Source organism: Hibiscus syriacus, unplaced genomic scaffold (genome assembly GCF_006381635.1).
Source record: "Hibiscus syriacus cultivar Baekdansim isolate YM2019G1 unplaced genomic scaffold, ASM638163v2 tig00110303_pilon, whole genome shotgun sequence".
NCBI classification, from domain to species: domain Eukaryota; kingdom Viridiplantae; phylum Streptophyta; class Magnoliopsida; order Malvales; family Malvaceae; genus Hibiscus; species Hibiscus syriacus.
The window spans coordinates 400968-459029 of record NW_024062672.1 but is presented as its reverse complement, the minus strand read 5'-3'; the positions used below and the strand labels follow the sequence as shown (position 1 = coordinate 459029).

The 58062-nt window shown below is 34.6% G+C and overlaps 2 protein-coding genes and 1 pseudogene across 2 annotated transcripts; 2 read left to right on the top strand and 1 right to left on the bottom strand.

The window, feature by feature from the left end:
- Nucleotides 1-15060: 15060 nt before the first annotated feature.
- Nucleotides 15061-16465, top strand: LOC120116741 (annotated as a pseudogene).
- Nucleotides 16466-16774: 309 nt separating this feature from the next.
- LOC120116740 (UPF0481 protein At3g47200-like) lies at nt 16775-18391 on the bottom strand. The gene is made up of 2 exons (XM_039137147.1): nt 18273-18391; nt 16775-18242 (listed from the first exon to the last, which is right to left on the bottom strand). The coding sequence occupies exons 1-2, from the start codon at nt 18321-18323 to the stop codon at nt 16905-16907; spliced, it is 1389 nt and encodes a 462-aa protein (XP_038993078.1). The 5' UTR covers nt 18324-18391; the 3' UTR covers nt 16775-16904.
- Nucleotides 18392-31440: 13049 nt separating this feature from the next.
- On the top strand, nt 31441-32694 carry LOC120116832 (casein kinase 1-like protein 2). The gene has a single exon (XM_039137244.1). The coding sequence runs from the start codon at nt 31447-31449 to the stop codon at nt 32680-32682; it is 1236 nt and encodes a 411-aa protein (XP_038993175.1). The 5' UTR covers nt 31441-31446; the 3' UTR covers nt 32683-32694.
- The last annotated feature ends 25368 nt before the right edge of the window (nt 32695-58062 follow it).

Sequence of the window (58062 nt, the reverse complement as noted above, 5' to 3'; positions counted from 1 at the left end):
AACTTGCCATGCATACCAAAATGATCGAGTGTTTTACGATCGATGCCAATTCTACCGACTTTTTTTGGACTTACCCACACTGCATTAATGTTGTGAAATATTGCAAGCTCGTGGTCCAAATCGATGGGACATTCTTGTATGGAAAATAAAAGCAAATTTTACTATTGACAGTTGCCCAAAATGGTAATCGCAACATTCTTCCAGTTGCTTTTTCCCTTGTTGAAGGAGAAGATACAAATACTTGGGCTTTTTTCCTACGCTTACATGTTGTAACGAGGGAAAAAATATGTGTCATTTCAGATCACGGAGCTAGGATCAAAGCAGCAATGGATTCTTTGGGTCCAATGTGGCAACCACCCTATGTCCAACATCGATACTGTATCCGACACATTGTTGCTAACTACACTGGAAAGTTCAAGAAGAATGATGAGCGCCAATTACTTGTGCGCATGGATATGTCAAAATACCTAATTTTATTTCTAAGTCATTTTAATTTTTTATGGAAACTTAACAATAAGTTTTACATTTAATGCTTAGGTTACGAACTATTACCTGAAACATTTGAGTCCATGCTTCAATTTTTGTGAGGAAAGAACGAGGAATGATACAATTACATCAGCCTCATCAACAAAGAAATTTGGACAAATGCATATGATGATGGATATCGATATGGACACATGACAACCAACTTGGCTGAGGCTATCAATTCGACCTTAAAGGGGGCACGTCATTTACCAGTAACGATTTTGGTTAAAATGACGTATTTTTGTTTGAGAGCGCTTTTTGGAAAGCTCGGGGGCAAGCTCAAACTTGGATGCAAAATGATTATGTCTATCACCCAAGATTAGTTGCAGATATACAAAAAAAGAATTGTTGCATCAAATGAAATGTCTGGAACAATCTTCTCTAGAACCCATGAATTACTTCATGTCACAGAGATGTCGCGACCTCTTCAAGGGATTCAAGCTAACTCGTTCAGAGTTAATCTACGAGACAAGTGGTGTGACTGTGAGTTTTTTCAAGCTTTGAAGTATCCATGCTTCCATGTCATAGTAGCTTGCTCTCATACCCGTCAAGACTATAACCATTTTTTGGATCCCGTATACCGACTTTCAGAAGTATTTAAGGTATATGAATTTGAGTTCCCCCATAGGTAATGAGAAAAACCTTGATGAGGTTCAGAATTGGCTTCCGATTGTACCAGATTCGTCCTTATTAAGGGATCCCGGTCGTCCAAAATCTACTCGAATTCATTGTGATATGGATATTCAGGAGATATCTAGAAAAACAAAAGATGTGGGCATTGTAGAAACCTAGGACCCCTAAGGAAAAAATGCCCATATCTTTTGTCATCAAGTAACAGTTGATGTTGTGATGATGTAATTATTGTTTATGAAATCTAAGTTTGTGTTATTTAATTTTCATTTACTTTCAATTAATGTCATTTTATCATCACCGAGTAATGTGCTACTCAAGTGAAAATTAAATAAAAACATTACAAACTAAATACAAAAAATACAATTCAAACAATAAAAATAACTAAAATAGAAACATTAAATGCATACGATATAATTCAAACTATTAAATAATAAAAACATTAACAAACAAAATAAATAAAAAGTCCATAATTAAATAAAAACTTTACAATTGTTGGTAAACAAACAAAATTAAATAAAAATATTACATATTAAACAACTCTATCAATGCTTACGTCTTGAATGTGTTTCGCAGGGCGATGACTGTCTGTGTTGATGAAGATTTCTTCGTATAACTTGTTCTTCCTCCTCACTCTCATCGTCATCATCAGAAGCATCTATATTTTGTTGATGAGGGACATATGATGATGTTGCACCTTTATAGAATAAGGACTCTGGAGGTGTATGGTTGACTATCCCACCGCTCATAGAAAACTGTAAAAATTGCAAAAACACCGACATCGATGAGTGTGAAAATTGCGCCAGAGGTGTCTATGTATGTGGTGCACCTTCATCCACCAAATAAACAACATATGAACCCACACTAGATCTACAAGCATGGAAGTATAATATCTGCCAAGAGGGGTAATAAAACCCTACGACAGTGGCATCTGAACCAGCTGCGGTGTCATATGACCTATCTACGATGTAATTTGATATGGAAGCGGTGGCGTCTAACCTAACTACGGTGGCATCTGAAATGGCTACGGTATCATCTGATACGGTTGTGATGCCATCTGAAACAGTTGTAGAATGTATACCGATGTAGATGGTGGTTATTGTGATGGTTCTGGTGTTGTAGGTGAGGATGACGCGGAAGCGCCTGCTCTCAGTTCATGAGTCAAGGGACGATGATGTTGTGATGGTGAACGTCTTTGTCGGCGTCGATGAATGCTCCCGCCTCGTGCTTCCTCAGAAAATAGGAACAATTTCCCGTTCGTGTTGAACTACTCATAATAATTACCGCAACCAAGTAATGATCCACATAAATGGGTTTCATACGGGGAATGCATCCACATCGATCCCCCCATATCATTATGTACTCGATATGCTTCAACAACCAATTGACTTCTTTTTTGCCTCATCTATCGATGATAGGCACATCGTCGAGATTCTTAGGTGCTTCCAGAATAGATTGTACGAAACCAAATTTATGGATCATGCGATCAGTAGGATGCCACTCTACAATAGCATAACATATCAGAGGGACCATCACTATCCATACATCTAATTGGCATCTCAAGTGATGTGGGATGCAAATCCTCATTTCTTCAGTAGAATAAGGAGCCCATTGAAACTAAAACAAATTATATATAATTCTTATCAAAATAATATTCTAATTATATAACGATAATTAAAAGTAAATAATAAAATTAAAATACATACCTCTGTACCATAGTCGATTTTTTTCCAATTCATCCGGTAAATCCCGATGATCTTTTCTTGCACTTGACCACTTATTCATGAAACAAATTCATTATATACTCAACAAAATTATTTATATACGAATTCAATATTGAATTTACCTCAACAATAGCAAGAACACCAACGTGTTTTTCACGACCGGACATAAAAAAGGCATGCAATACCACACCCTAGAAAAGAAATAGATATCTGCCGATAGCATTTTTTAATAATCAGTTGCTCGACACATTTCCTTATACATAAATGCTAAAACTGTAGAGCCCCAACTGAGTGCGCCAACAACGTGAAAATTTGTGAGGTGACGCAACCACATACAATGAACTTGGTTTCACGATTTGTTGGGCATCAGGATTCCTCCTATGAGCTGTAATATGCAAGCCCATGCATACATTTTAACTTGTTCCTTGTAGGCGTCACGACTCAAATGTTTAAAAGTTGTATCCAACCAATTTAACGGTATTCGACCACTGTTGAAATTAGGCGGGACACCTCCAAGATACTCCTCACAAAAAGAATGCCAATCACCATCCGTCACTCCAGAAATCACATCCCCCATCTACCGAAAGCCCCAAATATATGGAAACATCCTCCAACGTAATAGTGCACTCTCCACAAGGAAGATGAAACGTGTGTGTCTTTGGTCTCCACCTCTCAACTAGTGTAGAAATAAGGTTGGATTCAAGGTTACAGTGCCCTTCATTTTTCGCTACGTAACAGAATCCAACCTCGACTAAATACGGCCAAACACGAGTAGGTATCTCTAACTTAAAGTTATGAATAAATGGATCTAATATACATTCTCTCTCATAGTTTAATAAATAGTATACAAATTAAAATATAAACTAATACTAAAAAATTAAATAAATAAAACATTCACAATAATTAAAATAACAACACAATTTAAAATTATTACCATATCGGTAAAATGCCTCGAGATATGATTCCTATCTAAACGTAGCAACCACCTTCCATTTTATAACTGCAAAAAGTAATAAAAAATAGTATAAAAATTTAATAAAATAAGAATTTATTAAATAATTATAATATAATATAAAATATTTTACCTTCTTAATATAAAGATTAATAATAGGAAGAATGAGAGAATTTGATATTTGAGTGTGGTTTGAGGGTTGTGTTGAGTGTGGTATTTATAGGAAGCAGGGGGAGGCGGTTGGTAATCAATGTGGGAGACGGATAATTGTGGAATTAAAGGAAAGACACGGGTCATGATCTTACTGTTCAAATAAAAGAAAAATAATCGACAATCAAACGAGTTGAGTTAATTTACTTTAATTCAAATAATTTTGAATTTATATTATTTGATTTGTTAGTGATTTTCGATTCAAATCACTTTTAATTCGTGACATTATTAGTTAGAATTGAATAGATTAAAGACATAATATAAAAAAAACTCTTAACATTTGATTAAATAGTCATTTTGATTTATATATTTTTGAATATATTGGCTTCTTATTTTTATTTTAGAGTAAATGCATACTTTACAGACGTAACTATTTGAATCAATTGACAATATTCTTTAATCAATGACAGCTAGCACACACTCTACCTACCGTTCAAATATGTAATTTTTAGAAGAACAACAAATTTTTTAATCACTAAATGAGTTTAGTTGATGCAATTTTTAGGTTAGGTCAATGATGAGAAGGTAAGAAGTAAGAAGTAAGAAGCAGCCCAATCATGCACGACTCTCATCCATTTTGCTGTCATGCAAACAATTATATACCCAAAAGCATATCCGCATCAGACAAGTCATGAGATTTAGTAATCTCAAAAGCCTCATCCTTTTCCCATTTTAACAATGTTAGAATTGAGAGTTAATTAATTTGGACATAAATGGTTTCGGCGTCAAAAAACTTACATATACTTACCAATTTGGGTTGTTTGAGCTATGTCTTATATTTGGTATCCAACTGTCTTGTTTACCAAACATGTTAAATACCTTAAACAAAACTTTCAAGACCTAACACATGACAAATCTTGATTACGAAAAAATTAACTGACCCTATTCCCATATGTAATGGGGTGAGGGGGAGGTAAAGTAGTAGGCTGCTCCAAACGCCAGGTTGAGAGTAGCTTCCGTGGAAGACCTCCGGTAGTCAGAATTATGAATTGTCCACCGTGTGATATTGAGCTAGATTTTTGTACGGCCTATGATAGAATACTCCACAAAGGTGATGAATTATTAGCATCGCTGGAGGGCAATTACCTTTTGCTTTCCAACAAGGATGTCATTAGTTTGATTTATGGTAAAGCTTTTTGTACTCGTCTTTGATGCTCTAAAGCTACACTAAAATGTTGTCAACTTTCAGAATATTTGAGCATGAAATTATTTAAGCTCGAAATAATTTGAATAAATAATTTAAAATGATCAGAACCTGAATGACAAAACCTAGAATGACGTGACTTGAAAACTAGCTAGATTTAAATGATTCAAAGAATTTAAAACTAGATTTAACACAATCTGCCCAATCAACTCAGAAACTTCATTGTTGTCCATGTCTTACCCTGCATATCCCATCAATATCATCAAGGGAGTTTTATCAAAAGTTTAGATGGATCTATACTCCAGAGACACCCACACTTTCCACGGCATTGGTTTATAATCTGATTCAGCTGAATCAAAAATAGCTTTAAACCAGAAGTTTCAGCCAGCCCCGGTCTAGGCCGACTTGGCACTAAATAAACCGAATCAAGCATATGCATCGAGATCGAACTAATGAAACCTTTAGCAAATAAACAAATTCTGCATAACCGAACAAAACATACAGAAGTGCAATCAGATGGGGCTGTGCATGAAATCCAATGCTGTAAAGTTGGTTGCATCACAATACATACATACATGCATCTCCGGGAACATAGAAGTTGACATATTTCGAAACAAGCAGTAAAAACAATAAAAAGACAAAAAAATGCATGGAAAACAGTGAAAAGGAGCGACGAGAATAGCTGCGTAATACCGCATTTTATTACCATCAAATTGATGATGGTAAACTTTGATATCATGACTTTTTGATTTAAACGAAGAGCTACGATGGATGAATGACATGTAACCCCAAGGAAAGAGAGTCTCCGAAGAACCCTTTCCTTTTGGCATGGTATGGGGAGTTTATATAGAGTCTCTTAATGTGAGCTTCATGTCAAGGGTCATGATTACTAATTCTTAGTTGACAAATTGAATAGATATGATGTACGATAGCAAATTTTACTTTATCAAATTACGTGAGTTTTTAATAATCATGTCAAGAGAAAATAATTGGACAAGGATGTAAGCCCTGAGACTATGTTGAACATAAAAGATTCTTTGCATTAAGATTATAAGAGTTATTTGTGAAAAAGATCCGAAGGAGGTACAATACAATTAATATATACAATCCAACTTGACTTGAAGATAAAAAAAAGGGACAAAATAGATTTTTAGCTGTGTTTTTAGGTCTATAGCGATTTTTTAAGTGCCGCTAAAAACTTTTCCAATACTAGTAAAAACGCTACAAAAAACATCGGTAAAGCAACCGCCACAACAATTAGCGGTATTTACGAACAAAAAAACACCGTAAAAAGTCAAAACCTATAGTGGCATTTTGAAAACAAATGCCGCAAAAGATCAAGCTCTATCACAAACGTCGCTATATATTATGATATATAGCGGCATTTGTGGTCAAAATGCCGCAAAATTTGTAGGCCATTATTGGCATTTCCTTCACAAAACACCGCAAAGGAGTGTTGTTCTGGGGGCATTTGTTTACAAAAGGCTCTATGATTAATTGATTTTGCATATATTATTTTCTATTATATATTACCTAAATTTAATATCATGTAGCATTATTTAATTAACAAAAAATTTAATTATGACATAAATTATGTAAAAATTACATAACAAAAAAATAAATTAAAGTTTATAAACATTAAAATTAAATGTAATGTAATTTAACATTGTTCACTAGAATAAAAAAAACATTCTTCAAGTAACAATTTTAAGCATTAATCTAAAACTTCAGTCGATAAATACTCCATCTTCGAGTATTCAATTGGAGAAAGTAAATTAGCAACCTGCAAAAGGAAATGTGCTAATTAGTTCCAGAATATGTGCATCGAAATCAAATGATAGAAGAGATACGTGATTAACTTTTCTCCATCAACGTATGCAATTTTTTCCATCATAATTTACAACAATAATTCTATTTATGCATCGAATTTGAGATATGATTAAGCTCATTTACAGCATCTCTGAGACATCTTGACATAGTATTGAATTATAAAGAATGCTCTTCCACACATTAATCTAGAAACAACTTGAATTTCAGCTTACAATGAATTTTAACAGGGTTAACAACATGAATTCCTTGATCAAAATACTTCAAAAGAAATGGGAATCCACACTTCCCTTTGTCGTTGACGGAAGACCACACAAGGTTTACCTATTTCCGCGTATATCTTTCTTTTTTGACGAAGCTCCAAAAATGAGGCATACCCCAATTTTCTCTCCATTTCTTCAACTCATTCCCCTGTCTTGCTGAGTCTCTTCTTCTCACTCTTCACTACTCTTTTCCAGATTCAATGCTTTAAGCTCAACATCCAGCAGTAATGACCTAGAAATGTATTTTGAAGAAATATTTCTGGATTTGATTAAGCCACTTTGTTGGAATTCCATGGATACGTTACTTAGAACACACATCAAGCTTGAATTTTTGGTTCTTCTACTCCATAGGTTCTCTGAGAAAGCTTGTAATAAAAACCAGGAGGTTAAGTTTGATCCTAAGAAATCTTATTTTAGAAGAGATATTAATAACAATGGTTGTGTTAAGGTTATGGCAAGTAGAAGTGATCTTTTGGAGTTGGTTGGAGAAACTAAGAAGGAAAATTTAGATGTTGAGCTTCCTATATTTATTCCATCTAATTTTCTTTCTTTTCTTCTTAATAAAAACTTTTAGTACTCCTCATGAAAGATATTCAGTCCATCCGAATAGAAGTGAAATACGGTCCTAGGCTAAATTTTTTTGATCTTCTTGTTTGGTTTTTCTTTAAATCAAGGAATTGGTTATAAATATCAACATAGTAAAATCGCCAGGCTTAATCCGAGAGACTGGTGGTACTAGTTTACTTGGAATTGTATTGATCCGACATGTGGTTTTCGACGTCCTGTGAGCTCGTATTCTTTTTAATAAGTTCATGTTGATTATGGGACTGATATATCGTGAATGAATTAATTTGTTTTTACATATTTTGGAAATTTTACAGTTAAATTGTATTGAATTATATCTTTAGAAGACAATTCTGCCTGCACGCAACTCGAAAGGTATCATGACAGCGTAGTATAGTTGGAGCAGCTACTTAATCATGCCAAGATGCCTTTCGATTCGCAAAAGAGACTAAGAGATGAATGCGTTGTTTAGGATTTCATTATATTTGATCATCTGTTTGAAAATCTTTAAGCACAAGGATTAAACGAAGAAATTATTATATGCTATTTATACAAAATAATTCCAGCTTTGTTGGTGACTTTCAACAATGATACTTACTTCATCTTAGTAGTGTTTGCCAACTCTACGTTTCTAACCCCATTTTTTCTCACAAGCATTTCATCGAACATCCTGAGATGACCTGTATCTAAAATTACACCTTGAATCGTTGATGGTCCCGATAGTCCCTTGGTCGGGTCTTCTCTCAATTGACCCTTATTCAACTCAACACCTCCACATAATTCAAAGTTAGATTAGAATTTCCCATGCATCCCCGACTGAAAAGTTATGCTGGAAATGAGAAGAGAGAAACGAAAAAAAAAATCGAGATCGAAAAGAAATTTGGGGTTTAGAATGAAATTTAGGACTGTGTTGTAAGTTTAAAAAGTTGGGGGACCTAAATGCAAGTGCCTGAAAAGTTCAGTGACCATATTGCAAATATACTAACGGCAGTGTAACGGTGTCAAACAGTTGGGGACCATATTGCAAACATACTAAATGTTGGGTACCATATTGCAAACGGACTAAATGTTAGAGGATTGTATTGCAAGTTTTAAAAGTTAAGGGACCTAAATGAAAGTTTTAGAAAAGTTTAGTGACCATTACTATATTTTACCCTAAAATAAATTAAAGTTGTAATTTAACATTGTTCTTCAAGTGACAATTTAAATCATTAATCTGCAACTTCGGTCGATAAATACATCATCTTCCAGTATTAAATTGGAAAATGTAAATTAGCAACCTGCAAAAGGAAATGTGCTAATTAGTTCCGGAATATGTGCAGCAAAAAAAAATGATAGAAGAGATGCGTGATTAACTTTTCTCTATCAACGTATGCAATTTTTTCCATCATAATTTACAACAATAATTCTATTTATGCATCGAATTTGAGATATGATTAAGCTCATTTACAGCATCTCCGAGACATCTTGACATAGTACTGAATTATAAAGAATGCTCTTCCACACATTAATCTAGAAACAACTTGAAATTCAGCTTACAATGAATTTTAACAGGGTTAACAACATGAATTCCTTGATCAAAATACTCCAAGAGAAAAGGGAATCCACACTTCCCTTTGTCGTTGACGGCAGACCACACAAGCTTTACCTATTGCCGCGTATATCTTTCTTTTTTGACGAAGCTCCAAAAATAAGGCATACCCCAATTTTCTCTATATTTCTTTAACTCATTCCCCTGTCTTGCTGAGTCTCTTCTTCCCCCTCTTCACTACTCTTTTCCAGATTCAATGCTTTAAGCTCAACATCCAGCAGTAATGACCTAGAAATGTATTATGAAGAAATATTTCTGGATTTGAGTAAGCCACTTTGTTGGAATTCCATGGATACGATACTTAGAACGCACAGCAAGCTTGATTTTTTTTTCTTCTGTTGTGGAATTCGGGTTAATTTCTACCAATAATAACAAATTCACCTTTCAAACTATTATCTATGTAACTAGTGTGAAAACGATTGTACTAAAAATCACACCAAGGTAGATTCCCAGGAAAGAGGAGGGGTCACAATGGTCCTTCTTAAAACCCACTTTCCTTAGACAGAACTACCAAGAAAAGTAATTTTAATAGGACAATAATTAACAACAACTATACCCGACAATAGCTATTAAATAGACATAAAGAGAATACCAAAATTTAACGAGGTTATGCCAAAATTATGCCTACCTCCTCGAACACTACTAAAATAATATTTCACTAATAGAGGAAATATTACAAAGAGAAAGAAAGAATACAAATAGCCTTTAATATAGAAGAAGACTTATATTTGTGGGATGCTAAACTAAGGAGGAGGAGGGCTATATTTATAACAAAAGAATTTCCCCTCCTCCTTATACAAAACCAATGTGGGATATTTGCCAAAAACCAACAAATCTCCACCTTGGCAAATTCCACACACGTCTCTCAAAAAATCCAATCTTCAGTAGTGTCTACAAATTCATCTTTCAATTTGTATCAATATTGACCAAGTCTAAACAATGTTTAAACTTGACCGCGATTACCACTTTTGTCAACATATCAGCAGGATTCTCAGTGGTCCGAATCTTCTAGATTATGACTCCACAATCTTCTAGAATCTTTCGTACAAAGTGATATCGAACATCGATGTGCTTCGTCCTTGCATGGTAAACTTGGTTCTTTGCTAAATGAATAGCACTCTGACTGTCACAGTGCACTTTGATGTGCTTTTGTTCCATTCCCAATTCACCAAGCAACCCTTGAAGCCAAATTGCCTCCTTCACAGCCTTTGTAACTGCCATATACTCTGCCTCTGTAGTAGACAAAGCCACTGTTGACTGTAAGGTGGACTTCCAACTAACTGGTGTTTTTGCAAATGTAAACACATAACCAGTAGTTGCTCGATGCTTGTCCAAATTACCTGCATAGTCTGAATCACAATACCCAACTACACACTGACCATCTTGTTTGTCCTGCTGAAAGACCAAACCAACATCTACGGTGTTCAAAATATACCGCAGAATCCATTTCACAGCTTCCCAATGCTCCTTTCCAGGATCATGTATATACCTGCTCACAACCCCAACTGCCTGTGAAATATCGGGTCTCGTACACACCATTGCATACATTAAGCTACCAACAACACTTGCATACGGAACCTTTGACATGTATTCCCGTTCTACATCATCCTTAGGTGACATGGATGCACCGAGCTTGAAATGAGGAGCAAGAGGTGTACTAACTGGTTTTGACTTCTCATTCATGCCAAAATGTTTTAGTACCTTCCTCAGATATTCTTTCTGAGACAAACAATACCTCCCCAATTTCTTATCCCTTGATATCTCCATGCCTAGAATCTTCTTTGCTTCACCAAGATCCTTCATCTCAAACTCCCTGTTCAATTGAGTCTTTAGTTTCGCAATTTCTGTCTGACTCCTGGAAGCTATCAGCATATCATCAACATAAAGAAGAAGATATATATAGGATCCGTCTTGTAGCTTGCGTAAATACACACAATGATCATATTTGCTTCTTGTGTACTTCTGCCCTATCATAAACTTGTCAAATCGCTTGTACCACTGCCTTGGAGATTGCTTCAATCCGTATAGCAATTTTTCTAATTTGCACACCATCTCTTCTTTTTCAGCAACTTTGAATCCATCTGGCTGAGTCATGTAGATTTCCTCATCCAAGTCTCCATGTAAAAATGCAGTTTTTACATCCATCTGAACTAGTTCCAAATCCAACTGTGCTACCAAAGCCAACAAAATTCTGATGGAGGAATGTTTTACAACTGGAGAAAATACTTCATTATAATCAACTCCCTTCGTTTGAGCATAGCCTTTATCCACTAATCTTGCTTTGTAGCGGATGTTATTCTTGTCAAGAAATCCATCTTTCTTTGCATATACCCACTTGCACCAAATTGCCTTCTTTCCCTTCGGAAGACTAGCTAGTTTCCACATCTGATTCTTTTGAAGGGATTGCATTTCTTCATTCATGGCGATCCTCTACTTTTTATGTTCTGAACTTTGGACTGCTTCATTAAAAGTGGCAGGAACGTCATCAATTGCAATTGGTGATGCAAAAGAGACCATATCAGCATAACGTGCAGGTTGTCTAATGGTCCTCTTTCCCTTTCTGAGTGCAATTGATTCATGTTGCTGTGGAGGTTCTTGGGTCTGAACATTTTCTTCATCTGACTCTTCTTCTACAATAGGAGAGTCAACATCAGTTTCTTTACTGGCTGGGTCAATTCTGCTTCCTTCAAACTCCACCTGTTTGGGAGTTCCATCTGTCTGCTCCAATTTTTCTGAAGTCACCTTTCTCAACATGGTAGATTCATCAAAGGTAACATCCCTGCTGAAGATTATTTTCTTTGTTTCTGGACACCAAAGACGATAGCCTTTCACACCAGAGGTGATCCCCATAAAGATCACCTTCTTTGCTCTTGGATCCAGCTTTGACTCCTTAACATGGTAGTATGCAGTAGAACCAAACACATGTAAGGAATCATAATCTTTAGCAGATACTCCAAACCATTTCTCTAATGGTGTTTTACCACCAATAGCAGTTGATGGTAAACGGTTGACAAGGTGACAAGCATAGACCAAAGCCTCAGCCCAAAATTCTTTGCCTAACCCAGCATTAGACAACATACACCGAACCTTCTCCACTAATGTTCGGTTCATACACTCTGCCACCCCATTCTGTTGTGGTGTACTTCTGACAATGAAGTGCCTGACAATACCTTCTTCTTCACAGACTTTCAGAAATGGATCATTTTTGTACTCTCCACCATTATTTGTACGGAGACGTTTGATTTTTCTGCCTATTTGAGTCTCCACCATCTTTTTCTATTTAAGGAAAAATCCTAGCACCTCATCCTTTGTCTTCATTGTATACACCCAAACTCTCCGGGAAAAATCATCAACAAAGGTGACATAATAGTGTGTTCATCCCAATGAAGTTGTCTTGGAAGGCCCCCATACATCTGAATGAACATAATCCAAAATACCTTTAGTATCATGGATTGCTGTTCCAAATTTCACCCTCGTCTTCTTCCCTTTGATGCAATTCTCACAAAAAGCTAATTTGCAAGCTCGAGCACCCTTCAATAATCCTTGATCTATCAGCAATTTCAAGGATTTTTCACCAACATGCCCCAAGCGTATATGCCATAACCTGGTTGCTTCTGACTCCTGTTCATCAGTAGAAGCTGCCACTGTTGATGTCTCAACAATTGTACTACCCAAAAAGTAATACACATTGTTTCTTTTCTGAATTCCCTTCATTATCACCAGTGCACCAGAGATAATCCTCATAATCCCATCTTTTGCCCTCACTTCTAAACCTTTCGACTCTAAGGTTCCCTCAGAGATGAGATTTCTCATTAAATTTGGTACATAATGGACACCTGTTAAGGTTCTGATTGATCCATTCTGATTCCTCAAGAGAATTGAACCAATCCCAAGTGTGTCAAGAGGGGAATTATTTGTTGTGTAGACAATTCCACCTTTTAGTTCTTTAAAATCAAAGAACCATTCTCTATTGGGGGTCATATGGTGGCTACAAGCTGAATCTAACAGCCATGAACTGGAACAGCTGGTTGATGGCGTAGCAGCGAATGCGAAATCTAAATCTGCATCATACTCGACCACATTTGATTCTGAGACAGCCTTTCCCCTTTCAGGTTTGCCTTTGTTCTTTAGCCTGGGACATTCTTTCTTCCAGTGCCCTTTTTCTCAACAAAAGGCACATTCATCTTTGCTCAATCTGGACTTTGACTTCGATCTCCCTCTTATTCCTTTATTCTGACTCTTCAAACGACCTCTAACAACAAGAGCTTCTGCTTCGACACTTATGTTTTCTTGTTTGTCTTTCTTTCTCAATTCATAATTATACAAGGCAACAGTTATTTCACTGAGAGACACATCAACTTTCCCATGAAGTAGAGTAGTTTCAAGATACTCAAACTCATCAGGAAGTGATCCCATCAACATCAGAGTCAGATCTTCGTCTTAAAAAGTCACGTCCATATTTATCAGATCAGTCACTAGCTGATTAAAGCTAGTAATGTGATCATTCATAGTGGTACATGGTACATAGTTGAAGCAGAACAATCTCTTTTTCATGTAGAGCTTGTTCTGATCGCTTTTCTTCAAAAATTTCTCCTCTAGTGCCTTCCACAATTTACTTGCAGAAGTTTCCTTAGAAAATGCATACTCTTGCTCTCTAGAAAGACACGATCGAATAGTATCACATGCCAATCTATTGATCCTCTTCCATTCTTTCTCCTCAACATCATTTGGTTTCTCTCCTTTAATAGCAATGTCTAGACCCTGCTGAAATAGGGCATCTAGAACCTCACTTTGCCACATGCTGAAATGATCGGTGCCATAAAAAATCTCCACTGCAAATCTAACAATTGTCACAGCTGTTGACGACAATGTGGATGTTTTTGTTGCGTCTGTCATTTCTGCTACAAATTCTATTTAATAGCTGTCAATGCGGAATGCCAATTATCCCAAGGAAATTTTTTTTGATGTGGAAGATCAGCCTAAGCCGCAACCTCAGAGCATACTAAAATAAACCAAGAGCGCTGATACCAATTGTTGTGGAATTCGGGTTAATTTCCACCAATAATAACAAATTCACCTTTCAAACTATTATCTAGGTGACTAGTGTGAAAACGATTGTACTAAAAATCACACCAAAGTAGATTCCCAAGAAAGAGGAGGGGTCACAATGGTCTCTCTTAAAACCCACTTTCCTTAGACAGAACTACCAAGACAAGTAATTTTAATAGGACAATAATTAACAATAACTATACCCGACAATAGCTATTAAATAGACATAAAGAGCACCAAAATTTAACGAGGTTAGGTCAAAATTATGTCTACCTCCTCGAACACTACTAAAATAATATTTCACCAATAGATGAAATATTACAAAGAAAAAGAAAGAATACAAATAGCTTTTAATATAAAAGATGACTTATATTTGTGGGATGCTAAACTAAGGAGGAGGAGGGTTATATTTATAACAAAATAATTTCCCCTCCTCCTTATACAAAACCAATGTGAGATATTTGCAAAAAACCAACATCTTCTACTCCATGGGTTCTCTGAGAAAGCTTGTAATAAAAACCAGGAGGTTAAGTTTGATCCCAAGAAATCCTATTGTAGAAGAGATTAATAATAATGGTTGTGTTAAGGTTATGTCAAGTAGAAGTGCTCTTTTGGAGTTTGTTCCTGAAACTAATAAGGAAAATTTAGATGTTGAGCTTCCTATATTTGATCCATCAAAAGGTACTGTGGTGGATTTAGCCGTTGTGGGAAGTGGCCTTGCTGTTTCTCAGCTGGTTTCGCAGGCGGGTTTTCGGTGTGCTCCATCGATCTCCGACATTGATTTGGCCTAATAATTATGGTGTTTGGGTGGATGAATTCGAAGCTATGGATTTGCTTGATTGCCTCTATACGACTTGGTCCGGTGCCGTTGTGTATATCAATGAGCAGAAAAAGAAACATCTCGATAGACCTTACGGAAGGGTTAACAGGAAGCAGCTCAAGTCCAAAATGTTGCTTAAGTGCATATCCAATGGTGTGAAATTTCACCAGGCAGAGGTTATTAAGTTTATTCATGAGGAATCGAAATCCATGTTGATTTGCAATGATGGTGCCACGGTTCAGGCTACAGTTCTTCTTGATGCCACTGGATTTTCTAGGTGCCTTGTTCAGTATGAAAAGCCTTATAATCCAGGCTATCAAGTGGCCTATGGAATTTTGGCCGAGGTGGAAGAACACCCTTTTGATGTAGAAAAGATGGTTTTTATGGATTGGAGAGACTCACATTTTGCCAACAGTAAGGAGTTGAGGGAGAGAAATAGTAGACTTCCCACATTTCTATATGCAATGCCCTTCTCGTCGAACAGAATATTTCTCGAGGAAACTTCTCTAGTCGCTCGACCGTGAGTGCCTATAGATGATATCAAGGAGAGAATGGAGACCAGGTTAAGGCACCTAGGAATAAAAGTTACGAGCATCGAAGAGGATGAGCACTGTGTTATTCCGATGGGCGGGCCCCTACCAGTGCTACCCCAAAGAGTTGTGGGAATCGGTGGCACAGCTGGGATGGTGTACCCTTTGACGGGGTACATGGTTGCAAGAACTCTTGCAGCTGCTCCAATTGTTGCAGACGCCATAGTTCGGTGCCTTGATCCTGGAAGGAACTTGGTGGGAAACAAATTGTCAGCAGAAGTATGGAGGGATCTATGGTCCATAGAAAGAAGGAGACAAAGGGAGTTCTTCTGTTTCGGCATGGATATTTTTCTTTAGCTCGATTTACCAGCAACAAGAAGTTTTTTCGATGCATTTTTTGATCTGGAACCCCATTATTGGCATGGATTCTTGTCATCTAGGTTGTTTCTTCCCGAGCTCATATCGTTTGGGCTTTCTCTGTTCTATCATGCCTCAAATACTTCCAGGTTAGAGATTATGACTAAGGGAACTCTTCCATTGGTCAACATGATCAATAATTTAGTGCAGGATACAGATTAAGATGATCAGGATATCCATTTATTGCATGCTTAAGTTTGTTGGTTGGGTTGCATTTTACTAGTTTTTTCCCTATATATTAAACTACGAATTTGTTCTATATGATTACGATAGTTACATTATGACGAAGAACGAACATTGTAATTTCTTACAGAACATAATATCATTAGTTCTTCATTTATGTACACACAGACATGTTGTTCGATGAAGCCATTCATGGTCTCTTGCTTGTTCTGAAAACATGAAAAGCCAATTTTTATTTTTGTTTTTAGAACTCGTTTTACAAATTAAATGAAAAAAATGAAAATGAGTTACAACATGAAATGAAACAACTCTTCAAGACAATAAACCACAGGAAAATGTGGCCAAAGCTGGGAAACAATGGAGGCAGGACAGAGTATACTATAAAAAACCAGAAGATTACTGGGGGAGAAAACACACAGACAGGGATCATTGAAAGCACTCTTTTAAAGGACTGGTTTCAAGGAGTTCACGGATTTTACTGTCGGTTCTGCGGCAATGAGAAGTAAGCCTGAGTAGCAGAGAAAAGAAGCCCTACAATGGCACCCAAAAAGGCAAGGAAACTCCATGAGCTACTAAAATGTGTGTTATAGATATGAGTCAGGGCAGCCGTCCAGGGATTGTTGCAGTACTTGTGAATGTCTTGTACCACTTCATAGTACCTCTGTTGGTCAGGCACCAAATCCCTGCTCATTTTATTGAAAAGATCAGCTAGCTCTTCATCGCTGCCCAAATAGTTGAGAAGCATTCCTGTAACTCGCAGCTCTTTAACATCTTCCGCTGTATCGATGAGAGAGTCAAGGAAGCATAAGTAAGTGGTAATCTCGAATTCGTTCTTGAAATCCCGGCACGTTTCTAAGGCCACCAAGTTCAGGAACTTGGAGACCGTCGAGTCATCCACCAAGAGGCGTGGCATCATTAGTTTTCCCAGACACTTGCAGTAGAAGTAAATGGTCTCGAGGTTGATCGTCTGGGTGGGCTTCACATGAATCCCTGATTCTCTAAGCTCCTTGACGCTACGAAAGGTTTTCCTGTGCATTCGGCTGTCTCCACACGACAGAAGCATCTTTCCGATCATGCTACTCTCCCTCTTCACTTCTTTTCCTACAAGGTGCTCCGCCCGTAACCACTCCAGGAGGTGAGCATAATCTTCCGTCTCTGGGTCTTTTACTGCATTTCTGCTCTTGTGCTCACCTTGTATGTTTGTTATAAGGTTCTGAGCTATGAAGCCTTTGAGAGACTCTTTCCACTTTTGGGGATTAATGGCCGAGCCAATCAAAATCTGGAGGACTTTGTAAGGAATTTGGTTTTCTAGCAAAAACAAATCAAGTTGCGCAAAAACCAGAAGATCTGGTTTAGTATTCAACTTGTCAAACTTACCTTCCATACCGCAGCTTATGGCGCACAACACCGCACAACCGTCTATGAACAGCATCCATGCTAGCTTCTCATCGTCGTAGTCTTTAGTGTCGTCCGACATATAACACTTCCTCAAATCTTCTATCTCCGCCTTTATCTTACCGAACAGAGTATCGCCATCAGTTTTGTTCTCAAGCGCAAAGAAAGCCGCAAATTGAAGTTTCGACACCTCTGCACGCTGGAACCTGGGGTCACCATGATGCAAAGGGCCGAGAGATACCAGCCTTGGCTCAAAGCATTTCTTAAAATCCTCCTTCATGTTGAGTAGGACAGGTGGAACTCTTTGTATTAACGGTTTGGTTCTCTGAGATGATGAACCTCCTCCCTGGTTTTGGAAACCATCCATGGCCGACTTAAATTCCTGGATCTTTTTCTTGATGAATTCCGATTTCTCAGCCTCGGGAATATTGGATTCCGATTTCTCAGCCCCGGGAATATTAATTGTATGATCCTCCGGCTGGCCGTGGTTGCTCGTCATTTAGTATGTAGGGAAAATTGGAAATCTAATAGCAACAGTGCTTGCTGAAGGAACAAAGGATGAGAGGATCAATGAGAAAGGTGTGTAGGATTATCTGTTTTGTGGGCATGGCACCAACCTGCTGAATTTAAAGCTCTATAAAATAATAGCTTAATTAGGCTTCGAATTGATCCCATCCTCTTTGAACTTTATCATGGTAACAAGTTTGGTATATGCATACATATAGATTTAATATATGTATGCTTTATACTTTCTGAAACAGTGATTGTTAAGACTTCATCCATGAAACTTGGAATAAATCTTATGATTACTTTTTGTACGTCCGAATACCACTTTAAACTCCCCTTTGTTGCTTGGGATGGAAGGTAATCCCCTTTGTCGCTTGGGATGGAAGGTAACAATAATTACGTTCATTACACAAAGATTCAGTATACTGTGATTTGGATGATGTTTGATCCTATATTAGAGTTGTATCATCTGTAGGTTCCATCTTTTAATTGTGTTGAATTAAGTTCTATTATATTTCAGTTTCGTTTAGATCAATCGTGATTTAGGTATGAATTGGTGTATATATTTATACTGAGTTTAGTTGTAAATTATTGTTATGCATGTTTTTTTCCCTCTTGAAATGTTGTTATGTACTTTAGTTTACTAGAATTTCAAGTTTAGTATCTTTGTACCTTTGTCTTACCAGGGTATCACGTTTAGCTAACTAGCCTTTTGTTTTTGATTGGTTAAGAAAAGTTATGCTCTAGGAAGAATAAATTTTTATTAATGATTTGGTAAAGTAGACAAATGGTCCCCGACTATAAGGTGTATGTTGAATCCTTATACTATTAAAAGTTACAAAATGATCCCTCAATTATTGGATATTACTTTGTTGAGTCATCTGATTATTAAAAGTTATAAAATTGTCACCCAACTATTTATATTTTTCACACTTTTTCTTTTATTAAAAATTGATGGTCGTTTGAGTTAAATGTTAACATGCTTACTCGGATATGATAAAAAATATTTTAATGATGTTTATTGGAATCGTCGTTTTCAAGCACTGACTTGCCGATATAATGTTTCAAGCACTAGTTTGATGATATAATATAAACAGAGACTCGATTCACAAAATACAACTCAAACAATTAGTGGATCAAAGTTTATCATATCTCAATGAATATGTTAACGTTCAACTAAAACAACTTCAATTTTTTTGCAAAATGAAAAGTTTATAACATATATATATATAGTTAGATAAATATTTTTTAACTTTAGTCAGAGGATCATTTTTGTAACTTTCAATAGTTGAATGACTCAATAAATAATGCTCTATAGTCAGGAGACCACAAAACAATATTTTATAGTCAAGAGACCATTTATATAATTTACAATAAGGGGAAGTTTGGTTCATGAAATATAAGATTACCATTGGGAATAAGATTACCAGAATGTTACATTACTTAACATATTATTGGAAATGTTGTATTATCTTGTTTGATTTGTTTGGTAAAAATGTAAGATTATGATATTTGGTTGATAAAGAATAAGATAAGAAAAATGTATGTTTTACCAAACTGCCATTGGGATATATTTTTTTAACAAGTTAAATTATTAATAATAAAGTTCATAGAAAATAAAATTTTATATTCTCTAATATATATATATATATATATATATATATATATATATTCAATAAAATTTGTACGCAAATAAATTAATATATATTTTTTATTTTTTTTATTTCTTTAAAAATATAGAAAAATACTCATACCAATATAATTATGTATTTATTTTTAGGTATTAAGATATTGAGAGATGTAAATACTTATACCGATGTAAGTATGTGTTAATTGATAAGATATTGAGAGATATACATACTTACAACAGTGTAAGTATGTGTCAATTTCTAAGATATTGAAAGATGTACAGACTTATATCGGTGTAAGTATGCGTTAATTGTTAAGCTATCGAGAGATGTACATACTTGCACCGGTGTATGTATGTGTTAATTGCTACACTTTTTCATTTTATTCTTGCTACATGTAAGAGTTGTACAACGAAATATTATATCAAATTATCTGACAAGATTAACTGAAAACATAAAAAAATATAATATAAAAACCTTTTTATGAAAATTAATCCTAAAAAATAAATGTAATAAAATACATATAAAAATAAAACTTGAATCAAGAATATATAATAAATACTCAAAATAAAATAGAAATTTAGTATTTTTTACTTTTTATTATATGCATAATATTATTTTATAATGAGTATTAAAATAATTAGAACCACAATAAAAAAAAGAAATATATATCAATATGCACAAACAAAGGATCATTTTGAAATAACCATATTATTTAAAGAGCATTTTTGTCTTAAACAGAGGGAATTAACAAATACCTAAATATTAGGTTCGATGAAGCTCATTCGATCAACCTAATTATGACAAGAGAGAATGAATAGGCTTTTTGAGATTTAGAGAGTAAGGAGCATAAAGATAGGAAAATTTGCACAATGATTTATAGTAGTTCAACTTCCTCAATGAAGTCTTTATCCACTACCTAAGCTCCTCACTTAAGATTTTCCAAAAAATCCACTAATTTGTTCTTTCTTTGTCAAGGACAAAGAGATAACATTTACAAACTTCCTAACTTTTCAAAGTCTTAGCTAGAAGCAAAAAACCTTTACAAAGGAAAAGAATTGTAAACAAGAAAACCTCTAAAAAGGAAGGTGTTTACAAATTAAAGCTCACAAAAACACAAATATTTGTAAGAGAAAGAAAATAAAGAATGAAAAGTTTTTCTCTTGTGTTTGATTGCTTGGATAGGTGTTGGTAACCTTATCAAGTTTCCTTGGGTTGTTTTTATAAGTTGGAATGAGTTACTAGCCGTTGGAGATCAACATATCCATTACATTAAACTTTTAAGGCACAAGTGATCGATCTTTTTACCAAAGGGATCTATCATTTTTCAAATATTTCGACTGTTATACCAAGGAGATCGATCCTTTTTGGGAAGGGATCGATCCTTTTGTCAAGGGATCGTTCCCAAACTCATTGTTGTCCAAGAGATCGATCCTTTTTCAAGGGAATCGATCATTTGGTCAAAAGGATCGATCCTTTGAGCCAGAAAGCTTGGAAGCATGACTTTAAAGCACGAAAATGATCGAGTATATTTTGAAAAGGTTTGACTAAGTTTGAAAAACATTTAAAAACATGTCTTTAACTTTTATTTGGACTTTGAATTATTTTTGAAGACTTTGAATAAATTCAATTTAGTCCAACAACCATTTTGTCCTTATTTGTTATATCAAAATATAAGTTCTTCAATCTCCCCATTTATGATATAACAAAACCTTTGAAAAATAGTTTTTGACAAAAAGCTCCCCTTATTAAAATATTTAATGAAAAAGAGAATTATTAGGAAAATATTAAAGCTCCCCATTTTTCTTTCTTGAAATTAAAATTTTCAAACCTATACTTCTCTCCTTTTTTGTTATATAAAAAATAATTCAAACTTTAAGGTACAAAATAAAAATGGAGAGTAAGTAGAAATTTTAACATTAAAACCATTTGAAAAATCAAAAACTCTCCCTCAACAAATGCATTCTAAACAAAATTTTGACTTTAAAAGCTTGACACTTAAAAGACATTGAATTTCAACAAAGATGAACAAACATGATAGTTGCACATGAAATTCAATATATCCAACTCTAAAATACTTTATGCAATATCAATTGTTGTATTTAAGTACATGTGAATAAAGCTATCCAAAAATGTTATGCATTTGAAAAGTTGATATCAATCGTTAGAGAGATATCATTTGTAATAAATCACATGTATAAACATTTAAATTAAGGTCAAAAATTAAAATTTGTAAAAACAAAGCATTAAAACCAATTTTGACCGAAATTCATTATGATGAACAAAAATTTATGAAAAATCATTAAAACTAGAAAATGTTCATTCCTTGAACGTTAGAGCATTTGAATATCTTTACTTTCATCACCATTGCTCCCACACACCTACAAGAGACATTTATGTGGATTTTGGTATCCAAATTGCTTTGGATCCTTGAATTTAGTTTCAATGCCCCTTGTTCCCTTAGGAACCTATAATTGACAAATACACAATTGTTAGGTTCGATGAAGCTCGTTCGATCAATTGAAATATACCAAAAGGGGGTGAATAGGCCTTTTGAGATTTAGAGAGAAAGGAGTATAAAGATAGAAAAATTTGCACAATGGTTTATAGTGGATTTAACTTCCTCAATGAAGTCTACATCCACTACCTAAGCTCATCACTTAGGATTTTCCAACAAATCCACTAATTTGTTCTTTCTTTTTCAAAGACAAAGAGATAACCTTTACAAACTCCTAACTTTACAAAGGCTTAGCTAGAACCAAAACCCCTTTACAAAGGAAAAGAATTGTAAACAAGAAAACCTCTAAAATGGAAGGTGTTTACAAATTAAAGCTCACAAAAACATAAATATTTATAAGAGAAAGAAAAATAAATAATTAAAATCTTTTCTCTTGTGTTTGATTGCTTGGATAGGTGTTGGTAACCTTCTTCAAGTGTCCTTGGGTTGTTTTTATAAGTTAAAATGAGTTACTAATCATTTCTAGCTGTTGGAGATGTTTTAGAGCCGTTGTAGATCAACATAATCATTACCTGCAACCAGGGTTTTAAAAAACTGTCCGCGACCGCGATTTCGACCGCGATATAGCAGTTTCGCCGCTGTCCGAGTTACCCGCGACGGCCGCAATAGCACCCGCGACGGCCGCAATCACGGTAAATCCGAAATAACCGAAAACGCGACCGCGACCACGATTTGAAACCCTTCCTGCAACTTTTAAGGCACAAGGGATCAATCCTTTTACCAAAGGGATCAATCCTTTTTCAAATATTTCGATCGTTATACCAAAGAGATCGATCCATTTTTTTGGAAGGGGCGATCCTCGAGGGATCAATCCTTTTGTCAAAGGATCGATCCCAAATTCACTGTTGTCCAAGGGATCTATCCTTTGGTCAAAGGGATTGATCTTTTTGCTAAGGATCGATCCTTTGTGCTAGAGAAGCTTGAAAATATAACTTTAAAGCACGAAAATGATCGAGTGTGTTTTGAAAAGGTTTGACTAAGTTTGAAAAATATTTAAAAACATATTTTTAACTTTTATTTGGACTTTGAATTATTTTTGAAGACTTTGAATAAATTCAATTTAGTCCAACAAATATTTTGCCCTTATTTGTTATATCAACATATAAGTTCTACACTAAGAAAATAAGGGGAATGACATTCTCGGGAAAAAGCCTAAAAACACTATTGTAGGTAATGTTTTATTAACCTTGGAAGGAATGCTTCTAAACCAAATATAAGTATGTGATTCTGAAAAAATTATTCCCCTTGATAATGATCTTTTTCGTGAACCAAACGTCCCATAAAGATTTTTTTGTTCTTCCCCTACCCTTCAAACATTGTTTTTGGTATAAAAAAGTTTAGGTTAGGGGTGGTTCCCCTGGTCCAGAGTTAGGGTACATACCGAAGATCTAATTTGGATTTACATAGTAATTTACAGAGTGTCCATCAAGAGTGACGGTGGTGGATTCGAACTTGTTATGAGTCAAATCTTAGGAAGAGAGGTAGAAATTAGCTATAGGGTGATTCTCTGTTGTACTAAGCTGTTAGTATTACAGTTGTGGTTAGTTAGGAGTGGTTAAGATGATTGTTAGTTTCCACTCTCTAAACTAATGTTATCGCTCTCTTGTATATAAGGTGATCGGTTTCCATTGAAGATGTTACGGTTAATGCAATAAACCTCTGAGAGTATCGTCTCTCTTTCTTCATATCTCTTCTCTCTTGTGATATATCCCCTTCATTCTTTGATGGTAATAGAACTTAGTCTTAGAATAATAAATTCTTTAATCTTAACCACTTGTACCAACACTCATTTGATCTATCTTCAAACATGGAAGATTGTATTTTGTTGCAATATTTACTTGTGTTAGAATAGCATTTTGTTGCAATATTTAATGGTGTTAGAATATGTGATGTAGATTAGTTAATTTTGATTGAGTATGAAAATTTAATTCAAAATATTTAATAACTCACGGTTTGGATTTCTTTTTAAGTTCGGAATAGTCGTATGGTTATTATTGGGAATGTATATCTTTTGGCCCACTTTGTATCTCTCTTGGCGCCCTTTTGTTAAAATATACCCCATGTTTTTCCCTTACATTTTCTCCTCCTTTATATTTCAGCTAGGATTTATTTCTTAAATTTTAAGTAAAAATAAAACAATAAAAATTAATTAGTAGGAAGCGAAAATGAAATTAAAATTCAAACAAAAGAAAATTAAAAATAAATTTTGTATTTCAAAAAATCTTTAATTTATATTTTAAATATTTAAATGTTTAAATTAAATAATGTTTAGAGATTGTTTATATAAAAATATTATTTTCAAAAGAGACACATAAGTGATCAAACTTTTTAAATTATATTAAATAAGAAATTATGTTATGTATAGGTGAAGTTAATTACATATGCTTTTAAATTATATCTCAAATTTCGAATTAGTCTCAAATCATCAAACATTCTAATTAATTTAAAATAACATTATTTGAATAATTAAAAAATATAAATTGTTTTATAAATTTAAATATAAAAAACTAAATATCTTCTTAAAAATTTTACAATATCAAAGAAATAAATATAATGATTAATCAACATAATTTTAATTAAAATAAATTTAAAATCTAAGAATTTTTATGTATATACTAATTTTATAAATAAATAATTGAATATTTATTTTGAACTACAAATCATCAATTAAACAATTTTTAAAACATAAAAATAATTATCAAACTTACAATAATATTAAATTTATAAAATAATTTTCTATTTGATAAGAGAAAAAATGATGTATTATGATTAAATTTAATTAAAGATTTAGTTTAATTTGAATATTTAATCATTTAAAAATATTAATTAAAGAGTTTTTGAAACAAAAAAAATAAAAATTGTTTTTACTTTTCTTATCTATAAATTAAAACTTCATTTCCGTTTTCTATTGATTAATTTCATTATTTTAATTTTACTTTAAAATTTAAAAAGTAAATTGTTACTGAAAAATAAAGATGGGAAAAATTTAAACACATAGCTTTATTTTAACAAAAGGGCACCAAGAGAGATAAAAGTGGGGTAAAAGATTTGTATTCGATCATTTGCAGTGATGGCGAGAGTTTTTTTTGCCCATTATCGACATAAATTTTTTTAGGGTTTTATGGCATTTGTTTTAATTAGGGATCTATGACATTTACTATAGTGCAAGGGAATTCGATGATGAGTTTCATAGAATATTATTTATTTGTTACGTGCATATTATTTTATTGTTTTTAAGAAACTCATCACCTCGAGGTGGCGAGTTCCTTTAAAATATTATTAAATTTTTTTGGTAATATACTTAAAATTAGAATTGAAAAAAAGACGTTAGAACTCGTCACCTCGAGATGACGAGTCTCGTTGGATTTATAGTCGTTGGTACTCGTACTGTGGGTGTGACTAGTTTCAATGGTCATTTTGAGAATATTTCATCTATAAAGGAGTTGTGTTAGTTTATACAGTTATATGAAACCAAATTATGTAGCTGTGAGAAGAATATTTTAGGCATTTTCTGAAAGATCATTTTGCTTCTGATTAATCTGATATTGATTATTCGGATTCAAGCTCGTCTTTAGATAATGAGTAGGTGAAAGAGACAATAAAGTTGATTCTTGATCAGTATAAGGAGATGAAAAAAGAAGAGGAGGGGAGGATGAGGAGAAGAAGAAGAAGAAGAAGAAGAAGAAGAAGAAGAATGAAGACTTAGAAAACCAATGCAACAAATGACTTATCGAGAGGAAGAAGAAGAAGAAAAAAATGTTATTTATTTTGTTGAAAAATGTTTTAAATATATGTATGAATTTGAGTTTAGTTAAATATATGGTTATTGATATTGATAAATTATCCAAAACATGTACAACAAACAACATTTGAAGCAATACAAATTCAAAGGTTTATCAGCCCGGTTGATATTTTGAAAGATGTGGACATTTCTTCCTAGTGTGGCCTTCATCTCTGCAGTGGCCACAAAGCTTTGGTAGACCTTGCTCTCATTGCAGATCATCCATATCAGAATGAATTCAACAAGATTCAAGACAACCCTTTAACTTCCTTAAATTCAAAACTATATATATGTTGCGCATAGTAGGCAAGCTATAACAATCATCAATGTATGAGTAAGGGTCTACATTGACATGCATACATGCAGCAACCACATGAGCGTATAGGTATCTGAAGCGGTTGAACAAGTGCTTGGACAATATAATTAAAATCGAGTCTGGCGAAATTATGAAGCACGTTGATGTTGCATGTGTTTGATTTTTGTTCATTGCTTTCTCCAAATCTTGAGCCCAATTTCTACCTTCGTTGATCATTGCCTCCACTTGGGAAAATTTGTCTACCCTTAGTTTACCTAATCTGAAGTAATTCTCTCGAACAATACCTGCCACCGGAAGATGTCTAGTCCCTTTAAGTACTGAATTGATACATTTGACAAGATTGGTTGTCATATGACCGTAACGTCGACCTTGATCATCATATGCCTGTGACTATCTTTCTTGAGGTATTTCAGCAGCAAAGTTATAAACCTCTTGTCCATATTTCCTCATATTTTCCATCCTTCCCCGGAAGTTCGGTTGAAGTAAAGTGTATCCTAAAAAACGTTAGATTTAAATGAAGAACATAAATGAAGAGGAAAAAAGAATAAGTTACCCATGTTCATAATCTCTTTGTTGATGTTCTTATTCTTAAACTTCATCAAAACATTTGATGCAATATGACAGATGCAATACGCTGGGAATGTATGGGGAGGCGACTACCTACTTTTTGATCTATCAATCGTGGCCAACAACACAAGTGAACGGTCAGAAATCATACAAACCTCATCTTGAGTGACAACATGGGAGCACAAGTTTGATATGAAAAAATTTCATCTTTCTTCTAACTCATTTTTAACAATGGAAAATGTAATAGGGACAATGTTTTTGTCACCATCTTGTGCAACAACTATCATCAGGATGTGTTTGTATACGCCATACATAAAAATGTACCATCCACTTAAACCATTTGTTTGCAGTAACGAAAACCTTTAATGGATGACTTCAAAGCTCATAACAAGCTTCTGAAAACTCTCTCCCCTGGGATAACATGTTCATCAAACATGGTCGTAGGATAAGTATAAGAGAGAACAATGGTTCCTATAAGGAAGAATTACATTGCGTAAAATAAATGTGGAAGCTCATTGTATGATTGATACCAAACACCGTACAAAAGTGTCATAGCTTTATTTTTCGCCATCCACGTCTTGTAGTAAGACGAAATATAACCAAATGTATTTTGAATTAATCTACTATCATTGAAACTGTCATCCTTGCATTTTTCTCCACCAAAAGCTTAATGTATGCATATATAACATCATAATCTAAGTGTTTGTGGTCTTGTGTCAAGGAAGTCAACATAAAACTGTATTGGTTGTGGAACCTTGTGAGTTCTCACAACATATTTTGTTGTAGGTATGATACATGTATCCTTGACTTATATCTGACATTGTTGTTTATACACCTAATAAGGTATGTCTTATGATCAGACTCAACAATAGTGAATTCCATATGAGCTTTTAGATAAAACTCCTTAACTACTAGTTGGGCATCCTTCTTAGTTTCAAACTGCGACCCAACTGCCAACTTTGTTGATCTTTTTTTCAATATACCCCCGTGGGTTGTGCAATATCCCCGACATATAAGGAATCTCAGGATACTTCATGGCATCATAGATTATATCATATATTGCGATTATATGATGATAGTGAGGTATTTGGGGTTGCAACACTCAGGTTGACTGGGTGTTGCTGAATGTACCCAACCTCGCTGAGGATTTGAGTGTGTATGACAATGAGCAAATGCCGTCTCCTAGACATCACCCTTTATATCAAAACCTTGGCCCTTTGAAGTAGACTCGACGATATCAGAAGCATCAATTATTGGTGTGTCATCGTCTAGCATCAGTGGAACAGAAGTTTCATCATCCTCGCTAAAATCACCAAGGGTTTCACTGAATCACCCGACAAGGTCATCTAGATCTATTGATGGTCCTACTTCTTAAGGTGCAACAGTTGAGAATGTAAGAAAACATGCAGTTTCAGCGTATAACTTAACCAGTTGATTATTTGAAGATTGATGCAGGCCAACCATAACAGCTACATCGTCATCGTTGTCAAGCTGGATTGCTCCATATTTAACCGAATTCTTTAAAATTAGGTGTCGATAACTCAAACATAAGATAGAAGCTCTAAGTTTGCTCTAAATTTTTTCTTCATTTGTCAATGTGATACATCGATAGGAAACATCATGTTTAAAGTCTTATGTGACATAAACACAACACCAAGATCGTTTTCAGTCACTTGGCCATTTGAGTGAATAAAAGTGAAAATTTTGTTCGCCATATCTTCAGAAAGATTTTTTTTAGAAAGGTTTTTGCTGAAGATAAATATGAAGTAAGTTGATTTAATAAGCACCATGCCCGAAAATATCAAAACGAACCGTTAATACTCTTCAGAACAGGTCATTAATAATGTAGGATACCATAAAATGATAGAAACTTTTCAGTGCCCCATCAATCATCTTCAATAATTTTTCAGTGAAATGTCATCTCTAATAATGCACAATGCCCAAAAATGTCAAAACGGGCCATTTAATAATATAGGATGCCAGTAACTTTTCATTGCCCCATCAATCATCTTCAGTAACTTTTCAGTGAAATGTCATCTCTAATAATGCACCATGCCCGAAAAATGTCAAAATGAACCATTAATACTCTTCAGAACGGGCCATTAATAATGCAAGATGCCAACACATTTTCAGTGCCTTGTTAATCATTTTCCTCAACTTTTCAGTGAAATATCATCTCTAATAATGCACCATGCCCGAAAATGTCAAAACGGGTCATTAATACTCTTCAGAATGGGTCATTAATAACGCAGGATGACAGAAAATGCCAGTAACTTTTCAGTGCACCATCAATCATCTTCAACAACTTTTCAATGAAAGGTCAACTCATTTATGAAAAATTTTTAGTATTGATATATCACTTCATATCATGTACAATATGCATTTCAACATCTATCTAATATAATGCACCATGCCATACAATTTTCAGTTCACAAACTTTTTTGCCTATAAATACGTGTCAGGTGAATCCTATTTTTACAGTCTAGAACAACCTCGGTTTTTCACTTCCAAATCTTGAGTTTTTTGCAAAAATGACAACTATTCGTGCAACTATTTTTTATGATTGCAAATCTTTAACCATGTGTTTCAAAAAAAAATATTCAACTAGATGATCTGAAGTTCAATATACAAAGAATGGTTCAACTAGGAAGCAATAGAAGAATATCTTTTTTATATTATAGAATTCCAACATCATGCACGAGGTTTCATCTAAGAGATGATATCAACCTTGCTGGTATGATTGAGACATATTTCAACAATTTTTTGTCTAATGTCAATTTGTTTGTAAAGTTCGATGATCTCGTTCTTGCTCGTATGGTTGGGGATGTTGCTTCCAGCTCGAACATCCCAACAACTCAGACAAATGACAAATTAACAAACATAGATGATGAAGAGTCATAATCATGGTTCCAATTGGTACGTGAATGACAACAAGAAAAAGCATGGAGAATTGAATAACTTAATATTACTTCTGACGAGTCTACTGATTATGAAAAGTAGAACATCATAACGAATAATGCAACAAATGTTTATGAATTTATGATTTGATTTACTGTTTAGTGTATGTGTAAGATTTGTCTTATTTATGTCCTTAAGGTAGTGTATTAATTGTGTTGTAATATTACTTCTTAATGTTCATTTCTCATGATTCGTTGTTTTTCTCTCCATATATCAGTATTACGACTTTCTTATTTAAATATAATATTAAACATAAAATCAACCATAAAAAAACTTTGATAGGGAATAATTAAAAGGGACTCGTCACCTCGAGGTGATGAGTTCCAATAAAAACAATAAAATAATACACTAAAAATGGATTGAAATTAACTTGTAACTATCAAAATGTAATCCTAAATACTTTACATATATCGATGTTCTGATAAAACAATAAAAGAAAATGAAATAAACTTGTATAGCTTAGTGAAATAATCTTGACAAACAAAACTAATGGATGAAAACATACTAAGTAAGGTTTAAATAAAAATATATCATAAATTCACACAACAAAGATAGTATTAGTGGGTATACAATATCAAAGATCATGCTTTATAAGACATGTAAATCACATATATCAAAGTCTATCGAACAAAGTTCATCAAGTTTATTATAGTTTAGTCCAATGGTATTTTAATAACAAATGGATACACAAGCCCCTTCTAATCATCGGTAATACATGCCCATTGTATATACAACATTTTTGTCTCATCGAAGATTGAAAATATAATAAACTCTATAACATGCCCATTGTATTTGAAACTCGACTAAGTGACGAGGACTTAATTTAACATAAAGCATAGCCTATATTTTGGCTTCCACACAGGTCATTATAGCGTGAACACTTTGCTCAATTTTGTCACAAAGTAAATTAATTTTAAACTTTAGATATGATTTTGAAAAAATAATTAAATATCAAATGATACCTAAGAGTATTCTAACTATTTTTTTTTCAAAATCATAGGTAACCTAAATTTTTAACATTAGATATAATTTAAAAAAAATAATTGAATGATTAAAATAAAATAACACGAATAGTTAAAAAGTTAAGTACGTAATTTATTCTATTTTTAATTGAAAATATTTTAGAAGTTGTCCTCCTTTCACTCGTATATTATTTGTTTTTGGAGTTGGAGTTAGAGTCGAAGTTGGAGAGAGTTTTCTTATTTATTCCTTTCACGTCCCCACTGTCCAACAACACATTCCTGATACTCTTCACATCATCTCAGCTCTCTCTCGACTCCACCGTCACTGCCTTGTTAAAGGGGTTTGAAACTAAGTTTTTCCTTCTCATTCATCTTTACTTCTGTTATGGATCCACGAGTTGGGACCAAGTATCGACTCAGTCGAAAGATCGGTAGCGGATCGTTTGGAGAGATCTATCTCGGTACTCATATTCAAACCAATGAACATTTTGCAGTCAAGCTCGAAAATGTTAAGAAGACCAATCATCCGCAATTGTTGTATGAATCCAACTTGTATAAAATACTGCAGGGAGGAACTGGGATTCCAAACGTGAGATGGTCCGGCGTTGAAGGTGACTATAATGTCGTCGTCATGGATTTATTGGGGCCTAGTCTTGAAGATTTATTCAACTTCTGCAATCGAAAACTATCGCTCAAAACTGTTCTCATGCTTGCGGATCAGATGATCAATCGAGTCGAATATGCTCATTCAAAATCATTACTGCATCGGGATATCAAGCCAGACAATTTCCTCATGGGTTTAGGTGATCGTGCAAATCAGGTCTACATGATTGATTTTGGGCTGGCTAACAAGTACAGAGATTTTTCAACCCATCAACATATTCCTTACAGAGAAAACAAAAATCTTACTGGTACTGCAAGATACGCAAGCATGGCTACTCACCTTGGGATTGTGCAAAGTCGAAGGGATGATTTGGAGTCACTTGGATATGTTCTAATGTATTTCTTAAGGGGAAGTCTTCCATGGCAAGGACTGGGAGGTGGAACTAAGAAGGAAATGTATGAGAAGATAAGTGAAAAGAAAGTGTCAACTTCTATTGAGGCTTTGTGTCGAGGATATCCATCTGAATTTGCAACCTACTTCCATTACTGCCGATCCCTGCGGTTTGATGATAAACCGGATTATTGTTACCTGAAATGCCTGTTCCGTGAACTATTTGTTCGTAAAGGTTTTGAGTTTGATTACGTGTTTGATTGGACGATATTAAAGTATCAGCAATCTCAGATTTCCAAGCCAATAGCAAATGATGGTCCTGTTGCTAAAGATCATAAGTTGGGTGATTCTAATTTCTTACCTTCAAGGCGAGCTGTTATCTCTTGCAATCATGATGCAGCTGCAATCACAGTTGGTGGTGACTTTGAACGCCGTCGCCTTGGTGCTGTCGATGCAAGTGCAAGGTCATTCCGGAAAATCTATAGTGGACAAAGAAACTCGCCTGTTCTATCGGAGAAGAAGCGACCATCTTTTGGTAGGAACACCTCAAATGTAAAGAATTTGGAGTCTGCTCTGAGGGGCATTCAAAGCCTGCATTTTGGTAACCGTGAGAGAGTACCCTATTAGACTACTACCACACCCTACCTACCCGGAACTCAATCAGCCAACAAATTATGTGATGCCATACTTTCGCATACACTTTATGAATTGAGCTTCAACGATAAAGTTACGTTGGTGTTTGTCCGTTAATTTTGTAAGATGTTTATGTTCTGTTCGTATTCGTTTAAATTTTTAATATTGTGTTCATATTCATTTATTTGCTTTTGAAGGTGTTCATGTCCGTTTATTAATCGCCCGTGAACATGTTCGTTTTTTCAGAAATGGTCAAATTATGTCACTAATCCTTTAACTCTTTAGATTTTACAATTTGAACTTCAAAATTCACCATATATTCAATTTAGTTTATATCTCCATCAATATTTAAAATGTAAAAAAAAAAATCAAAAAGTGAAGTTGAATAAACGAACCGATGAATAAGCTTATTTCTAAAAATAAGCAAACTGAGCACTCATTTGTTATTGTTCATTCGTTTATTAAATGAACATAAAAAAGTTATTTGTATTTGTTTATTTACCTTAATGAACAAACATTATACAAAGAATCCATCAATTGTTCTATTCATTTACAGAACTAAATAGAAGTCGTGTATTTTTTTTTTCTCTTTTACAAATTAGAAGCCAATACTAGGGAAGTTGAAGTTGGGAATTAATTAACTGTAATTATTAATGTAGACAATGAATGTGGAAGCGCCCAACTACAGAAATCTTTAGTGAAATGTTAGTTGCAAGCTGCTCTTAACAAACGTGTACAATACCTACAATATATTACTTTGTAATTGCAATTAAAGAATATGTTTGTAGATAGCTTTTAATTTTACAAGATGTCTTTGTAATATGATGGTGTGGTGTGGCATGAGATTTGGGAATAGTCGAAATTGCAGCAAGCACCACTAATGTTGGACACGTGATGATGATAGTGGAGATGGTCAAGCTCCTACGTTCTTACTGTCCCTTGTTTGGATTTGACTTCAATCAATCTTGAACTCGTTCCTCCTCCATGTTGGACCGGGCACCAAGTAAAAATATTTATTTTTTAACTTATTAAACGATTTTAATGGTTAAAAGATTTATTATTATCTCTTTAAATTTTAAATTTGAATAGCGTTAATGTTAAAGACGTAAACATTAATTGTCAAAAAATTATCTTTGAAATACATTATTTAATATTCACCCAAATTTATAAAAAAATATATAAGTATTTTTAAAATCTATCAAAATTTATGAGATGGGAGTACATAATACGTTGTGTTAGGAGAGGCCTTGGCCCTCACTTTGTTTCATTCGGATTTAATTTTAGGATAAATTACAAGTGTAATATTTAAACTATCAATTTTTTGTATGTTTTAATATTTAATTTTTAATTTTTTTAAAATTATACATAACGTTTAGTTTTTCACTACAGCAAAATTGTTCTACAGCGGCGTTTTAAGCGGCCTTTTGGGAGTAAACGCCACTAATTTTAAACATATAGCGACGTTTACATACCAAACGCCACAAAATGATAACTTTAACTGCGTTTTTATACAAATGACACAATAGGTTCATCCATAGTGGCGTTTTTTCAAAAAACGCCACAACAGAGTAGTACTTTAGTGGCGTTTATATACAAACGCCGCTAAAGACTCATACTTTAGTGGCATTTTTATACAAACTCCGCTATAGACTTGTACTTTAGTTACTTTTTTATACAAACGTCGCTATACACTTATACTTTAGTGGTATTTATATACAAACGCCGCTATAAACTCATACATCAAACGCCACAAGTACACAATATTTAAGTCTCACCCCCTTTAACCCTTTTTCATTTTTTTTCCCTTCACCCATTTTTTAATCCCACCGTTTACCTTAATCCATTTGCGTTTTTCATCTTCTTTTCTTTCTGGTTTTCCTTTACTTCCTTTCTGTCGTTTACCCCAAACCCTCAAATTAATTTCTGCCGATCTCAGTCCTTCTTTGGCTGCTTCGTCGATCTCGCAAATTCCTTTCTTTAAATCTGTTGCTTTGCTGCTTTGCCCATCTGCTTCGTTGCTTCGCTGTTTCACTTTGCGATTAAACAAGTATCTTTGCAAAGGATAAAGGAGCTCAACAAGTTTGTAGCGGCATTCCAACAATGAGCAGGTGCGAATTCCTTTCTTAGTATATTCTCTGTAGGTGAATTAAGATCTTTTTTTGTGCTTATTTGGCTTTTAATGATGGACTATTGGCTTTAATAATAGGATTCTTGCAGCAAAATCTGGCTCAAACGTTTATAGATTGAGAATGCCCTGGAGGCCATTTTCTAATGACGCTGCCCCTGTAATATCTACTTCAAATGCTGGAAACCCTGTAATAGGATTCGTTTGGTAAGGTTTTTGGTTTATTTCACATTTTACTGGTATTTTGAATTCGAATGCGGCTGATTGTTCTTTTGATTGTTGTAGTTTTGTTCTTTTTAGGGAGTGAAGCTCAACAATATGACATTGCAATTGTTGGAGGTGGTATGGTTGGCCTGGCTTTCGCCTGTTCCTTAGGTAGCTGGATCGATTATACGAAATCATTTTCTTCTTATTTTATGAAATTAATTTTGAGATGTACACACAGTCCATCATTTAAAAAGGTGTAGGCATTCAACAAAAGGCACTATGATCATGATTGAATGCACATGGATGCTAATGACACTTATAAATATGTATAATTACAACTTATTGTAATCTTACAGAGCATGTTCTTGTTGCTGATGATAAAATTGTGTGATGTTGAAATATTTGTTTCTATGCTATGTTAATTTGCAGCTAGTAACCATTAACAAAACACTTGAATGTTGTCATCCTCGATAGCAATCCAGCTTTGGGGGGAAAGCACTTGATTAAGAAAGATGACCACCCTGATCCCAGGGTAACAAACATACTGAATTAGACAACTTTAGTCCTTATGTTTCTGTGACCATTTGGGAAGCTCAAGAAATAGTTATGTGCTAGCATCTTAAAAATATTGAAAATGTAATTTAAAATAGAAAGGTTAAATATCGCTTGTGTTTTAGAAACAGCTATAAGATTATGATGTTAGACATGGTTTGTTAAAGTTAATTATTGTAGGACTATTACTATTACTTTTAGACCTTCCATCAAGATAAGCATGCAAGAAAGGAAAATGTTGGCCGAATAGATAATTTAAGTGTTGCTTTGACTAGTTGATATTTTCCCTTGATTAGTTATTATGTACCGTGTGTGTTTGTCACATTTGTTCTTCCCTTGGTGACAGTGATAGCTTATATTGCAGATATTGGTGCTTGTCGATTTGTTGAGCAGCATCGACATGCTTACTTTGATAAGATGCAGGTGCTGGCTGTAATAATTTCTCTTTTGCTGATAATGTCTTTTTCTCATGCCCTTTTCATTGCTCTTATTCCTTGTCTTAGTTGAAATAAGAACCAAGTCTTATTTCCTCATCGTTGATTTTAAATGGCACCCAGAATTTATTCAATAAAAAAATGCTAACAGATTCGTTATAACCTTTTATAGGTGTGGGATTATACTGGCCTAAGTTACGCAAAATACAATGCCAGGGATGCAGACAAAGAAGTGCTCGAGTGAGTGCCTGCTTTAAGCTAAAAGGCAGCTATATTATCTTTACGTGCTAATTCCTGTATGCTGGTTTTGGATACAACATTAGGTGCGTTGTGGGGAATAAGGTGCTACTTAGTTCTCTGATGTCACATGTGCAGGTATCGATGAAACCTTTACCTTAATTTCTCTCCCTTGAAATCTTTTTCTCGTCATTTATTCTCATCTGCATATAATTCGAAGACAAAATCTCATCTGCATATAATTCTTGAGTAAGAAATATAAACCTTACGTTGCGATTGCATGCTCTCTGAGATATTAGAAACTTATAGTTATTGTTTCACATTTTAATAGGTATGTGGAGAATGGTTCTCTTGCTAACATTATCAAACCCAATAAATTTGGCCTTTTCCAGAATCATTGGTGGCTGTTTATATTTCCCAGGTTTGTATTTCTGCAATTTTCTGCTTCATTTCCCTATTCAAGTATCATATGGATATGATAACTACTTGTTAAACAGGTTTTGGAAGGCTTGGTTTACCTACATGAACAAGGTGTCATCCATCGGGATATTAAGGGTGCAAATATTTTGACAACTAAAGAGGTAACCTAATAGCTATTTTATTTTTTTCTTATCCTTAGAGATTATTATTATTATTATTATTATTATTATTATTATTATTATTTCATATTAGTTATTTATAATGATTCTCTTTCTATAAATAGTTTTTTCCTATCATGAGCCCTTTTGCAGTGTTTGTATCAAAAAAAGCCGCTATAAATCTGACCTTTTGCAGCGTTTGTTTCCAAAAACGCCGCTATAGATCTTATCTTTTGTGGCGTTTTCCCCAAAAACGCCGTTATAGATATCGATCTTTTTCGGCATTTGTTCCAAAAATGCAGCTGTAACCCCCTAGACCCTGCCTATGCGTTTCGACTAAGTCTAGTGGATCACATTATGATTCTTAAAGAAATTTTTCCGAAACCGTTATTAAATCAATGTAAAATCACATTATAAATGACATGAAATTATAATAAATCATACTATCAAAACCCAACTTGTAAATATAATATCAATAGGTAATAAATTAATTTAAAACATATCTTAAAAATCAAATCACGATAAACCGAATAGTAATAGCAAAAGTGTCATCATATTAAAATCCCATACTTTAAAATAAGGTCCATGTCAACAAAATAAAGTCAACTTGCAAGGTAAAAACATTACAATCAGATATACTTCAAGAGATATGTTGATCCTCCAAGTGCTCGAACCGATGTATCTAACCAACGGTATCTGAAAGGGGAAAACATTTTCGAAAGGTGAGCTAGGCTCAGTGTGTCCCAACATTTCCATAAAATCACAATAGGTACAAATCATAGTCCAGTAATCTCATAAATTCGTAAAAGAGTTTAACTTTTGCAAATCATAGTTTAAACCCTTTTCTGGTACACCATCAGTAGTTCCCAAAATTATTTTCCATATAGCTTACTTTATGCACATAGCAAAAAGAAAGCCGACTTAAGGATAGGCTATGAAGCTTGTATCCTTAAGCCCAAGTCAATAAGTCCATATAGCTTACCCTAAGCACACAGCAAAGGAAAGCCGACCTAACGAAACATCTTGGGGCCCTCAAGAGTCACATTAGGCCCAGTTAGCTTGATCAGAGCTATTCCATCGTATTTAAATTCCAAAATTCAATTGCACCGTGACATAAATTCCACAAATCCAAAAAACATGGTAATCATATACCATTTCAAAACAAAAATTAGATAGTAGCCATATTCCATAAATTGTCACATTAAATTGGTGCATCCATAAAACAATAGCCAATGAATTCGGTGTACCACATATTAAAACCAATAAAACAGTTCAATAATAAGTAGGGAACACACCTCGACAATAGGTTCAAATAGCAAATTTACTGATTGCTGGTTTCACCACGCTCTGCTACAATTTTCGAACGGGGTGAATACTGGCACACGTGGTTTAACTGATCTAGAAGAGCTGGGTCGAGCTGTCGAACGATCCGGAGAGTCTCTTGTACCTTCAAACAATAATAATCTATCAGCCCCAAATCTTAATTAATTGTTCAAAACTAGAATTCTTAAGTATATAAGCATTTTTCGGGTTTGACTATCATTTTGGGGTATTTCGAGTCTGAATTTGGCCAAATGGATTACGGAATCGAAATCAGGACGTCGAAAAACATAAATTTTGACTTTCCGAAAATTCAGATTCTTGGTCAAAGTCAAAGTCAACCACTTTGACCGTCGTTTCGGAGGCCTTCGGGTTCGAATTTGACAAAACGGACAGCGGAAACAGATTCGGCACGTCGAAAACTATCAGGATAGGTATACTCGGAAAAGATTAACGGTCGTTTAATGCTCGGTCAAAGACATTTTAAGTTTTGGTCAAAGAAAGTCAACGGTCAACGGTCAACGGTCGGGTCGGGTCAACGGTCGGGTCGGGTCGGGTCAGACGGGTCGGGTCAGATCGGTCAAACCGGTTTTCCAGCAGCTCACTCTCCCTGCGGCGGCGCGTGCGGCGCGTGAACAGTGCCACGGTGTCGGAAAATTTCCGGAAAAATTTCTAAAAATTATTTTGAGCGATTTTGAGATACTTACAACTATCGGTTCAAATTTTTGAACGACGGAGAGCTCGTATTCCAACTCGGCCGAATCTTTGACTGCTCCACCTCCTCACGCGCCGCCGTCAACGGCGAACAAGGTTGACACCGGCGGACTCGCAACGACACAAGGAACACGATGGTGCAGGAGGTGTCGTAAACAGAGCAACGATCGGCGGTGAATTTAAGATTTTCCCGGCGATAGAGCTAAAAAAAACGTCGATGCTTTGACTGTAAATTCCCGACGTTTGGCAGCGTTTCGCTATAATTGATTTACTGGGTTTTGTTCAATGGTTGAAGATGAACACGACGGTGGTTTCAATTTTACGATTGGACGTCGAACGGCGTCGGAATCGGGCTTGGAAGTAAGGGTACGAGAGAAGGAAAATTGAGCAAATTCTCAATTGTGTTTTCTGATTTACAATCAGAAACCACACTTAAATTATAAGCCTGCCGACACTCCTTGGAGGAATTCAGGGCTTGGTCCCTGAATTTCCTTCAACTTATAAAATGGCCTATAACTTTTCATAAATTTTAGTTCAGTCATTAAATTTCACCAATTTTTCACAATTAACGTCCAATTTCAATTAAATATTATTTTGTAAATATTCGGGTTGTTACAATTCTCCCCCTCTACAAGAAATTTCGTCCTCGAAATTTACCTTATGAGAATAGTTGAGGAAACTGAGCCTCCATTGACTCCAATGTCTCCCAAGTAGCTTCTGAGGGCCTCGATTACTCCACTGAACTTTGACCATTGGAATTCGCCTATTCCGAAGAACTCTTTCATCTCTTTCTAAAATCTGAATGGGCTCCTCCTCATATGACAAATCCGGTCTCAGCTCTACTTCTTCACCTGAATAATGTGACCTGGATCTGGACGGTATCGCCTTAACATAGACACATGAAAACATCATGAATACGACTGAGGTGGGAAGGCAACTCAAGCTGATAAGCAACAGGTCCAACTTTCTTCAGAATACGATACGGCCCAATAAATCGTGGACTCAATTTACCCTTACTCCCGAATCTCAATACTTTCTTCCACGGTGAAACTTTTAAGAAGACCTGATCACCAACCTCAAATTGTATATCTTTCCTTCTCTGATCTGCATAAGACTTCTGCCTATCAAATGCCTCTTTCAAACGGTCACGTATCAATCTGACTGTGTCCTCCGTCTCTCGCACTAACTCAGGTCCCAACGTTTTCCTATCACGCAACTCAGTCCAACAGATCGGAGTGCGACATTTACGCCCATAAAATGCTTCATAGGGTGCCATACGAATGCTGGTCTGATAACTGTTATTGTAAGCAAATTCAGCCAAAGGCAAAAAGTTCTCCCAGCTACCATGAAAATCGATTACGCAACCCCGTAACATATCCTCAAGAATCTGAATCACTCTCTCAGATTGACCATCAGTTTGTGGGTGAAAGGATGTGCTATAATCCAATCTTGTTCCCAAAGCCGTATGTAGCGCCTTCCAAAAATCTCGAAGTAAATCTCGGATCTCGATCAGAAATAATAGACAATGGAACACCATGCAATCTGACAATCTCTGAAATATACAATCTTGCCAGCTTGTCCAAAGTATAATTTACTCGCATAGGAATGAAGTGAGCTGACTTTGTAAGTCTGTCAACAATCGCCCAAACTGAATCTTTTTTCGAAGGAGTCATAGGCAAGCCAGTAACAAAATCCATAGTAATACATTCTCATTTCCATTCAGGAATCTTGATTGGCTGTAACAAACCTGATGGATGTTGATGTTCTGCCTTAACTTGTTGACAAGTCAAACACCTAGCCACAAAATTAGATATGTCTTTCTTCATCCCAATCCAATGATACCTCTCCCTCAAATTCCGGTACATCTTATCTCCTCCGGGGTGCATAGCATATGGACTATTATGAGCCTCAGTAAGGATAGTCTGCCTCAACTCAGCATCATCAGGCACACAATATCTACCTTTAAAGCATAAAACTTCATCCTGATCAATTGCGTAATCTGAGTTTGTCCCCTGCTCTACTTTCTCAAAGATGGAAAGCAAGGAGCTATCAAGGGGCTGCTTAGCCTTGATCTCATCAACCAAGGTCGGCTTAACTTGCAATTCTGCTAATAAAGTGCCATCGTCATATAAATTCATCCTGGCCATTAAAGATCTCAACTCCGATATCGTCTTTCGACTCAAAGCATCCGCTACAATGTTAGCTTTACCAGGGTGATAATCAATCACACAATCATAATCCTTTAGAAGCTCTAACCAGCGACGCTGTCTCAAATTAAGCTCCTTCTGGGTCAGAAGATACTTTAAGCTCTTATGATCCGTGAAAATGTAACACTTCTCTCCATAAAGATAGTGTCTCCAAATTTTCAAGGCAAAAAATTACTGCTGCCAACTCTAAATCGTGAGTAGGATAGTTACACTCATGCGACCGCAGCTGACGGGATGCATAAGCCACCACCTTACTTTCCTGCATTAAAACACAACCAAGTCCTGAATGTGAAGCATCACTATACACTGTAAAATCCTTCCCGGACTCTGGTTGAATCAACACCGGTGCTTGAGTCAAAACCGCCTTTAATTTCTCAAAGCTCTCCTGTTGTGCCTCGCCCCAGTCAAACAGCACATTCTTCTTTAACAACTTTGTCAAAGGAGAAGCAATGATCGAGAAGCCCTCAACAAAACGTCGATAATAACCAGCCAAGCCCAAGAAACTGCGGATTTCAGATACGTTCTTAGGTCGTTTCCAATTCATAATAGCCTCTATCTTGCTGGGATCAACCTGAACACCTCGCGCAGAAATAATATGTCCCATAAATGACACTTCTTGAAGCCAAAACTCACACTTGCTTAGTTTGGCATATAGACGATGCTCTCTCAAAGTCCGCAGAACGATCTTCAAATGCTCGTCATGCTCTGCCTCAGTACGAGAATAAATCAGAATATCGTCAATGAAGACCACCACAAATTGATCCAAATATGGTCGGAACACCCGATTCATCAAATCCATAAAAGCTGCAGGAGCGTTCGTCAAACCAAAAGGCATCACTAAAAATTCATAATGACCATATCTAGTGCGAATGGCCGTTTTTGCAACATCAGATCCTTTAACTTTCAATTGATAATACCCCGAACGAAGATCAATCTTAGAGAATACAGTAGCTCCTCGCAATTGATCAAATAAGTCATCAATCCTGGGTAATGGGTATTTATTCTTGACTGTCATCTTGTTCAATTTCCGATAGTCAATACATAATCTTAGCGACCCATCATTCTTTTTCACGAATAGAACTGGAGCTCCCCATGGTGAAGTACTATGTCGGATAAATCCTCTATCGAATAATTCTTGCAATTGGACCTTCAACTCCTTAAGTTCCTTTGGAGCCATGCGATAAGGTGCCATAGAAATAGGTGAAGATCCCGGATAAGTCTCAATCTCGAACTCTACCTCTCTATCAGGAGGTAACCCAGGCAACTCCTCCGGAAAAACATCAGGAAATTCGCTAACTGTACGAATCTCCTCGATCGTGGACAATGAACCTTTAGTGTTCAAAATACAAGCAATGAAAGTTTCATATCCCTTTCGGATCATACGATCAATTTCCATCGCTGAAATTATATTGGAGAGATAGCTGCGACGTTCACCAATTAACACAACAGTCCGACCATCAGAAGTTTTCAGAGTAGCTCTCTTGTACTCGCAATCCAGATTTACCTTGTGTTTAGCCAACCAATCCATCCCAAGAATTAGGTCAAACTCCTCTAAAGGAAGCTCCATAAGATCAGCGAGAAAAATTTCTCCCTGAACCTCCAGAGGACAACGCCGAAATACTTTATTCACTAATACCGCCTGTCCTACTGGACTCGTAACTGTAACATTATTATCAGTGTTCTCGATCGGAATCTGAAGGTTTCGAGATACTGAGCTCGATACATAGGAGTGGGTGGAACCATTGTCCAATAGTGCAAAGTATGGAATGGAATAAATAGTAAATGTACCTGCAATAACCTCAGGCTCATCTCTATCATCACGACGTCTAGTGGCATAAACCAAAGCTGGCTGTCTAGCCTCAGAAGCTGTTGGCCCTCTATTTTGCTGAGGTCGGGCTCTACTGTCTGTCCTAGACGCTGATCCTCGAGTCTTTCCTTGACTACGATCTCTAATTGGGGTCTGTACTGTAGTCTGCGAACGCACAGGAGTTTGGGTAGTGGTCTGCTCAAACGAAACTAACTGAGGACAATCCATCCGATAATGACCACTAGATCCACACTGATAGCAAAGACCCATCTTCTTACGACACTCTCCTGAGTGCTGTTTACCACAATACTCACAAAGGGGCCCATTATAATACGACGAGGAACCGCCTCGACTGACAGCTAAAGGTGAGGATGTTGCAGGCCTGAAACGTGTATTGCTTCTCTGAGGGGCTGAAGTACGAGTCCTCTTTCCGGACTGTGCTGATGACTCCATCGGGCCTGAAAATTTCTTAGATCGATCTTGATCAACACGCTCTCTACCAGAAGCTAAAACCTCTACCTCTTCCGCATCTTTGGCTCTGCCCACCAGCACATCAAATATCTCATCCTGATGGGTTACAACTTGCCTACGCAGCTCGTATTTGAGTCCAAGGGCAAATTTACGACATCGATCTCTCTCCGTAGATACCATACTGAATCCATACTTCAGCAATTTCAGGAACTCGATCTCATATTCAGAAACAGTCATGTCTCCCTGAACCAGGTCTTGAAACTGTTGTCGTCTCTGAGCTAAGTAGCGCTCTCCCAGAAAACGACTCCGAAAGCGATCCTTAAAGAAATTCCAGGTCAAACGATCGGTAGGAACACTACTGGTCACTGACTCCCACCAAGTGTAGGCATTACCATCTAACATTGCTACAGCACCCAGATATCTCTTAGTTGAGTCCAAACCCAACTGATCCATGCGTCTCTCTGTATCCTGGAGCCAATCCTCAGCTTCAGTAGGAGCTCCACCAATCTGTCCCCCAAAAGTTCTAACTCCATTGGAAATCAACGTCTGTGAAATAGGAACCTCAGATACAACACCAGTAGCTCTAACTGCTCCCTGTATTAACTGCAGAAACTGTCTACTAAAATTCTCATCCAATGCAACTCCAGTAGACTCTGACTCAATATCGGTCGCTCCTATGATCGGTGTAGTCATGCCAATACCATCGGTAGGTGGCATATTCGTTGGTGTCGTAGGAGCATGATCACCTATTGGAGGTGGGGGATCTACTCGTATCTCATCAATCGGATCTGCAAATCTAGTTACTCGACCTCGTCCACGACTAGTTCGACGACCACGTCTAGCACTCATTTTGGTAGATCTCGAGATTACTACAGAAGATAAACTTAAGGTTAGATAAGCACTTGGAGTCTCGAACATAGTTAAAATCTTAATAACTTTGTGACATGGCCTTAGTAACTCGTTTTGTAAAATATTTTAAAACTGTATTTTCAATGTGGACTCATACACAGTCCGAGGGTTAAAAACCAAAAGCTCTGATACCAATAAATGTAACCCCCTAGACCCTGCCTATGCGTTTCGACTAAGTCTAGTGGATCACATTATGATTCTTAAAGAAATTTTTCCGAAACCGTTATTAAATCAATATAAAATCACATTATAAATGACATGAAATTATAATAAATCATACTATCAAAACCCAACTTGTAAATATAATACCAATAGGTAATAAATTAATTTAAAACATATCTTAAAAATCAAATCACGATAAACCGAATAGTAATAGCAAAAGTGTCATCATATTAAAATCCCATACTTTAAAATAAGGTCCATGTCAACAAAATAAAGTCAACTTGCAAGGTAAAAACATTACAATCAGATATACTTCAAGAGATATGTTGATCCTCCAAGTGCTCGAACCGAGGTATCTAACCAACGGTATCTGAAAGGGGAAAATATTTTCGAAAGGTGAGCTAGGCTCAGTGTGTCCCAACATTTCCATAAAATCACAATAGGTACAAATCATAGTCCAGTAATCTCATAAATTCGTAAAAAAGTTTAACTTTTGCAAATCATAGTTTAAACCCTTTTCTGGTACACCATCAGTAGTTCCCAAAATTATTTTCCATATAGCTTACTTTATGCACATAGCAAAAAGAAAGCCGACTTAAGGATAGGCTATGAAGCTTGTATCCTTAAGCCCAAGTCAATAAGTCCATATAGCTTACCCTAAGCACACAGCAAAGGAAAGCCGACCTAACGAAACATCTTGGGGCCCTCAAGAGTCACATTAGGCCCAGTTAGCTTGATCAGAGCTATTCCATCGTATTTAAATTCCAAAATTCAATTCACCGTGACATAAATTCCACAAATCCAAAAACATGGTAATCATATACCATTTCAAAACAAAAATTAGATAGCAGTCATATTCCATAAATTGTCACATTAAATTGGTGCATCCATAAAACAATAGCCAATGAATTCGGTGTACCACATATTAAAACCAATAAAACAGTTCAATAATAAGTAGGGAACACACCTCGACAATAGGTTCAAATAGCAAATTTACTGATTGCTGGTTTCACCACGCTCTGCTACAATTTTCGAACGGGTGAATACTGGCACACGTGGTTTAACTGATCTAGAAGAGCTGGGTCGAGCTGTCGAACGATCCGGAGAGTCTCTTGTACCTTCAAACAATAATAATCTATCAGCCCCAAATCTTAATTAATTGTTCAAAACTAGAATTCTTAAGTATATAAGCATTTTTCGGGTTTGACTATCATTTTGGGGTATTTCGAGTCTGAATTTGGCCAAACGGATTACGGAATCGGAATCAGGACGTCGAAAAACAAAAATTTTGACTTTCCGAAAATTCAGATTCTTGGTCAAAGTCAAAGTCAACCACTTTGACCGTCGTTTCGGAGGCCTTCGGGTTCGAATTTGACAAAACGGACAGCGGAAACAGATTCGGCACGTCGAAAACTATCAGGATAGGTATACTCGGAAAAGATTAACGGTCGTTTAATGCTCGGTAAAAGACATTTTAAGTTTTGGTCAAAGAAAGTCAACGGTCAACGGTCAACGGTCGGGTCGGGTCAACGGTCGGGTCGGGTCGGGTCAATAGTCGGGTCGGGTTAGACGGGTCGGGTCAGATCGGTTAAACCAGTTTTCCAGCAGCTCACTCTCCCTGCGGCGGCGCGTGCGGCCCGTGAACAGTGCCACGGTGTCGGAAAATTTCCGGAAAAATTTCTAAAAATTATTTTGAGCGATTTCGAGATACTTACAACGATCGGTTCAAATTTTTGAACGACGGAGAGCTCGTATTCCAACTCGGCCGAATCTTTGACTGCTCCACCTCCTCACGCGCCGCCGTCAACGGCGAACAAGGTTGACACCGGCGGACTCGCAACGACACAAGGAACACGATGGTGCAGGAGGTGTCGTAAACAGAGCAACGATTGGCGGTGAATTTAAGATTTTCCCGGCGATAGAGCTAAAAAAAACGTCGATGCTTTGACTGTAAATTCCCGACGTTTGGCAGCGTTTCGCTATAATTGATTTACTGGGTTTTGTTCAATGGTTGAAGATGAACACGACGGTGGTTTCAATTTTACGATTGGACGTCGAACGGCGTCGGAATCGGGCTTGGAAGTAAGGGTACGAGAGAAGGAAAATTGAGCAAATTCTCAATTGTGTTTTCTGATTTACAATCAGAAACCACGCTTAAATTATAAGCCTGCCGACACTCCTTGGAGGAATTCAGGGCTTGGTCCCTGAATTTCCTTCAACTTATAAAATGGCCTATAACTTTTCATAAATTTTAGTTCAGTCATTAAATTTCACCAATTTTTCACAATTAACGTCCAATTTCAATTAAATATTATTTTGTAAATATTCGGGTTGTTACAGCAGCTATATATCGACCTTTTGCGGCGTTTGTTCCAAAAACGTCGCGATATATCTTGACCTATTGCAGCGTTTTTGTTCTCAAACGCTACTAACTTTAGCGGCGTTAGTATGGCCAGCTCTTCTTGCGGCGTTTTTCCTATCGCCGCAAGTGCTTTTAGCAGCGCTTAAAAACGCCGTTATAGGACTAAAAAACGTCGCTAAAATTCTGTTTTGCTATAGTGTTTGTTTCATTTCAGTATCCTGTCGTTAAAAACTTAACAGACATGACATAACTCTGGTGGACGGACGACCAATTCGAACGGTGGACCACAAGAGAATGACGAGTCGATCAACATAATCCGGTTTTAGGCTTATCGGATGGTTGACGATGAAGATCGGAGAATGAAGAAGTCGAAGGGTCCATCATCGATATGGGGAGATTGAGGCATTTTCTGGTGAAATAGAGGCTGAAATCACATTCAAGGGGTCGAAAAGGTGTGAGATGGAAAGTTTGGGCTTCATTGGTCGACGGATACGATGGCTGACAAGCCCATCCGTTAAGTTTATAATGGTGGTATACTAAAATGAAACAAAAATTAAACGTTAGGTGTGGTTTTGAAAAAAAAATGAAAGTTTAGGTACTAAGACAGGCCAAAACCGATACTTTAGGTACTAAACATGTTATTTACCCTTAGTTTTATCATTAAATTTTTAGGTTTAGATACATAAAAATTCCTATTTTTAAAATTAGATAATTTAATCTCTTAATATTTAATTTTAATTACATGACTTAAGATGTAATTGTTTCTCTTTGATAAACTTAAATTAGAAGTTTTATCTATATTTTTATCATATTAATTTTATTCCCATATTCATTTAATTATATTAATTTTATCTTTTGAACGATATTAATTATTACGATACTAACATGACAGTTAGTTATAATGACGTGATAATTCATAATGTTGATATCATGATCTCATTATTAACTAACAATCCATCTGTGAATGGGACAATGGAGTTTAATATATTCTTTACCAAGTTCAAGGGTGTAAATGATTTTAGTTGAGAGTTACACAACATAAATTTATTTTTGAAAGTTTTGAAGAATTATTTAATTTTTAAGTAAATAATTGAAAATTTGTAAAAGTATTTAAAAAAATACTATAAATAAATAAAAATTAAAAATATCATAAACTATAAAAAATATTTAAAAACTAAATTCAAAAATATTTATAAAGTAGTACAAATTTCAATCACTTTTATCGAAAATGTTTTTAATTATCTCTCGTCAGTTGAAATTTATTATTATTCTTTAAATATATTTTCAGTATAATCAATCTTGCGTAACGGTATCCAAAAATATTTTGAGTATCTTAATTATTCAGCTTTTTCACCGAAATATTTATATTTTAATTATATGATTATTAGTAAAATTAAAATATTTTATAAAGTAATAAGATTCTCGACGAAAAAAATTTGAGTATCTTAATTATTCAGCTTTTTCACCGAAATATCACCTCAGAACTCTCTTAATATTACTAATCTAGTACATTTTCTGGCAAAGCATAGATCGTCATCCGTGCCTTCACGGGATTATGTATGAACTGGCGTAACGTAAGGGAAGGCGCGGATCGTCATCCGCGCCTTCACTGAACCTCTGACATATACGAAAGGTGCGGATCATGAAGCGCGCCTTCCATGAGAAATATTGACATGGTGCCACGTAAGAATGCGCGTTTCAATGGGTATGTCTTTCAAAGTCCACATCATCTCTCAAAGCATTTCAAAAAAATATACTTTAAAAAAATTAAAACTATAGTGACAGACATCGTAATTTAATACATATTAGTTCTATGAGTTAAAAAGCTTAATGGGGTTAGCTTATATAGATATATTAGAGTGTTTAGGTTATGTTTCTTAACAATGTGGGATAAAAGCTAAAATATATACTCAACTTTTTTATCTTTATATCTAATGAATCTACTTATACACTATTTTAAAATATTGTATGTTCTTTTGTTTTAAATCTAGATTGTGAGATAATGGGCAATTTTCATGTAATTTATTTAATTATATATTTTGCTGTAGTAATTTGATATGGAATAAGTTACAAGATGTTCTTCCTTCTGAAATTGGCGAGTTTAAGAGTCTAACACATCTTTAAGAAGCACCTAGAAGTATTTTTTCACGTTATGATAATCAAGATTGTTGCTTTCTACTAACAAAAAAATTAATTAGGTATCTGAGTTTCAATAATTTTAAAAGGGAGATCCCGAAGGAGTTAATAATAGTGTATAAGTAGATTCATTAGATGTAGAGATAAAAAAGTTAAGGAATACATCTTTTTAACTTTTATCCCACATTGTCAAGAAACATAATATAAACACTCTAATATGCCTATATAAGCTAACCTCATTAAGCTCTTCAACTCATAAAACTAATATGTAATAAATTACAATGTTAGTCTTTATAGTTTTATTTTTTAATTTTAAAGCATATTTTTAAAATACTTTGAGGGATGATGTGGTGCTTGAAAACATGCCCCTTGAAACGTGTTTTTACGTGGCGTAATGTCAATATTTCTCATGGGAGATGCGTTTCATGATCCCCGTCTTCCGTATATGTTAGAGGTTCAGCGAAGGCACGAATGACAATCTGCACCTTCTCTTACGTGGCGCCAACTCGGACAGAACCCCGTGAATGCGCGGATGGTGATCCGCGCTTTGTCAGAAAGGGTGTTAGTTCGGTAATATTAGGAGAGAGGGTGTCTGACAGGTAATTAATAGGTATGAGGTGATATTTTGGTAAAAATGCCCTAGTATTCCATACAAATATTTTAAATGAAATTAACCTTATATCACAGTAACAATCATGTAAATGCGAATTTTATCGTGTTGTATCAATCATACAAGTGAAATTAAAAATTGAGATATAAAATACTATTTTGATGTAAAAAATTTAGACTCATAATTTAGATTTTTTTAAAAAATTAATTTTTTTCTACCACAAGTGACCAGCTCCGATTGGATCACATAATTTATTTCAACAGAAATATTACTAAAGTAACCAATAAATAATATAGGAATAACAGAGAAAAAATATACATGTAAAAAGTTTAGAATTGAATAAGTTTAGAAGAAAGGATTGTAAATGCTAAAAGAGTAGCGGTGGAGAACAATGGGGGAAATTGGGTTTTAAAGATTGAGATTTTGAATGGTTTTGGAGAATAATTTCAATTTGATAAATAGTGAGATTTTAACGTCATTCATAACGAGAGAGATAAGTTAGAGCGTGAAATTTCAACACAGGCAAGGCTCCCGCCATTTATAGGGCGGGGAGGAGGAGGAGGAGGAGGAGGAGGAGGGGGCGGAGGAGGGGAGGAGGAGGAGGAGGTAAGTCGACATAAAATTAAATTAATGCCCATAAATCTCAGCAGCAGCAGCATAGTCATTACGGTCGTTCATCATAACATCACACAATAGCCACTTTAGTCAAGGAAAGCTAGGTTGCATTCACAATTATGAATCATAATATATTATATATAATATTCTTAACGATGATGTAATAATTGATTGTTTTAGCATAAAATACGTTGGGCAGATAATTCTCGAATCAAATATAATTTTTTATAACAATTTTCGTATTGATCATATATGATTTCAGTGATTAGATTAAAAACAATCTAACACATTTAATATTAATATATTAATTTATTCATGAAATCTTTTAAAAGTTATTTTTATCTATTTTAGTTGTGATATAATTTAGTTAATATTTTCTGGTAGGCTTTAATTAATTAATATCGTTATTTCCTTGAGAGGAAAAAATTCTAAAAATAAATAAATAAGAAAGAATATCTGTAACGCAGCCTGGACCCATCATTGTCCTTTCAAAATGCTCATTTGATTGCCTTCATTTTCAAACAATGCACGCTTTAATAATCTGAAGGCGGTCGCCCATGTACCCATTATTTGGTGCATGCACTTGACATTCCTTCGTTCTTTGGACCTTTTTAATGGTACATTGAACTGTTTGGATTTAAAACCTATCTCGTACAGTGTACGGAACATGCAAACTATTCATTAATACAATGCAATGTTTAATTAATTGGTTAATTAAATTTTATCATTAAAAATATAGTTGATTTTTATTGTGGAATTAAATAACATAATTTAAATAGAAATCATATATACTTATATGACATAATTATTTATTTAAAAATTTAAAATAGATAACGGACAATATTTAATATTTGACATTAAAAATCTGGTAGTTTGCTGATTGTTTGCAGATTCGGCCATGTCTAGCTCAGATTTATCAACTTTAATAGAAAGAAAATAATGAACAATAACAAAAATCATCATAAATTTAGAAAGTCCCCAAAGCAATATTCTAATTGCACCCCACACATCTTCAACCAATAACCCTTATTTTAAGATAATTTTTTTTTGAATATTTTGACTTAATTTTTAAATTATGATTCTCGATATAAATTAATCTTTAATTTTTTTAAATATTTTAATTTCATCTCTAAACTATTAGTAAATGTTAATCATATTCTATATTGAGAGAAGTGTTATAGAAATTGTTAAATTTCATGTAAATAATAATGTATATTATATAATAATATAATGATATGCATGATAATTAATATCAGGTTTAAATAAAATATCATTAACCTTCAAATGTAGAATTAATTGTAAACAAATCGATAAAAAAAAAAGTAAAAGTAAACAATATTTTAATTTTATTATAAATGATGACTTCAATGTGTGTTAAAAAAAAGATAATTAACGTTCATGTCACATTGTATTATTATATAATACACATCAATGTTTTTATTAGTAATATAAATTAATCTTTAATTTTTTAAATATTTTAATTTCATCTCTAAACTATTAGTATCTATTAATCATATTTTATATTAATAGAAGTGTTATAGAAATTGTTAATTTTCATGTAAATAATAATGTATATTATATAATAATATAATGATATGCATGATAATTAATATCAGGTTTAAATAAAATATCATTAACCTTCAAATGTAGAATTAATTGTAAACAAATCGATAAAAAAAATAAAAGTAAACAATATTTTAATTTTATTATAAATGATGACTTCAATGTGTGTTAAAATAAATATAATTAACGTTCATGTCACATTGTATTATTATATAATACACATCAATGTTTTTATTAATAATATTTATATCAATACCTACATGAAAAATAATTTTTTTAACAATTTTATTAATATGAATTGTAATCAATAAATGAACAAAATCTTCTACTCCTTTATGTGCTCCACTTTGTGCCACTCTAATCATATTTTTACACGTGTACTTTTTATATTATAAAAAATCATAATTTTTATTTTTAAAATTACTTTTTTTTATTTACTTTATCTTTAGTCTCCAAAGCTTATTGTCAACAATAACAGGTCTGGTTAATGTCTAGTGGCTTTTGTTGAAGGACTACAATGGCTAAGGAAATTGGTTCTGAGAAGACGAAGAAGAAGTTGTCCACAGGGCCATTGAAAATGATTTTGTAGTTGCAATAGGACGCAATATAAATCAATTATTTAATTATAATATTATTGGCTTAATATAAAAAATAAGTGTATAAATTATATCTAAAATTGATATTTAGTGTTTTAAGAATTTTTTGTTTAAAATGGATGCCTAATGTTTTCTCGTTACACTTTTAGATGCATACATTTAAAAAGAACCACTAAGTGACATGTGTTATATTTATATTTTTTATTTTTTTAAATATGAAAATGACATGTGTCACTTAACGATTTTTTAACAGTAGGCACCTAAAAGTGTAACAAAAAAAACATTAGACACCAACTTTCAACGAAAAATTCTTAGACACCAAAAATCAATTTTGAGTATAATTTAGATAGTATCTTCAAAAATTAATGATAAAATAAAATAGATTTTCAGAGATTATATAAGTTTTATCATAAAATAAAAAGTACACATATATAAAAGTATTATTGGAGGGTACAAAGAAAAAGAATTTTTTTGAATAATGCCTTGAAAAAAACCGTATAAATAATACTCCAGTGCACGTAAAACGCACGAATTACCATGTGAGACCCAAATGCATGGCGCATGGAGTGTCATGCGACGCCCTTGGCCAACGCATGGACTACCATGCGACACCCTTGCATGGCCCATGCAGAATTGCCCTACGCCCGTGAACGCTGCACGCCTGCACCCTGCTCCTTGCTCCAGTGAACTCCCCTAAAGGCTTGCACTCAGCTCCCCCGTGAAGCAGCAATGACCAATGCTGCAAAAGCTAGAATAGCAGCAATAATTTGAGCATTTGATACCCAATAATATAGGACACCCAAATTTTGTTATATATATTACACATGGGCGTGGTTCGAGTAATGTAGAAATATAAGAAAAAGGAGAGGAGAAGAAAGAAAGAAATCGCACCAAATAATTTATTTTATTCGTATATTAGGGTTCAAAAATTTTATTCATATATTAGGGTTCAAAAATTTTATTCATATATTAGGGTTCGAATAATTTTCAAATAATATGCATGCATGGTTCATATATTATGTATGCAATAATATGTATTATCCCGTGAATTTTTGTTTTAATGCCATGAAGAAAATGGTTCTAATAATGTTAAACCGAAATTTGGTAGTAATAATATTGATGCTTTTGTGAATTTGGTAGTAATAATATGCATGCATGGTTTATATATTAGAGTAGATAATTTATTTTGTTGTTGTTTAAATTAGTTAGTTAGTTTAGGGTAAAACTAGTTTAGATTAGTTTTAGATTAAATTGTTCTGGTTTAAGTTAATGTTTAAAAAGTTTTTTTTTTTTTGCATATTCATTTAAATGGCAGAACAAAATCAGCTGCTTCATCTTGACGCTCAACATATTTCTAGTCATTGGGGATTGATGGTGTTTATTATTATTTAGTTTAATAAAATATTATATTTTACTTGATAACACAATCGTTGTTATTAAATGTTTTATGATAATTGATTAATTTCATGATTTAATTAATTGTAAGAAACCCCACTGCTAGTCCTCCATAATCGAATCAATATTCCCAGGAATCCACACGAGTTGATCAAAGATAACTTGAAACAAGATGGATTTTACCATGATACTTTTGTTCGAGAGTTCAAATTAGTCTCGGGTTTGATCAATGCGTTGATTGAACGTTGGAGACCAGAGACATATACGTTTCATTTTCTGGGTGGAGAATGTAAGATAACTCTAGAGGACGTGGCCATGAAACTCGAGGTCCCAAAAAATGGATACCAATAGTGCATGATAATAATTACCAGGTGGATTTTTGTTGTAATATGTTACTTGGGAAGGTGCCAGTAAAACTAGATTTAAAAGGTTGATGTATTAGGCTATCATGGTTGGAGAATCAATTTTCGCTCTATGAGAATAGTATCGAGAAATAAGTTTTATATGCAACTTGAACATATATATTGGAGTTGATTGGGGGAGTTTTTAAATCCAGTAGTTTAGTTCACACTCATTATCTCCCGTTTTTGAGCAATTTTTAGAATACTCATCAATTCAGTTGAAGATCAGAGATATTAGTGTTCTTGTACCGTAAGATGTGTAAGTCATCAATAATCTTAAATTATAATGCTACCATGGAAATCGGTGGATCTCTGATGTTACTACAATCATGGGCTTGGCACGAACTTCCCTTTTTTAGCACCGATTGGTCAAATTACGGTTGATTTTCCTCTTGCCGGAATGTAATATTTCTATTTGGTTTTGATTTAAAATGTTAATTAGAATTTTATTAAATGTTTTGATTAAAAGTAATTAAATGTTTTGATTAAAAGTAATTAATGAATTTTGATTTTTTTTTAATTGTTTTACAAATGGAGACATAAAATAGAAAAAATAGGGTTGGTGCATAATAATATCAAGAAGTTTAGGTTGAATATCAACATTAAAAGCAAAAAAAGGTATATATAATATCAATATTGAGTTTAAGTTATGCTTACCTTAAATTTTGATTTTTGAGATAATCATTTTTACATCTATTTTACAGTTTATTTGGAATTCGTACGTCGGTGATGAAATTACTTCGTGTATGTCGCAAGATGTTTATGATGGTTGCCAATATTGGTGTGTTGTTACAGCATTGATCCATTTTCTTTTTGTGGACTTCCAACCTTCAGATATAGTGATGAGGCAGTTTGGCTTCCTCCAACCTATTCATGTATCTTAAGGCGATCAAAGCAAGCTCCATAAATTGAATGCAAAGGGTAAGCATGACACGAATTACGCTACACATCGTATAGAATACATTGTGATGTGGAACAACAGAGTGTCATCATTGCCAACTTTTACTCCCATTCAAGATGATTATTTTTATTTCACCAGTTTGGCTTATCTGAACTATTTTTGGAATAATGGAAAGTCGTATTTGACAACACAAAGTGAAAGACAACAACTCCAAAAATTAAAGAAAATATATGGCAAATCCGAAAAATCTTATTTTTTTTACCGAGAGTGGGAGTTCATCTTGCCATGAAGTAGAAACAACGCATATGGATGATAGCTCAAATACAAGCAGTTGATGATTCTGGTGTTTTGGCATATGAACCCGGGTTTATGCATCCGTATACACCCATATACTCTCACATGTTTGAATCAATGCACGATTTTCAGCTCATGACATTTATGATGTCAAATACTACTATTTATCCATCTTCGTTTTCACCATAGATGAGAAAGCATAGTAGTAGGTATATGTTTACAGCATCGGAACAGATGCCCTCAATGAATGAATATGATGACTACTACACCCCTGAGCAACCACAACGTCCACAATGCAATCGACGCCCACCTCGACATTATCATTTCACAATACCACAACACTGACAATAACTATTGATGGTTCATTGTTTTCGTAAAAAAATATTGTTCAATAAAATGTTTGATTTGTTTACGTATTCAAATGATGATGGTTTAATTTCGTTTAATTTATCATATCGTTGACCACCATCGTATGCTTGTGACAATTTTTCCTGTTGAATTCACAAAGCCCAGTTCCAAGCACACTCACGATAAACAACCTTCAAATTCTCCAACCTCTTATCAAAATTTGGTTGGCATAGTTCATATCCTTTTTCATAATATATATTATGTTAAACATCAATTAAAAAAAACACATAATTGGATACACATATATTGAAAATAAAATAAAACTTACTCATGCTTACTATCTCACTACGGATGCAGACATTATAAAACTGATCGATACTGTTCTTACCAATATGGCAGATATAAAATATGGGATATGCATGTAGAAGTATCCAACGACTTCTTGGTCATTCAATTGTCACCAAAATGCTCGTTCCCCGATCGGATATCAAGCAAACTCCATCTTCCCAAACCATATATTGACATAGATTGGTCAAAAAATTCTCAAGCCTTTATTGTCTCCCCTTCAACAATGGAGAATACAACTGAGAAGATATTTTGTTCACTATCTTGCGCAACTACCATCAACAAGACACGCTTATATTGACCATACAACCATATACCATCTACTTGGAACATATGTTTGCAAAATGGAAATCCTTCTATGCACGACTTGAATGCCCAAAATATTTTATGGAAGATTTTCTTCCCTGGAACAAGTTGACATTCTTTGTCATATGCAAGCATGGTTTGAGACTTCATTATGGTTCTCGGGATGAAGCGTTTTATTACTTGCAACAAATCTGGTAGCTCATTTTATGATGTATCCAATCTCCGTATGTCATCTTCATTACCTTCAACTTCGTATTCCAAACCTTGTCGTATTTTACTTGGTATCCAAACTGGCTTCGAATAGATACAGCTAACACTGAACAAGGTTTTTTTTTCCACAAACACCTTCATGTATTCGTATATTACATCAGAGTCCAATAATTGGTGGTCTTGTTTGATGGAGTTTCGTAAACATGTGTGAGGACTATTGTACCTTGTGAGGACCATTGTACCTTGTGATGACCCAAGCATCGTGCCTATGAATTTTTGACACTCTGATCTTCCACTTGCACTCTGGGTCATAATTAACACATTTTGCATATATGGTTTTCAGGTTGGACTCTACAACGTGGACATTAACATGACCTTTGATGAAATACTATTTAATCGCCAACGTAGCTTCATATTTCCTTTTAAATTGCATCCCAACTAAAAATTCACTCAAATTTTTGAATGATTTAACCATGTGATATGAAGTTACATGCGGTATGTCTGGGAATTCAGGTGCCCTCATCGCATCATAATCTATCTTGTACATGTGAGGTGTGGCTTGATACGGTGTAGGAACTTTATTGATGCCCAAATCAGGTGCACCACCACTACAGACATTGTCATCGTCCGCCAAAACGGGTTCCTCAGTTTCTTCATCTTCACTGGAATCATCATGTATTTCTCCCCACCTATTTTCAACATCAACATCAACAGTCAATTCCACCTGATGTATATTTCTCACCCCATACTATGTTGCTGCGGATGTCCCACCAACTTAATTTCCACTTTCCAATAGCGTCATAAAACTCTTTGTTGCCCTGTATGTCGGGTTCTCAAGCTCACTTCCAAAAGCTATTTGAGATTAACTTCTAACCATTTTTCTTGATGACCCGGGAACATCAGATATGTTACGCACCTCAACAAATAACTCAATAATTGCAACTTTGTTAACTCGTGTAATCCAATCATTGTTCCAATATCATCATCTTCTATAACTAGTACAACGACATATCTAACTAGATTGGAACATACCATAAAACCTATACTTCAACCCACCTACAGTAGCTCGAATTCTTCGTTCTATCCTCTACTTCATTTCTACAAATGTGATGTCCCTTTTGAACATCATATTTACAGGCCTTCCAGACAGAAAAATATCGTCAATCTCATTTTCCATAATATGTCCATTATAATGGACAATCGTGAAAAATTCATTGGTCATTTTCTCTACAAATTAAAAAAGTATATTTAAAATAAAAAGTATTGATACATAAATAGTTATATTATGATAATAAATCGTAAAATGATATTATATAATATTAAAAATATTATAATCATAACAACAATAATAAATTTGTATAAGTAAATTACAACTACAAATATTATAAAAATAATATTCACATAGAAATAAATTGTAAAATACTTCAAATAAAATTTATTCACACTTACTTCTCTGTTTCTTTCAACAATTTGACTTGAAAAAAATTCATTTTATCTGTATTGTCGTCCGTAATTTTAACATATTAAATAAATAATTTCATATAAAATAACAAAAAATTAAAAAAAATA

Excerpts from the sequence above, each read along its gene's own strand:
- LOC120116740 (XM_039137147.1), bottom strand. The coding sequence starts at position 18,323 with ATGACGAGCAACCACGGCCAGCCGGAGGATCATACAATTAATATTCCC. Across the intron at positions 18,243-18,272 it reads ATACAATTAATATTCCCGGG|GCTGAGAAATCGGAATTCAT; the intron begins GCTGAGAAATCG and ends AATATTCCCGAG.
- LOC120116832 (XM_039137244.1), top strand. The coding sequence starts at position 31,447 with ATGGATCCACGAGTTGGGACCAAGTATCGACTCAGTCGAAAGATCGGT.